Genomic DNA, 72,089 nt, shown 5'->3' on the forward strand with positions numbered 1-72,089 from the left:
AAATTTTCTAGCGGACTCACAAGGCTGTTCAATAATGTAACTGAGGTCATCAATGTTTGGGGGGCGAACATAGGTTCCCTGGAAGTTAGCTTAGAAGGCTTCTTCAAGATCATCCTAGCTTAAAATGGAGTTCTTTGGCAAGCTATTGAGCCAATGCCTTGCTGGTCCTTGATACATCTCCAACGTATCTATAATTTTTGGTTGTTCCATGCGATTATCTTATCTATTCTCGATGTTTTATATGCATTAATATGTTGTTTTATATTATTTTTGGGACTAACCTATTAATCTAGAGCCTAGTGACAGTTTTTTCCATGTTTCTGACAATTGCAGATAAGGAATATTAAACGGAGTCCAAACTCTAGATGAACTTAATACTCTAGATGCACGCAGGAGTCGGTGGATATGTGGAGTAATAGTAGTAGATGCATAATCGTTTCGGTCTACTTGACACGGACGTGATGCCTATATGCATAAACATTGCCTGAGATATCTTCATAATTATTCGCTTTTCTATCAATTACTCGACAATAATTTGTTGACCCACCGTATTATTTTCCTTCATGAGAGAAGCCTCTAGTGAAACCTATGGCCACCGGGTCTATTTTCCATATTATATTTTCAGATCTATAAACCAAAAATACCAAAAATATATTGCTGCAATTTATTTACTTTTGTTTTACTTATCATTTCTGCAATCTTTTATACCTATCTCTATCAGATCTCATCCTTGCAAATAACCGTGAAGGGATTGACAACCCCTTTGTTGCGTTGGGTGCAAGCGTTTGATTGTTTGTGTAGGTGCTAATATTGGGGCCTTGCTTGTTCCTCCTACTGGATTGATATCTTGGTTCTCAATAAGCTGAGGGAAATACTTATCTAATTTGCTTCATCACCCTTTCCTCTTCAAGGGACAACCAACGCAAGCTCAAGAAGTAGCAAGAAGGATTTCTAGCGCCGTAGCGGGGGAGGATACATAGCAAGATCAAGCCTACCAAGTACCCATCAGAGACTCATCTCTTGCATTTACTTTATTTGCCATTTTCCTCTCGTTTTCCTCTCCCCAACTTCTAAAACAAATTTCAGAAAATACCAAAAAGATTTGCAGTTTTATTCTCCTTTTTCTCGCCGGTTCTTTTTTTGTCTACTTGTGCTGCCATGTGCCTTCTACTTGCTTGCATTTTTTCTTGCTAAAAATCTATTGACTTGCTAATCTTTTCAAGAGATCCAGTTATGATGAACCAATTGCTAGTGAGTTGAGTGTACTTGATTATCTCTATGATGTTTTGCTTGAGGTTCGTGAATCTGAAAATTGTGATGAAGTGATTCACAATGTTTCCTTGAATGAAAAGCATGATTGCAACGATATTGTTATAAATTCTATTAATATCAATTGTTCTAATGGTATGGAAAAATACAAGCTTTGGGATGATAATTTTGTCATGTCCACTACTCATTGTAATGATCATGATTGGGGTGACGCTTCTTATGATCTTGAAAATTTATTCAATCCTCATGATGAATATGTTATTGATAATAAGGTTTGCAATAGTATCGAAAGTGGGTTTGGAAGAGTGTCAAATTTAGGTAAAAATAATCCCACATATTCGGAGAGTGTTCAATCTTATCATTTTTTTATAAAAGTGGGTTTGGAGAGGTCATGACTAATCCCACTATTTTGGAACAGTGTCAACTTTGCATGCATGTGGACCATGAAGAGAAAAATTTATATGATAGTTATATTGTGGAATTCCTTCATGATGCTACTGAAATTTATTATCAGGGAGTAACATATGCTTGTAGGGATTGCAATAATATCAAGTTTCCTCTCTATGTGTTTACAGTTTTGAAGTTATGCTTGTTTTGGCTTCTTATGCTAGTTGGTTCTTGTAGCCATAAATTGTTTGCTCACAAAATTCTTATGCATACGAAGTGGGTTAGACTTAAATGTGTTCTTCATGCTATGCATGACGCTCTTTTGCATAACTCAATTACTACTTTTTATGCGAGCATCAATGAAATCATCATTCCTAGCTAGGGGCGTTAGACAATAGCGCTTGTTGGGAGGCAACCCAATTTTATTATTATGCTTTTGTTTTTTTGCTTCTGCTTTTGAGTGCTGCACACATTATTACCTCTGTAATTATTGTGTTTTCTTGTTTTAGTTAGTGTTTGAGCCAAGTTAGACCTTTGGGATGGTCTATGGTGTCTTCAAGTTGATTTTGCTGAAAAACTGAAACTTACATTGTCAATCGAGGAATTTTGTAAATTCAATGGAACGTGCTTTTGATCTGAAATTTATACATTTCCCTCATTGTACTAGTGGTTCAGAATTTTTGGTCTACTTGACACAGACGTGATGCCTATATGCATAACCATTGCCTTAGATATCTTCATAATTATTCGCTTTTCTGTCAATTGCGCGACAGTAATTTGTTCACCCACTATATTATTTTCCTTCATGAGAGAAGCCTCTAGTGAAACCTATGGCCCCCGGGTCTATTTTCCATATTATATTTTCATATCTATAAACAAAAACTGCCAAAAATACATTGTTTCCATTTATTTACTTTTGTTTTACTTTTCTTCTCCGCAATCTTTTATACCTATGTCTTTCAGATCTCATCCTTGCAAATAACCGTGAAGGGATTGACAACCCCTTTGTTGCATTGGGCGCAAGTGTTTGATTGTTTGTGTAGATGCTAATATTTGGGCCTTGCTTGTTCCTCCTACTAGATTGATACCTTGGTTCTCAACAAATTCAGGGAAATACTTATCTACTTTGCTGCATCACCCTTTCCTCTTCAAGGGAAAACCAATGCAAGCTCAAGAAGTAGCAAGAAGGATTTCTGGCATCGTTGCCGGGGAGGTTACATAGCAAGATCAAGACTACCAAGTACCCATCACAAACTCATCTCTTGCATTTACTTTATTTGCCATTTTCCTCTCAATTTCCTCTCCCCCACTTCTAAAACGATTTTCAGAAAATACCAAATATGGATTGCGATGGAGCAGGTTGTGATGTCAATATTCTTTAAAATCATACAATGGAGCTGAAGGGATTGGATCCTTGCCTTTATGGCAAGGAATTGTGGTAAAGTCTCGAGGTCCTCCCGTTGGTCCATTTCGCACCCGAGGTGGGTGGTGATACTTGTGATATGCGTTGGGTTCTCCGTGAAGAGGAACAGGTGATGCATCACATTATGGATAAGTATTTCCCTCAGTACAGAACAAAGGTTTATCGAACCAATAGGAGTAAAAACCAACCCTTGTCTTCAGCGACTGCACACAAAGAAGCAAACACTTGCACCCAACGTAGGTAAGGGGGTTGTCAATCCCCTTGGACTCATTATTTTGCAAGCAAGTAAAATGTGTAGGTGATAGTTGATAGTTGTAAATTGCGAAGTAAATAAATTGCAGCAAGGCAATTATAGCATTTGTAAAATTATAAGTGAATAGACTCGGGAGCAATAGTTTCCCTAATGGCATCTCTCATGTAGTAGGAATACGGTGGGTAGATAAATTACTGTTGGGCAATTGATAGAAAAGCGCATTGTTATGTGATATTCATGGCAATGATCATGTATATGTAGGAATCACGTCCATAAGCAAATAGGCCGACTCCTGCCCGCACCTATTACTATTACTCCACCCATCATCCGCTATCGAGCATGCATATAGAGTATTAAGCAAAACCGAGAAATGCTTGGAGAACAATGACATGATGTAGACAAAGATAATTCGGTCAATATGAATTAACCCCATCCGTTTATCCTTATTGGCGACAATAGAAAGACATATCTTGTCCCGTGATATTCTATCACTGGGATATAGAAATCCGTCACATTGAACCCACTACAACGCACCCCTCTGACTAAAGGAAGATTAATCTACTTGGCCAAAGCAAATCAATAAGTCGGAGAGATTTACAAAGCTATAATAATCATGAAAAAAAGAATAATAATAGAACTCAGAGAAGACTCAAATCTTTTTTCATAAATATTGTGAACATAAACCCACAATTCATCGGATCCCAACTAGCGCATCGCACAAAAGAATTACATCGTATAGATTAAAGCAAACATGTAATGATCATTGTATTGAATATCAAGAAAGAGAGATAGCCATATAGTTACTAACTACGGACCCTTTAGGGGTGTGGTGAACTACTCACACATCACCATGGGGTCAGCAAGGATGATGTAAAGGTCCTGTGTGATCGAATCCCCCTCTGGAAGGGCACCCATAAAGGGCTCCAGATGGCCACGCGGTGGAACAGAGACTTGCGGCAGCGGAAAAAGTGTTTTCGGGAGGCTCTCTCTTAGGGTTTTGGGATATTTTAGAATTTATGGGCCATAGAGGGATGTCGGGGGCCACCCAAGGGGGCCCACAACACATCAGGACGCGACGTTCCCCCTGGGTGCGCCCTGTAGTGTGCTCCTCCCATCGTGCAGCCTCTGGTCTCCTCCCAAAGCTTCGAGGTCTTCTTTTGGTCCGGAAAAATAATAAAAAAGTTTCGTGGCAGTTGGACTTCATTTGATATGGTAAACCGAAAGGCCAAAAACATGCAGAAAACATCAACTCGCACTGGGCACTTGGTCAATAAATTAGTGATCAAAAATAATATTAATTGGAATATAAACACCCTAAAATAATGCTAGAATGATAATATTGTAGCATGGAACAATAAAAAGTATAGATGCGTCGGAGATGTATCAGCATCCCCAAGCTTAATTCATGTTCATCCTCGAGTAGGTAAATGATAAAAACATATTTTTTTGATGTGACATGCTACCCAACATGTAATCTATTGCAGGTTTGGTCATTGAGAAACGATGAATTAATAAACATGAACATAGTAATATTCATAAACGTAAGCAACATAATCATCAAGTTTCAAAGTACACGATCCATAAAGAATGTTCACACCCAATTCATTTTATCATATGAGTTGGCATGGTTCTAGCTTCACCACATAAATACAAGTGTTAAGCACCATGGTGTCAAGTCACGCAATTGGATTTTACTTCTTAATGTGCTTCAACTTTTTAGTACTCAGTCAATATATGAGCTTGAACCATGGATATAGCATAAATCAAGATTAGAATATGGTGGTAGGTTTCAAAGGGGTGAAAGTGGAGAAGAAAGACTTGTATCAACTATACGTATCAACGGGCTATTTATATGCCCATCAATAGATATCAATGTGAGGAGTAGGGATTGTCATGTAACAGATGCACTAGAGCTATAAGTGTATGAAAGCTCAACTAAAGTTAAGTGGTTGTGCATCCAACTTGCTTGCTCATGAAGACCTTGGGCATTTGAGGAAGCCGTCATGGGGATATACCAACCAAGTTCTATAATGAAAAAAATCCCACTAGCACATGGAAGTGATAAACATGAGACTCTCTATATGAATAACATGTGCTACTTTGAGGCACACGTGTGGAAAAAGAGGTAATAGAATTGTCCCTTCTCTCTTTTCTCTCATTTTTTATTTTTATCTTTTTTCTTATTTTTTTTCTCTTTTTTCATTTTCTCTTTTTTTTATTTTTCATCCGGAGTCTCATCTCGACTTTTAGGGAATCATTGTCTCGATCGTCTTTTCCTCACTCACGAAGTGACCTAATAATGATGATCATCACACTTTTATTTACTTACAACTCAATATGAAAAAACGTAGTATGACTCTATATGAATGCCTCTCGTAGTGTACCATAATGTGAAATGATCAATCATAACATGTATAAATATGATGAACGGTGGCTTTTCCACAAATACTATGTCAGCTTATATGATCATGCAAAGCAATATGACAATGGAAGTACTAGTTATATGAAGTGAAGGTGGAAGTTCCATGGAAATATATCTCGGAATGGCTATGCAAATGCCATCATAGGTAGGTATGGTGGGTGTTTTAAGGAAGATATAATGAGGTTTATTTTCAACACATCGTCTCATGTCAGGGGGTTTGGATGCACCGGCGAAGGTTGCACCGATCCTGGAGGTGAGAATGGGCAATGCACGGTACCTAAGAGGCTAGCAAATATGTGGAGGTGAGAGTGTGTATATCCAATGATTCACATTAGTCCTAAAGAACTCACATACTTATTGCAAAATTTTACTAGCTGTGTCGAAGCAAAGCACTACTCGCATCCCCTAAGGAGGAGGTTGGTAGGAGTTAACCATCGCGCGCCTCCGACTTAAACACCACTAGGATTTCAACGAGGAATAAGTATGCTCACACATCATCACGATGCCATAAAAATATTTAGATGAACAACAAGTTAACAACCTCTAATTCACGATACTCATATTAACCAATGATCATGCACTCATACCCTTTCACATTACCACATTAATATCATTGACCATGGTTTATCATTTACGTGCTACATGTGGTTTTGATTATGCACTCATTGAATACCTATTATTTTTGAACTAGTCTTATAAGCCGTGCAAATTACCGTATCTATTTAAAAACACTGAAAAATATAAGTGAAGAACTAGGGTGCAATTATTTCATTGAAATCTATATGCCACCGTGCTCTAAAAGATATAAGTGAAGCACTAGAGCAAATGCTAAGCTCAAAAGATATAACTGAAGCACATACAGTATTCTAATAAATCATCATGATCTCGTGTCTCTCTCAAGTGGGTGTCTCATCAAACAATGATTGTGGAAAACTAAAACTAAAACAATGTAAAGAAAATGACGCTCCAAGCAAAACTCATATCATGTCATGAATAAAAATATAGCTCCAAGTGATATACCGATGGATTAAGACAAAACAGGGGATGCCTTCCGGGGCATCCCCAATCTTGGACACTTGAGTCTTCATAGAATATTACCTTGGGGTTCCTTGTTCATCCCCAATATTAGGCTCTTGACGCTCCTTATTCCTTCATCCATCGTGATAGCACCCAAAACATGAAAACTTCAGCACACAAAACTCAACAGAAATTTCGTGAGATCCGCTAGTATAATAAGCATATCAAATACTTTAGGCGCTGTTATAAATTTATTAAAATTTTATTATTGCATAAGTTACTGTATCTAACTTCTCCAAGAGTTATACCCCCGATATAATCCATAGCATCATCAAAACAAGCAAACTATGCAAGAAAACAGAATCTGTCTAAAACAAAATAGTTTGTAATGATACAATTAAGTACCATACTTATGTAACTACAAACATTGTGAAAAATTAGGATGACCTGAGAAATTTCTTTAAAAAGACTGTGTAAGAAAATCAGTTCAAAAAGACATCCCAATAAAATTATAGAAATTCTGTAGTGGACGTCAAAGTTTCTGTTTTTGCGTCGTATCAATTCTACTATCATTCACATCCCAAAGGCTTTACTTGGCACAAACACTAATTTAAATACAAAAAACATTCATTACACAGGAAACGATCATGTAATGACACACAAACAAAAAGTAAAAAAAACTAAAAATCAAGATAACTATTGGGTTGCCTCCAAACTAGCGCTATTGTTTTACTCCCCTAGCTAGGCATAATGCATATGATTCAAGAGTTTTCATCTTTGACACTCCACCCATAAGTAGCCCCCATGGTAGATTCATAAGGTGGTTTTATTCTCTATGTAGGTAAGTGCTCCATCCCTTTCTTTAATGGTAATTGGAACTGTATGTTTCCCTTTTTATATCAATTATAACACGTATAGTTCGTAGAAAAGTTATCCGAAGTATTATTGGACAAGATGGTCGCATTCAATATCAAGTACTATAAAGTTAGCAGGCACATAATTTCTATTAGCAATTATGGGAACATCATTTATTAGTCTCAAAGTTTTCTTGATAGTAGAGCCCGCAAGATGTAAATTAAGGGAACACTCATGAATATGAGTGAGACCAAGTACATCACATAAAGATTTAGGTATAGTTGAAACACTAGCACCTCGGTCACACAAGGCATTGCATTCATATTCTTTGATTTTAATTTTAATAGTAGGTTCGCATTCGTGATTCAGCTTTTTAGGAATAGAGACTTCTGATACAAATGTTTCATCAAAGGCTTTTACCATAGCTTCTACTATGTGTTGAGTAAAAGCTTTATTTCGTTCATATGCATTGGGTGAGCTAATGATGGATTGCAGCAAGGAAATACATTCTACTAAAGAATAATTATCATAATTAAAATCCTAGCGATCCAAGAGAGTGGGCACATCACAAGTTAAAGTTTTAACCTCTCCATACCCCATTTTTTTAGTTTTATCACTATAGTCATCACCCTCCAAGCAATTGCGACACTCTCTAGCTAGAGTTGACTCATCTCCATTCCCCTTATCATTTATTTTAAGATAAGTAAACAAAGATTTAATAGGAGAAGTACCAACCATTTTAAGATCTTCATCATGATTGCTAATGAGAGAGATTCCGGTTTAGCAACCATCCTATTTACTAGAGTGGTTAGTTTATCTGAAATCTTCCTTATTATTTCTTTAGGTTGAGAAAATTGCAGTTGAAGATTAGATAATTATTGATTGACTTCATAAGTTTTTTACTAATTGCATCAAGGATATTTGAGTGTTCCTTAATTTCCACAGTAAATTTTTTATTGTGCTCATATTGTGAGGTCATGAAAGTTTTCATGGAGTTTTCAATTTCACACATCTTTTTGCAGTAGGAAATAATATAGAATCTATCTTGTGACATCATGAATGAGCAAGCAAAGTAACAAGCAGGATAAGTAGACTAGCAAGCAAAGAAGTAAACTAGTGACTAGCAAAGATAAATATTTTTGTATTTTTGATTTTTATGAAGTAAACAAAATATAACAACAAATAAATAGAAGAACAAGTGAAATATAATCTGTGTGAAGTTGCTTTATAGTAGGTTGATGACACTCCCCGGTAATGACGCCAGAAATATTTCCTGATATTTGTGATTTGTGTTGGGTTTTCCGTGAACAGGAATGGGTGATGTAGCACAATATGGATAATTATTTCCCTCAGTAGAGAACCAAGGTTTATCGAACCAATAGGAGTAATAACCAACCCTCACCTTTAGCGACTGCACACAAATAAGCAAACACTTGCACCCAACACAAGCAAGAGGCACTACAGTAATCAACTTCTTTGTCGTCCGCCATAATAGACGGCAAAGAGGACTCCACCAACGGCATTGATTAATCCATAGACGGTAAAGAGACACATGTCGGCAAAGATTTTGCGTCAGCTTACGACGACATTGTAGCTTCTTTGCCGTTAGCCTACCCTAAGTGGACGGCAAAGCTCTTTGCCGTCAGTATCTGGCACCGAGCAGTCGGCAAATAATTTGAGACGACAGCCGACAAGTGACGCCTCCGTTAGGGATAACGGAGGCTTTGCCATCTGCCTCCCTCATCCCCTTTGTCGTCTACCTCCCTCATCCCCTTTGTCGTATGCCTCCTTGATACATCTCAAACGTATCTATAATTTTTTATGGTTTCACGCTATTATCTTGTCTTCTTTGTATGCTTTATGTATCTTTTTACATATTTTTTGGGACTAACTTATTAATTCAATGCCAAGTGCTAGTTCCTGTTTTTCCGTGTTTTTGACTCTTTTCAGATCTGATTTTGGAACGGAGTCCAAACGAAAGAAAAACCCCGAAATGATTTTTTCCCGAATGGAAGAAGTCCAGGGTGCTTTTGGGCCAAGCCAGGTGGGCTCCAGGGAGCCCACAAGCCCCCACTCCGCCACCAGGGGGAGGCGGCGGTGGGCAGGCTTGTGGCCTCCCTGGCCGCCCCCTGACCTAGGTCTCGCGCCTATATATTCCCAAATATTCCGCAAAAAATTAGGAGAGCCTCGAAAATACTTTTCCGCCTCCTCAAGCTTCCGTTCCCATGAGATCTCATATGGAGACCCTTCCCGGCACCCTGCCGGAGGGGACTTTAGAGGTGGAGGGCTTCTTCATCATCATCATCGCCCCTCCAATGACTCGTGAGTAGTTCACTTCAGACCTACGGGTCTGTAGTTAGTAGCTAGATGGCTTCTTCTCTCTCTTGGATCTTCAATACAAAGTTCTCCATGATCTTCATGGAGATCTATCCGATGTAATCTTCTTTGGCGGTGTGTTTGTCGAGATCCGATGAATTGTGGACTTGTGATCAGATTATCTATGATATATATTTGAGTCTTTGCTGATTTTTTATATGCATGATTTGATATCCTTCTAAGTCTCTTCGAGTCTTAGGTTTTGTTTGGCCAACTAGATCTATGATTCTTGCAATGGGAGAAGTGCTTGGTTTTGGGTTCTGCCATGTGGTGACCTTTCCCAGTGACAATAGGGGCAGCAAGTCACACATCAAGCAGTTGCCATCAAGGGTAAAAAGATGGGGGTTTTATCATTGGTTTGAGATTATCCCTCTACATCATGTCATCTTCCTTAAGGCGTTACTCTGTTCTTATGGACTTAATACACTAGATGTATGCTGGATAGCGGTCGACGTGTGGAGTAATAGTAGTAGATGCAGAAAGTATCGGTCTACTTGTTTCGGACGTGATGCCTATAGAAATAATCATTGCATAGATATCGTCACGACTCTGCACAGTTCTGTTAATTGCTCGACAGGAATTTGTTCACCCACCGTCAACTTGCTTTCATGAGAGAAGCCACTAGTAAACACTACGGCCCCCGGGTCTATTCACATCCATCGTTTACAACTCCGCTTTTACTTTGCTTTGTTACTTTGTTGCTTTCAGTTCTCACTTGGCAAAGAATATATAAGGGATTGACAACCCATTCATAGCGTTGGGTGCAAGCTTTTGTGTTTGTGCAGGATCTTGAGATACTCTTCCGCCGGATTGATACCTTGGTTCTCAAACTGAGGGAAATACTTACCGTCGCTGTGCTACATCACCCTTTCCGCTTCGAGGGAACACCAACGCAAGGCTCCAAGGCCACGGGGGAAGTCCTTTGCATACTTTCCTAGGAAGTCCCTTAAGGCGTAGCCGTAGCTGAAGGATTCCTGGTGCCGTCGACACAACTACTTCCTGGCACCGTTGCTGGGGATCTTTTTGAGCTAGCAGAAGTATTTCTATCGCCGTTACAAGGGATACACAGCAGAACAATCAGAAGTATTTCTAGCGTCGTTGCCAGGGAGGAGAAATCAAGATCTATCCAAGTGGGTCTCACAAACTTTTCTCTTGCATTTACTTTTGTTGCCAGTTGCCTCTCATTTTCCTCTCCCCCCCTTCACATTTGCCGTTTTCATTTGCCTTTTTCCGTTCGCCCTTCTTCCACTCGCTTTCTGTTTGCTTGTGTTACCATGTGCCTTCTTTTAGCTTGCATCTTTGCTTGCTAAAAATCCATTGATATGGATCATCACCCACTAGCTAATCTCTTTAAGAGACCCACTCGTGTGGAACAAATTGCTAGTGAGTTGAGGGAAATTGACTATTTCTTTGGAGTTTTACGTAATATGCGTGAATCTAAAAATTGTGAGGAAGAAATTCATGAAGTGATTCACGAGGGCTCCTTCGATGAAAAGCATGATTGCAATGATTTCACTATAAATCCTATTAGTGACAATCATGCTAAAATTATGCAAAACCCTAAGCTTGGGGATGCTAGCTTTGCTATGTCCACTACTTGTTGCAATAATCATGATTGGGGTGATGATCTTTCTTATGATCTTGAAAATTTGTTTAAACCTCATGATGAATATGATATTTGCAATAATATTGAAAGTGGGTTTGGAGACGTCATGACTTTGGTTGATGATAACCCCACTATTTTTGAAGAGCGTCAACTTTGCATGCATGTGGATCATGAAAAGAATATCCTATGGGATAGCTATATTATTGAATTTGAAAATGATCCCACATGTAATTGCTACGAGAGAGGAAAATATTGTGGTAGAAACTCTCATGTTACCCAATTACCTCTCGTGATGTTGAGATTGCTCTTGTCATTTTCTTCTTCCTTGCATATGGCAGCGATTGGTTGTCTTGAAAATCTGTTTTCCTATAAAATGCCTATGCATAGGAAGTATGTTAGACTTAGATGTGATTTTCACATGCTTTAGGATGCTCTCGTTGTGCTTCAATTCTTGTCTTTTGTGTGAGCATCATTGAATGCCTAGCTAAGGGCGTTAAACAATAGCACTTGTTGGGAGGCAACCCAACGAATCTATCATTTTTCTTTCTGTTTTGTGTTTTACACACTTTCATAATTCTGTTATGATTGTCTTTTTCGTGTTTCTTTTTGCGTTTGTGCCAAGCAAAACCGTTATGATTAGTCTTGGGGATGATCGTTTGATCACGCTGGAAAAGACAGAAACTTTCTGCTCACGAAAAGAATTTTCATTTTTTTCTGTAAGAGATTTTGAGTTGATTCTTTTTGCTGCTGACTGCTACAAAACTTATTAAGAATGTCGTAATTGTTCAGAATTTTTAAAGTACCAGAGGTATACGAAACATACAGATTTCTACAGACTGGTCTGTTGTTAACAAATTCTGTTTTTGTTGTGTTGGTTGCTTATTTTGATGAAACTATGGATAGTATCGGGGGGTATTAGCCATGGAAGATTGAAAGTACAATGACCCAACATCAGCACAAGTGGAATTTAAGTTTTCTACAGTACCTAAGGAAGTGGTGGTTTGCTTTCTTGTACTAATGTTATCACGAGTTTCTGTTTAAGTTTCGTGTTGTGAAGTTTTCAAGTTTTGGGTGAAGTTCTTATGGACAAAAAGATAAAGAGTGGCAAGAGCTCAAGCTTGGGGATGCCCAAGGAACCTCAAGAGATTCAAGGATGCCGTAAAAGCCTCAGCTTGGGGATGCCCCGGGAAGGCATCCCCTCTCTCGTCTTCAATCCATCGGTAACGTTACTTGGGGCTATATTTGTATTCACCACATGTTATGTGTTTTTGCTTGGAGCGTCTTGTATCATAGGAGTATTTTATTTTTTTGTGTCACAATCATCCTTGCTCCACACCTAAAGATAGAGACATGCACTAACCGTGATTTTGTCGAGCTTCACTTATATCTTTTGGTAGACAATTCAGCTCACATGTGCTTCACTTATATCTTTTGAGCTAGATACTTTTGCTCTATGTGCTTCACTTATATCTTTTAGATCGCAGCGGTGCGTGGCTTGGTAGTTGATCTATGCTTTGAAAGTAGTCTCAAAAGGGGTAGTTATCCAAAGGGATACGAAAACTTCCACCTTCATGTGCATTGAATAGTTAGAGAAGTTTGATTCATCTCAATAAGTTTTGAGTTGTGGTCATGGTAATATTAAAGTCATGCTAGTAAGGTGTTGTGGATCTAGAAATACTTGTGTTGAAGTTAGTGATTCCCATAGCATGCACGTATGGTGAACCGCTATGTGATGAAATCTGAGTATGATTAGTATATTGATTGTCATCCTTTGCGTGGCGATCGGGATCGCGCGATGATTTATACCAACCAACCCTTCCCCTAGGAGTATGCGTTCAGTGCTTTGTTTTGATTACTAATAAAACTTTTGCAACAAGTATATGAATTCTTCATGACTATTGTTGAGGCCATGGTTTAGATGCACTTTCACCTTCCACCATCACTATCTTCTTAGTGCCGTGCAACTTTCGCTGGTGCACAAAACCCACCATTAGCCTCCCTCAAAACAGCAACCATACCTACCTACTATGGCTTTTTCAAAGTCATTCCCAGATATATTGCGATGCAACTACCACCATGATATGTGCCACCACGTCTACATTGCCTTTGCACGATCGTAAGATAGCTAGAATGATGTTTCCATTGATGTCTATGCCATGCTAGATCATTGCCACGGTACACTACCGAAGGCATTCCATATAGAGTCATAATTGCTCTAAGTTTTGAGTTGAAAGTGTGATGATCATCATTATTGGAGCATTGTCCCATGTGAGTAAATAAAAGAGGCCAAAGAGCCCACCAAAAAAAATGAGAGAAAAAGAGAGAAGGGACAATGCTACCACTCTTTCCACACTTGTGCATATTGAGCACCATGATCTTCATGATTGAGAGTCTCTCGTTTTGTCACCACCATATAGCTAGTGGGAAATTCTCATTATATAACTTGGCTTGTATATTCCAATGATAGGAGTCCTCAAAATTGCCTTAGGTCTTCGTGAGCAAGCAAGTTGGATGCACACCCACTAGTTTTCTTTTAAGAGCTTTCACATACTTGTAGCTCTAGTGCATCATTTGTATGGCAATCCCTACTCATTCACATTGATATCTATTGATGAGCATCTCCACAGCTCATTGATATGCCTAGTTAATGTGACTATCTTCTCCTTTTTGTTTTGCAACCTCCACCACATTCCACACCATCTATAGTGCTATAACCATGGCTCACGCTCATGTATTGCGTGAGGGTTGAAAATGTTTGAGAAAGTAAACGTGTGAAACAATTACTTGGCCAATACCGGGGTTGTGCATGATTTAAATTCTTGTGCAATGATGATAGAGCATAGCCAGACTATATGCTTTTGTAGGGATAACTTTCTTTTAGCCTTGTTATTTTGAAAGTTCATGATTACTTTGCTAGTTTGCTTGAATTATTATTGTTTCCACGTCAATAGCAAACTATTGTTTTGAATCTAATGGATCTGAACATTCACGTCACATAAGAGGAATTACAAAGGACACCTATGCTAGGTAGCATGAAAGCATCAAAAATTCATTCTTATCACTTCCCAACTCGAGGACGAGCAGGAGTTAAGCTTGGGGATGCTTGATACGTCTCAAATGTATCTATAATTTTTGATGGTTTCACGTTGTTATCTTGTCTTCTTTTTTATGTTTTATGTATCTTTTTATATCTTTTTTGGGACTAACTTATTGATTCAGTGCCAAGTGCCAGTTCCTGTTTTTCTGTGTTTTTGACTCTTTTCAGTATGATTTTGGAACGGAGTCCAAACAGAAGAAAAACCCCGAAATGATTTTTTCCTCGGACGGAAGAAGTCCAGGGGGCTTTTGGGCCAAGCTAGGTGGGCTCCATGGAGCCCACAAGCCCCCACTCCGCTACCAGGGGGAGGCGGCGGTGGGCAGGCTTGTGGCCTCCCTGGCCGCCCCTGACCTAGGTATTGCGCCTATATATTCCCAAATATTCCGCAAAAAATCAGGAGAGCCTCGAAAATACTTTTCCGCCGCCGCAAGCTTCTGTTACCGCGAGATCTCATCTGGAGACCCTTCCCGGCACCCTGCCGGACGGGACTTTGGAGGTGGAGGGCTTCTTCATCATCATCATCGCCCCTCCAATGACTCGTGAGTAGTTCACTTCAGACCTACGAGTCCGTAGTTAGTAGCTAGATGGCTTCTTCTCTCTCTTGGATCTTCAATACAAAGTTCTCCATGATCTTCATGGAGATCTATCCGATGTAATCTTCTTTGGCGGTGTGTTTTTCGAGATCTGATGAATTGTGTACTTGTGATCAGATTATCTATGATATATATTTGAGTCTTTGCTGATTTCTTATATGCACGATTTGATATCCTTGTAAGTCTCTCCGAGTCTTGGGTTTTGTTAGGCCAACTAGATCTACGATTCTTTCAATGGGAGAAGTGCTTGGTTTTGGGTTCTGCCGTGTGGTGACCTTTCCCAGTGACAGTAGGGGCAGCAAGGCACACATCAAGCAGTTTCCATCAAGGGTAAAAAGATGGGGTTTTTTATCATTGGTTTGAGATTATCCCTCTACATCATGTCATCTTGCTTAAGGCGTTACTCTGTTCTTATGGACTTAATACACTAGATGCATGCTGGATAGCAGTTGACGTGTGGAGTAATAGTAGTAGATGCAGAAAGTATCGGTCTACTTGTTTCGGACGTGATGCCTATAGAAATAATCATTGCATAGATATCGTCACGACTCTGCATAGTTCTGTCAATTGCTCGACAGTAATTTGTTTACCCACCGTCTACTTGCTTTCATGAGAGAAGCCACTAGTAAACACTACGGCCCCCGGGTCTATTCATATCCATTGTTTACAACTCCGCTTTTACTTTCCTTTGTTACTTTGTGGATTTCAGTTGTCACTTGGCAAACAATCTATAAGGGATTGACAACCCCTTCATAGCGTTGGGTGCAAGCTTTTGTGTTTATGTAGGATCTTGAGATACTCTTCCGCTGGATTGATACCTTGGTTCTCAAACTAAGGGAAATACTTACCGTCGTTGTGTTACATCACCCTTTCCGCTTCGAGGGAACACCAACGCAAGGCTCCAAGGCCACGGGGGAAATCTTTTGCATACTTGCCTAAGAAGTTCCTTAAGGCGTAGTCGTAGCTGAAGGATTCCTGGTGCCGTCGACACAACTACTTCCTGGCACCATTGTCGGGGATCTTTTTGAGGTAGCATAAGTATTTCTTTCGCCGTTGCAAGGGATACACAACAGAACAATCACTCCCTCATCCCCTTTGTCGTCTGCTCGCCCCAGGTCTTTGTCGTCTGCTTCCACGGGCAGCAGACGACAAAGAAGCTATATGGCCAGCTGTTGCTGCCCCCCCCCCAGGGTGCACAGCTGGGTGCCATGTGGCACCTTTGCCGTGTGCCACCTGATAGCAAAGCCCTTTGCCATCAACTAGCAGACGACAAAGAGCCCATATAGCTTCTGTTTTGTTTGTTTTTATTATTTCACAGCACATATATATATATATATATATATATATATATATTTCACAACACATATATGATATATATTTCACAACACATATATATAGTTCACCACACATATATGATATCCATATAAAGTTCATCAATGTACATCCCATATATCGAAAGAACCAACATACAAAGTTTTACACTGTTGATCCATAGATACATATACATATAGTTCGACATTGTTCATCAACTCAAATGAAACTAGAACTAATAAGGCACTCCATGAATGCCAGCTTCCATGCATGTAGTACATCCAATCTGCAAAAATGTGAATAAGAAAGTTAGAAGAAGAAGAACATATGATGTTTTGAGCTAATTATGTCATTTTAGAGGAAAACAAGCTAAGTATATAATATTCATGAGCTAACCAAGGTTCTTATGCCATTTTGAGCTAATTATGTCATTGTTGGGGAAAATAAGGTAAGGAGAATATGAAAGAGGAGAAGAAAGAGGAGGAGGAGGACAAGAAGAAGAAATCAAGAAGAAGGAGAATTAGAAGGCGGAGAAGGAGGAGAAGGTCTTCTCCTCCTTCTCCTTCTTCTCCTTCTTCTCCTCCTCCTCATTCTCCTTCTTCTCTTCTTCTTCTTCTTCTTCTTGTTCCTTCGTTTCATTTTTCCTATTTATTCTCCTCTCGTTGGAGCTAAATTATCTAATTATGTATTTTTGGAGCTATATGGGCTAATTATGTCATTTTAGAGGAAAAAGCTAAGAAAATAATATTCATGAGCTAACTAAGGTTCTTATGCCATTTTGAGCTTACTATGTCATTTTGGAGCTACATGGGCTAATTATGTCATTGTTGGGGAAAATAAGGTAAGGAGAATTAGAAATAGGAGAAGAAGGAGGAGGAGGAGGAGAGGAAGAAATAAAGAAGAAGGAGGAGAAGAATTCTCCTCCTTCTCCTTCTTCCTCTCCTTCTTCTCCTACTCCTCCTTATCCTTCTTCTTCTTCTTCTCTTCTTCTTCTTCTTCTTCCTTCTTTTCATTTTTCCTATGTCTTCTCCTCTTCTCCTCTTCTTGGAGCTAAATTATCTAAGTATGTCTTTTTGGAGCTAAATGGGCTAATTATGTCATTTTATAGAAAAACAAGCTAAGTATATAATATTCATGAGCTAACCAAGTTTCTTATGCCATTTTGAACTTATTATGTCATTTTGGAGCTAAATTAGTAATTTTAATGAGCTAACAAAGGTTCTTATGATGATTTTTCCTAACTAAGCTAATTATGTCATTTTGGAGGATAATTAGCTAAGTATGTCTTTGTTGGGGAAAATAAGCTACGCAGAAGAAGAAAGAGAAGAAGCAAGAAGAGAAGAAGAAGAAGAAGAAGAAAAAGAAGGAGGACGAGGAGGACGAGGAGGAGAAGGGGAAGGAGAAGGAGAAGGAGGAGAAGAAGAAGAAGAAAAGAAGAAGAGCACAAGAAGGAGAAGAAGAAGAAGGAGAAGAAGGAGGAGAGAAGAAGAATGAGAAGAAGGAGAAGGAATAGGTCATCTTGGAGCTACGTAAGCCTTATTATCTCATTTAGAGAGAACTTAGCTAATTATAGGTCATTTTTTATTAAATAGGCCATTTTGGAGCTAACTAAGCTAATTACGTCTTTTAGGTGGTAGCCAAGCTAATTATAGGTCATTTTGGAGCTAACTTTGGTAAAATTTGTCATTTTGGAGCTAACTATGCTTATTAAGCCATTTTGGATCTAGCTAAGCTAATTATAGGTCATTTAATAGTTAAATTAGGGGGAATAGGTCATCTTGGAGCTACGTAAGCCTTATTATGTCATTTAGGAGAGAACTTTGCTAAGTATAGATCTTTTTTTCTTAAATAGGCCATTTTGGACATAACTAAGCTAATTATGTCATTTAGGTGGTAGCCAAGCTAAGTAATGGTCATTTTGGAGCTAACATGGGTAAAATGTGTCATTTTGGAGCTAACTATGCTTATTAAGACATTTTGCAGCTATCTAAGCTAATTATAGGCCATTTAATAGCTAAGTTTGGGGAATAGATCATCTTGGAGCTACTACGCCTTATTATGTCATTTTAGGAGAGAACTTAGCTAAGTATAGGTCATTTTTTTTATTAAATAGTCCATTTTGGAGCTAACTAAGATAATTATGTCATTTAGGTGCTAGCCAAGCTAATTATAGGTCATTTTGGAGCTAACTTGGGTAAAATTTGTCATTTTAGAGCTAACTATGCTTATTAAGCCATTTTGGAGCTAGCTAAGCTAATTATAGACCATTTAATAGCTAACTTAGGGGGAATAGGTCAACTTGGAGTTACGTAAGCCTTATTATGTCATTTAGGAGAGAACTTAGCTAAGTATAGAACATTTTTTAATTAAATAGGCCATTTTGGAGCTAACTAAGCTAATTATGTCATTTAGGTGGTAGCCAAGCTAAGTATAGGTCATTTTGGAGCTAACTTGGGTAAAATATGTCATTTTGGAGCTAACTATGTTTATTAAGCCATTTTGGAGCTAGCTAAGCTAATTATAGGCCATCTAATAGCTAAGTTAGGGGGAATAGGTCATCTTGGAGCTACGTAAGCCTTATTATGTTATTTAGGAGAGAACTTAGATAAGTATAGGTCAATTTTATTAAATAGGCCATTTTGCAGCTAACTAAGCTAATTATGTCATTGAGGTGGAAGCCTAGCTAACTATAGGTCATTTTGGAGCTAACTTGGGTAAAATAGGTCATTTCGGAGCAAACTATGCTTATTAAGCCATTTTGGAGCTAGCTAAGCTAATTATAGGCCATTTAATAGCTAAGTTAGGGGGAATAGGTCATCTTGGAGCTACGTAAGCCTTATTATGTCATTTAGGAGAGAACTTAGCTAAGTATAGGTCATTTTTATTAAATATGCCATTTTGGAGCTAACTAAGCTAATTATGTCATTTAGGTGGAAGCCTAGCTAACTATCGGTCATTTCGGAGCTAACTTGGGTAAAATATGTCATTTCGGAGAAACTATGCTTATTAAGCCATTTTGGAGCTAGCTAAGCTAATTATAGGCCATTTAATAGCTAAGTTAGGGGGAATAGGTCATCTTGGAGCTACGTAAGCCTTCTTATGTCATTTAGGAGAGAACTTAGCTAAGTATAGGTCATTTTTATTAAATCAGCCATTTTGGAGCTAACTAAGCTAATTATGTCATTTAGGTGGAAGCCTATCTAACTATAGGTCCTTTGGGAGCTAACTTGGGTAAAATAGGTCATTTCGGAGCAAACTATATTTATTAAGCCAATTTGGAGCTAGCTAAGCTAATTATAGGCCATTTAATACCTAAGTTAGGGGGAATAGGTCATCTTGGATCTACGTAAGCCTTATTATGTCATTTAGGAGAGAACTTAGCTAAGTATAGGTCATTTTTTTATTAAATAGGTCATTTTGGAGCTAACTAAGCTAATTATGTCATTTAGGTGGAAGCCAAGCTAACTATATGTTGTTTTGGAGCTAACTTGGGTTAAATATGTCATTTTAGAGGAGGAGGAGAAGAAGAAGAAGAAATCAAAAAGAAGGAGAAGAAGAAGAAATCAAGAAGACTCCTTCTCCTCCTTCTCCTTCATCTCCTCCTCCTCCTCCTTATTCTTCTCTTCTTCTTCTTCTTCTTCCTTCTTTTCATTTTTCCTATTTCTTCTCCTCTTATCCTCTTCTTGGACCTAAATTATCTAATTATGTCAAAAATGAACTAGAGAAAACTTACCGTCGTGGTCATCAAGGAGGAGAAACACCAGGGTTGCTCGCGGCGGCTTCGTTTGGAGACGGTTGCCCTGGAGAAGGGTCATGCGATGCCACTCAGGAGTTATTCTACAGAAAAGATATTTTGCAATGTCTCAGTTAGCATGATGACACTCAATTGTTAATACTTGTTTATAATGACCATTGAAATGAAACTCACCGTGCCAATCATAGAGAAGACAGGCATCGGTGGAGGGATTTGACCGTTCTTCTCGCACATACTCTCAAGAGTCGGACGTATTAGTTAGTAATGAAACAGACATTACACACATGATTTGGCTAATGCAAAAAAAAACTTACCAAAAAAAGCTCATACAGGGCCCGTTGACCCGCGTCATTCCGGGCCCTCTCCTCCTCAATCAATCGTGTCGTGGTCCGGTCCCTCTCCTCAAGAGCAGCCTGAAGAGCAGCCTGACTTGCCAATCTCTCTTTCTCAAGAGGAGCCTAGTTTGCCGCTCTCTCTTTCTGAAGAGCAGCCCGCAACACCATTCCTCGTTACCACAGTAATGATCGATGGTCACACACATAATGAAATGGATGAAAGTTTTCTGAGTCCGTACAACTAACCTTGATGGCAAGATCAACTGGCCGTGGACGAGGCTTTATCTCAGGACAGGAGCTCGACAGGCGCCTTGATATCCGGGAGAGTGAGTGGACAACGTATTATCCCACCTCCAATGGCTATCGAGCCATGGGTCCTCCCACCACGAGATATCATCACCAGCTCTGGATCCAAAGGTTCCTGGCTCGGGTTAAAGTCCTCCCCTTTCCTAGCCTTCCCCGTGTCCCTGTATGTCACAAGCTTGTGGTGGGATGATATGTTGGTAAAGTTATTTGGAACATCCAGGTTAGACTCAAAGAATGCCTTCGCCTTCTTGTAGGAGGCACTATGGTCCATGCCATAAAGGTGGTACAAGTGTGGCATTTCCGTCTAATTGTGATGCGCCTAAAAGGGAGGAACAAAGTATTAGTAAGAGGCTAAAGCTAGCATGAAGAATGAATTGCATGAATCATGAAGCAAACCACATACCCAGTTTCGTCTGAACTGAAGTAAGTTGGCGCAGCCTTGATGATGTGGCACACCAACCATTTGGCTACGCCGATCCTTCGCATTGTCGTGGACAGCTCGCCAGTTCCCTGTGCACCACTCATCCACCAACGCCTCCCAACAATCCATCTTATCCGCACACCATCTCGGGGGCACCTATAAGTCATTAGAAAGAATTTTGAGCGCTACACCTATGAATCAAATCAAGAAAACTACGTAGAAGGCCTTAAGAATAGGTAATTACCTTCATGTACTGCTCCTTTTTCACATACTTTTCGTGGCACTCCTTCTTGTGCTTCTTAATACCACGAGTGGCGTAGTAGTCTCAAATAGCTTGCGGACGAGCCTTGTGGCGTAAGTTCTGTAATAACCACCTACACTCGGCGTCGAGAACCTTGGCCGCCTCCTCCTCATATCCCTCCTCACACCTATAGAAGGTCTGCAATCAAACGAGACAACACCGATTAGTACAATAATTAGCTATATTGTTAATTTTAGATTGTGTAAAAAGATAATTTACCCAAAATCTCTTGATCACCATCTCTGCCCTCGTGTGGCACAAGACACCATCTATAATTTTCTCCGGCGGGGCTTGCACGGGTTGGTAGTGCTCCCACGAAAATCCTAGTGTAGGAACCTGACCCTCACCAGGCAACGTGACAAACCCCGGAAAATTTGTCCGGCAAAGCACACCAAGGAAGATGTTCGGCTTGCGGACTCCATGAGGGTGTGCCCATCCCCTACAATATGATAAGGTCAACGCATTAGATATTTTAAGAAACTTGAAGGCAAAAGCTAAAAAAAGCGTAAATGTACTTACCTATCCCCTTCAGGCTTAATCACCGGCCTCTGCTCGTGGGTAGCCGATAGTACTGGGAGATGTGTACTACCACGCTTGTACACGGTGGCCCCGTACACCTGCACGTCGCCCTCACTATCCGTAAACTCATCCCCACCATCAACAGAACTGTCACCCGGACCCTTGGTCCAATCCGGCACCTTGGTCCAATCTGGCACCTCGGTCCAATCCGGCTAGGAACCCCATCCGGAGCTCTCCACGTCGACCGAAGCGTGTGTGGCAGGAGTCTCCTGGGACGTAGCCTCAGGAACCGGAGTCTCGTGGACCGAAGGCACCTCGACCCGAGGCTGATCTTGGACTGGAGTCTCATGGGCCGAATGCTCGTCCACCCGAGGCTCCTGGATCGGAGTCCCCATAGCCTCCTCCTGAAACGGGTCCACCATAGTAGTCCTGTGCTCGAGTGAATGAGCTGGTGGTTGTGGCAAGGATGGCGCAACAGTCCGCCTACCTCTTCGGCGGCCACCACCTCTCCCTGTAACCTTCCCCTTCTTCCCTACCCGACCAACACCTCTCCCAGTGGGCAATGTCTCCGATGAAGAAGTACCCGCGGGTGGTGTCGTCAGACTGTCTTCCAAGGCTCTACGGAGAGATAGGGGTGGGATGGAAGTACCACCCCTCGGGCGGGCCGCCGAAGAAGAACCCGTTGAGCGATCTGGACCCACGCCCACCATCTTTCAACACTTGCTGACCTTCCATGATAAAGATTAAAAGAAATTAGTACAACATAATAAATTTGAAAAGCTAAGAACTAAATAACAACTACAATAACATCAACCACTACTACAACAACTACAATAAAACAACTACTATCCATAGCATTGTTCCATAACACATATCCATAGCATAGCTCTATAACACATATTCATAACATAGTTCCATAACACATATCCATAGCATAGTTCCATACGCAATATGCATAGCATAGTTACATAAGAAAGATGATATACAATGAACAAAGCGAGCATCGCTACGTAAGATTTGCCACTACAATAAATGTCTTCGTGTCCATGGAGTTGTCTAATGAGCATCCAGGTGGCAACCTACAAGGTTGCATTTTGGAGATAAGCATACATACAAGTTGTTGGGGAACGTCGCATGGGAAACAAAAATTTTCCTACGCGCACGAAGACCTATCATGGTGATGTCCATCTACGAGAGGGGATGAGTGATCTACGTACCCTTGTAGATCGTACAGCAGAAGCGTTAGAGAACGCGGTTGATGTAGTGGAACGTCCTCACGTCCCTCGATCCGCCCCGCGAACAATCCCGCGATCAGTCCCACGATCTAGTACCGAACGGACGGCACCTCCGCGTTCAGCACACGTACAGCTCGACGATGATCTCGGCCTTCTTGATCCAGCAAGAGAGACGGAGAGGTAGAAGAGTTCTCCGGCAGCATGACGGCGCTCCGGAGGTTGGTGATGATCTTGTCTCAGCAGGGCTCCGCCCGAGCTCCGCAGAAACGCGATCTAGAGGAAAAACTATGGAGGTATGTGGTCGGGCAGCCGTGAGAAAGTCGTCTCAAATCTGCCCTAAAAGCCCCATATATATAGGAGGAGGGAGGGGGACCTTGCCTTGGGGTCCAAGGGATCCCCAAGGGGTCGGCCGAGCCAGGGGGGAGGACTCTCCCCCCCCAAACCGAGTCCTACTTGGTTTGGTGGGAGGGAGTCCTTCCCCCTTCCCACTTCTCGCCTTTTTTTTTCCTTTCCTTTGATTTTTTCTTCCTTGGCGCATAGGGGATTGGTGGGCTGTTCCACCAGCCCACTAAGGGCTGGTGTGACCCCCCCAAATGCCTATGGGCTTCCCCGGAGTGGGTTGGCCCCCTCCGGTGAACTCCCGGAACCCATTCGTCATTCCCGGTACATTCCCGGCAACTCCGAAAACCTTCCGGTAATCAAATGAGGTCATCCTATATATCAATCTTCATTTCCGGACCATTCCGGAAACCCTCGTGACGTCCGTGATCTCATCCGGGACTCCGAACAACATTCGGTAACCAACCATATAACTCAAATACGCATAAAACAACGTCGAACCTTAAGTGTGCAGACCCTGCGGGTTCGAGAACTATGTAGACATGACCCGAGAGACTCCTCGGTCAATATCCAATAGCGGGACCTGGATGCCCATATTGGATCCTACATATTCTACGAAGATCTTATCGTTTGAACCTCAGTGCCAAGGATTCGTATAATCCCGTATGTCATTCCCTTTGTCCTTCGGTATGTTACTTGCCCGAGATTCGATCGTCAGTATCCGCATACCTATTTCAATCTCGTTTACCGGTAAGTCTCTTTACTCGTTCCGTAATACAAGATCCCGCAACTTACACTAAGTTACATTGCTTGCAAGGCTTATGTGTGATGTTGTATTACCGAGTGGGCCCCGAGATACCTCTCCGTCACACGGAGTGACAAATCCCAGTCTTGATCCATACTAACTCAACTAACACCTTCGGAGATACCTGTAGAGCATCTTTATAGTCACCCAGTTACGTTGCGACGTTTGATACACACAAAGCATTCCTCCGGTGTCAGTGAGTTATATGATCTCATGGTCATAGGAATAAATACTTGACACGCAGAAAACAGTAGCAACAAAATGACACGATCAACATGCTACGTCTATTAGTTTGGGTCTAGTCCATCGCGTGATTCTCCCAATGACGTGATCCAGTTATCAAGCAACAACACCTTGTTTATAATCAGAAGACACTGACTATCATCGATCAACTGGCTAGCCAACTAGAGGCATGCTAGGGACGGTGTTTTGTCTATGTATCCACACATGTAAATGAGTCTTCATTCAATACAATTATAGCATGGATAATAAACTATTATCTTGATACAGGAATTATAATAATAACTATACATTTATTATTGCCTCTAGGGCATAATTCCAACAGTCTCCCACTTGCACTAGAGTCAATAATCTAGCCCTCACATCACCATGTGAATTACATTGTAATAAATCTAACACCCATACAGTTCTGGTGTCGATCATGTTTTGGCCGTGGAAGAGGCTTAGTCAGCGGGTCTGCTACATTCAGATCCGTGTGCACTTTGCATATATTTACGTCCTCCTCCTCGATGTAGTCGCGGATGAGGTTGAAGCGTCGTTTGATGTGTCTGGTCTTCTTGTGAAACCTTGGTTCCTTTGCTAAGGCAATGGCACCAGTGTTGTCACAGAACAAGGTTATTGGATCCAGTGCACTTGGCACCACTCCAAGATCCGTCATGAACTGCTTCATCCAGACACCCTCCTTAGCCGCCTCCGAGGCAGCCATGTATTCTGCTTCACATGTAGAATCTGCTACGACGCTTTACTTGGAACTGCACCAGCTTACTGCACCCCCATTAAGAATAAATACGTATCCGGTTTGCGACTTAGAGTCGTCCGGATCTGTGTCAAAGCTTGCATCGACGTAACCTTTTATGGCGAGCTCTTCGTCACCTCCATACACGAGAAACATCTCCTTAGTCCTTTTCAGGTACTTTAGGATATTCTTGACCGCTGTCCAGTGATCCACTCCTGGATTACTCTGGAACCTGCCTGCCATACTTATGGCCAGGCTAACATCCGGTCTAGTGCACAGCATCGCATACATGATAGAGCCTATGGCTGAAGCATAGGGGACGGAGCGCATATGCTCTCTATCTTCATCAGTTGCTGGGCACTGAGTCTTACTCAATCTCGTACCTTGTAACACTGGCAAGAACCCTTTCTTGGACTGTTCCATTTTGAACCTCTTCAAAACTTTATCAAGGTATGTGCTTTGTGAAAGTCCTATCAGGCGTTTTGATCTATCCCTATAGATCTTAATGCCTAGAATGTAAGCAGCTTCTCCTAGGTCCTTCATAGAGAAACTTTTATTCAAGTAACCTTTTATGCTCTCCAAAAGCTCTACGTTGTTTCCAATCAGTAATATGTCATCCACATACAATATTAGAAACGCCACAGAGCTCCCACTCACTTTCTTGTAAATACAAGATTCTCCAACCACTTGTATAAACCCAAATGCTTTGATCACCTCATCAAAGCGTTTGTTCCAACTCCGAGATGCTTGCACCAGTCCATAAATGGATCGCTGGAGCTTGCACACCTTGTCAGCATTTTTAGGATCGACAAAACCTTCGGGTTGCATCATATACAACTCTTCCTTAAGGAAACCGTTAAGGAACGCCGTTTTGACATCCATCTGCCAAATTTCATAATCGAAAAATGCAGCTATTGCTAACATGATTCTGACGGACTTAAGCATCGCTACGGGAAAGAAAGTCTCATCGTAGTCAATTCCTGGAACTTGTGAAAAACCCTTTGCCACAAGTCGAGCTTTATAAACGGTCACATTACCGTCAGCGTCCGTCTTCTTCTTAAAGATCCATTTGTTCTGAATAGCCTTGCGGCCCTCAGGTAGTATCTCCAAAGTCCATACTTTGTTCTCATACATGGATCCTATCTCGGATTTCATGGCTTCTAGCCATTTGTTGGAATCTGGGCCCACCATTGCTTCTTCATAATTTGCAGGTTCATTGTTGTCTAACAACATGATTGTCAAGACGGGATTACCATACCACTCTGGAGCAGCGCGTGATCTCGTCGACCTGCGTGGTTCAACAGAAACTTGAACTGGAGTTTCATGATCATCATCATTAACTTCCTCCTCAACCGGCGTCGCAATCGCAGGGGTTTCCCCTTGCCCTGCGCCACCATCCACAGGGATGAGAGGTTCGACAACCTCGTCAAGTTCTATCTTCCTCCCACTCAATTCTCTCGAGAGAAACTCCTTCTCGAGAAAAGTTCCGTTCTTAGCAACAAACACTTTGCGCTCGGATTTGAGATAGAAGGTGTACCCAACTGCCTCTTTTGGGTAGCCTATGAAGACGCACTTTTCCGCTTTGGGTTCCAGCTTTTCAGGCTGAAGCTTTTTGACATAAGCATCACATCCCCAAACTTTAAGAAACGACAACTTTGGCCTTTTGCCATACCACAGTTCGTATGGTGTCGTCTCAACGGATTTCGATGGTGCCCTATTTAAAGTGAATGCAGCTGTTTCTAATGCATAACCCCAAAACGATAACGGCAAATCAGTAAGAGACATCATAGATCGCACCATTTCTAATAAAGTACGATTACGACGTTCGGACACACCATTACGCTGTGGTGTTCCAGGCGGTGTTAACTGCGAAACAATTCCACATTGTCTTAAGTGAGTACCAAACTCGAAACTCAGATATTCACCCCCACGATCAGACCGTAGGAACTTGATCTTCTTGTTACGATGATTTTCTACTTCACTCTGAAATTGCTTGAACTTTTCAAATGTTTCAGACTTGTGCTTCATTAAGTAGACATAACCATATCTACTCAAATCGTCAGTGAAGGTGAGAAAATAACGATATCCGCCGCGTGCCTCCACGCTCATCGGACCACACACATCGGTATGTATGATTTCCAATAAGTCACTTGCACGCTCCATTGTTCCGGAGAACGGAGTTTTAGTCATCTTGCCCATGAGGCATGGTTCGCAAGTGTCAAGTGAATCAAAGTCAAGTGACTCCAAAAGTCCATTAGCATGGAGTTTCTTCATGCGCTTTACACCAATATGACCCAAGCGGCAGTGCCACAAAAATATGGCGCTATCATTGTTTACTCTAACTCTTTTGGTCTCAATGTTATGTATATGCGTATCGCTATCGAGATTCAATATGAACAATCCTCTCACATTCGGTGCATGACCATAAAAGATGTTACTCATAGAAATAGAACAACCATTATTCTCAGACTTAAAAGAGTAACCGTCTCGCAATAAACAAGATCCAGATATAATGTTCATGCTCAACGCAGGCACTAAATAACAATGATTTAAGTTCATCACTAATCCCGATGGTAGTTGAAGTGACACGGTGCCGACGGCGATTGCATCAACCTTGGAACCGTTTCCTACGCGCATCGTCACTTCGTCTTTCGCCAGCCTCCGTCTATTCCGCAGTTCCTGCTTCGAGTTGCAAATGTGAGCAACAGAACCGGTATCGAATACCCAGGCACTACTACGAGAGCTGGTTAAGTACACATCAATAACATGTATATCAAATATACCTGATTTTTCTTTGCCCGCCTTCTTATCTGCCAGATACTTGGGGCAATTGCGCTTCCAGTGACCCATACCCTTGCAATAGAAGCACTTTGTTTCAGGCTTAGGTCCAGCCTTGGGTTTCTTCGGCGGATTGGCAACAGGCTTGCCGCTCTTCTTCGAATTGCCCTTCTTGCCTTTGCCGTTTCTCTTGAAACTAGTGGTCTTGTTCACCATCAACACTTGATGTTCTTTACGGAGTTCAGACTCTGCGACTTTCAGCATCGCAAACAACTCGCCGGGAGACTTGTTCATCCCCTGCATGTTGTAGTTCAACACGAAGCTTTTATAGCTTGGCGGCAGTGATTGGAGGATTCTATCAGTGATAGCTTCTTGCGGGAGTTCAATCCCCAGTTCAGCTAGACGGTTTGAGTACCCAGACATTTTGAGCACATGTTCACTGACAGACGAGTTTTCCTCCATCTTGCAAGCATAGAATTTATCGGAGGTCTCATACCTCTCGATCCGGGCGTTCTTCTGAAAGATGAACTTCAACTCCTGGAACATCACAAATGCTCCATGACGCTCAAAGCGACGTTGAAGTCCCGGTTCTAAGCCATACAAGACTGCACATTGAACTATTGAGTAGTCCTCCTTACGCGCTAACCAAGCGTTCTTAACATCCTGATCAGCCGTAGCGGGTGGTTCATCTCCTAGCGCAGCATTAAGGACATAATCCTTCTTTCCAGCTTGTAAGATTAGCTTAAGATTACGAGCCCAGTCTACAAAGTTGCTTCCATCATCTTTCAACTTAGCTTTCTCTAGGAACGTATTAAAATTGAGGATGACACTTGCGTGAGCCATGATCTACAACACAAATATATTCAAAGTGGACTTAGACTATGTTCAAGATAATTAGAGTTCAACTTAATCAAATTACATGCTAAACTCCCACTCAAAAAGTACATCTCTCTAGTCATTTGAGTGGTTCATGATCCACCTACACTATCCCAAGTCCGATCATCACGTGAGTCGGGAGTAGTTTTAGTGGTAAGCATCCCTATGCTAATCATATCGTCTATATGATTCATGATCGACCTTTCGGTCTCATGTGTTCCGAGGCCATGTCTGCACATGCTAGGCTCGTCAAGCTTAACCCGAGTGTTCCGCGTGCGCAACTGTTTTGCACCCGTTGTATGTGAACGTTGAGTCTATCACACCCGATCATCACGTGGTGTCTCGAAACGACGAACTGTAGCAACGGTGCACAGTCGGGGAGAACACAATTTCGTCTTGAAATTTTAGTGAGAGATCACCTCATAATGCTACCGTCGTTCTAAGGAAAATAAGGTGCATAAAAGGATTAACATCACATGCAATTCATAAGTGACATGATATGGCCATCGTCACGTGCTTCTTGATCTCCATCACCAAAGCACCGGCACGATCTTCTTGTCACCGGCGCCACACCATGATCTCCATCATCATGATCTCCATCAACGTGTCGCCATCGGGGTTGTCGTGCTACTTACGCTATCACTACTAAAGCTACATCCTAGCAAAATAGTAAACGCATCTGCAAGCACATATGTTAGTATAAAGACAACCCTATGGCTCCTGCCGGTTGCCGTACCATCGACGTGCAAGTCGATATTTCTATTACAACATGATCATCTCATACATCCAATATATCACATCACATCATTGGCCATATCACATCACAATCATACCCTGCAAAAACAAGTTAGACGTCCTCTAATTTTGTTCTTGCATGTTTTACGTGGTGACCAAGGGTATCTAGTAGGATCGCATCTTACTTACGCAAACACCACAACGGAGATATATGAGTTGCTATTTAACCTCATCCAAGGACCTCCTCGGTCAAATACGATTCAACTAAAGTTGGAGAAACCGTCACTTGCCAGTCATCTTTGAGCAAAGGGGGTTACTCGTAACGATGAAACCAGTCTCTCGTAAGCGTACGAGTAATGTCGGTCCAAGCCGCTTCAATCCAACAATACCGCGGAATCAAGAAAAGACTAAGGAGGGCAGCAAAACGCACATCACCGCCCACAAAACCTTTTGTGTTCTACTCGAGAAGACATCTACGCATGAACCTAGCTCATGATGCCACTGTTGGGGAACGTCGCATGGGAAACAAAAAATTTCCTACGCGCACGAAGACCTATCATGGTGATGTCCATCTACGAGAGGGGATGAGTGATCTACGTACCCTTGTCGATCGTACAGCAGAAGCGTTAGAGAACGCGGTTGATGTAGTGGAACGTCCTTACGTCCCTCGATCCGCCCCGCGAACAATCCCGCGATCAGTCCCACGATCTAGTACCGAACGGACGGCACCTCCGCGTTCAGCACACGTACAGCTCGACGATGATCTCGGCCTTCTTGATCCAGCAAGAGAGACGGAGAGGTAGAAGAGTTCTCCGGCAGCGTGACGGCGCTCCGGAGGTTGGTGATGATCTTGTCTCAGCAGGGCTCCGCCCGAGCTCCGCAGAAACGCGATCTAGAGGAAAAACTATGGAGGTATGTGGTCGGGCAGCCGTGAGAAAGTCGTCCCAAATCTGCCCTAAAAGCCCCATATATATAGGAGGAGGGAGGGGGACCTTGCCTTGGGGTCCAAGGGATCCCCAAGGGGTCGGCCGAGCCAGGGGGGAGGACTCTCCCCCCCCAAACCGAGTCCTACTTGGTTTGGTGGGAGGGAGTCCTTCCCCCTTCCCACTTCTCCCCCTTTTTTTTCCTTTCCTTTGATTTTTTATTCCTTGGCGCATAGGGGATTGGTGGGCTATCCCACCAGCCCACTAAGGGCTGGTGTGACCCCCCCAAATGCCTATGGGCTTCCCCGGAGTGGGTTGCCCCCCTCCGGTGAACTCCCGGAACCCATTCGTCATTCCCGGTACATTCCCGGCAACTCCGAAAACCTTCCGGTAATCATATGAGGTCATCCTATATATCAATCTTCGTTTCCGGACCATTCCGAAAACCCTCGTGACGTCCGTGATCTCATCCGAGACTCCGAACAACATTCGGTAACCAACCATATAACTCAAATACGCATAAAACAACGTCGAACCTTAAGTGTGCAGACCCTGCGGGTCCGAGAACTATGTAGACATGACCCGAGAGACTCCTCGGTCAATATCCAATAGCGGGACCTGGATGCCCATATTGGATCCTACATATTCTACGAAGATCTTATCGTTTGAACCTCAGTGCCAAGGATTCGTATAATCCCGTATGTCATTCCCTTTGTCCTTCGGTATGTTACTTGCCCGAGATTCGATCGTCAGTATCCGCATACCTATTTCAATCTCGTCTACTGGTAAGTCTCTTTACTCGTTCCGTAATACAAGATCCCGCAACTTACACTAAGTTACATTGTTTGCAAGGCTTATGTGTGATGTTGTATTACCGAGTGGGCCCCGAGATACCTCTCCGTCACACGGAGTGACAAATCCCAGTCTTGATCCATACTAACTCAACTAACACCTTCGGAGATACCTGTAGAGCATCTTTATAGTCACCCAGTTACGTTGCGACGTTTGATACACACAAAGCATTCCTCCGGTGTCAGTGAGTTATATGATCTCATGGTCATAGGAATAAATACTTGACACGCAGAAAACAGTAGCAACAAAATGACACGATCAACATGCTACGTCTATTAGTTTGGGTCTAGTCCATCACGTGATTCTCCCAATGACGTGATCCAGTTATCAAGCAACAACACCTTGTTTATAATCAGAAGACACTGACTATCATCGATCAACTGGCTAGCCAACTAGAGGCATGCTAGGGACGGTGTTTTGTCTATGTATCCACACATGTAAATGAGTCTTCATTCAATACAATTATAGCATGGATAATAAACTATTATCTTGATACAGGAATTATAATAATAACTATACATTTATTATTGCCTCTAGGGCATAATTCCAACACAAGTTTCTCTTGGCAAAAAAGCTACTAGGATATTTGTTGCTCAGATTCCATAGTCTGTGGATGAGTCAATGTTTCGTAGGTTAGTTCAAGTACACATTTTGTTATTGTTGATTTACATAACCTTTAATGTAGGAACTTGTCTAAGAGTTGACATTGTTTGAATAGGCATTTTCAATCTTTTGGAGAAATAACAGATCTTTATATGCCCAAGGTGAGGAGGTTAAGCTGATACGAGATATGTCGTATTCTAGATCGAAGTGTCGTCATATAGTTTGCTCATGTTAATGTATTTACTAACTCTGGTAATATACAAACAACAAAAACAGTTGCTGACTGGCATAGAATTTCTGTATGTTAATCTGGGAATCTGTGAATGTCTGCAACCTTTTCTTTTATGATAGTACATTGAAGATATTTCCAGCCAACTTCTCCACAGTTTTAGTGGAAGTTACTTGTCACGTTAAAGATCACCAACCTTTCCTAGCGATTCATGATCACTCAAGGACGCAAATACCAAAGAACATTGGTTCTAGTTTTCTCTTGACTGGCAATTAAAATTGATGATGTTCAAGCATCTTGTGTAGATATTTCAATAAAAATTCACTGCATAAACCTTTGGTCAACCTACTTTCCCCACACGTGTTCGATTTGTTTTGAACACTTGACAACAGACACAGTGCCTTAATTGTCAAGTGGGAACTGCTGAGATTCGTCCTGTATAACTTAAGAATCTTTGGGACAATTTTCCTTAGAAGCTCGAATGAATTTTCATCTATTCTTTTGAGCTTTTGTATGTAACAAACATATATTATTGTGATGGATGTAGAAGAGGGTTCAAACTTATAGACTTGTCTACCGCTAGACACCTGTGAAGGCAGACAACCATTTGATGAGCCTGATCAGCTCGCTTGCATCACTTTTAGTTAGAGTAGACAAGTTTGGTGGACTTGGATTTGCACATGCCCAATTTCCTTGATTTTCTAGTCCCTCTAATATCTTTTTTGTGTGCTGGCCACCTGTTTGATGCAACGATTCCATGATCATGTCCAAAATATTGTACCGAAAAATTGCAGTTTGAGTTGACATGCTTTTGCAAATGTGGGTTTTCTTCTCCCTTTGATCTTATGCAGGAACTGGGTTCAAAAGAACATCGTGGACTTGTGTTTGTTACTTTCCGGAGTGCAGGTACATGTATAGAATCTTCGAAGAGATGTTTTATTTAATTAATACATTCGTAGGTAAGATTAATAATGGAGGAAAAATGTTATAACTTATGGACTTCCATGTAATGGAAAAACATTGCCTTGTAGTGATAGAATATAATGGTGGGGATGGTGCTTGTAGTGCGAGTGCGGTATAAGAAAGACCCCCTATGAATTTCACCATCTCCCATAACCTTAAATTCAAGTAGTAGGGTTTGTAACTTCCATTTGCTTCACCATTTACCACGAGGAATATAGTATTGTTCAGCAACCTGTTTAGCTTTAGTTTGTAACTTTGAACTGTAATTTATAGAATGCGTGGACAATGTCATGCAAGAAAATCATGAGTTTGATGGCACAACCGTTGTTGTTGATCGTGCAACTCTGAAGGTACATTTACCAATTCACTTAGCCCACTGTTTAAACTTTGAATGCACATACTATTATGTGTGCCCCATCTCTAATACTTAAACTAGAATAGCCGAGGGTTGTCTACTTGACACTATCATTTATACTAGGAAGTAGGAAGGATTGTTTTGGGGTTCAACTGATCCGGGTTGTAATATCTAATCGTTCCATGATGCTACCAATTTACTCCTTCTAGTGCTTGAAAAGTGGTGAATTGTTTTGCGGTCATACCGGTCCAGGTTGTAATATCTAATTGCACCGTGATCCTACCAATTTACTCCTATGGGTCATGGACGCGCGATCTACAAAATGCAACCTTGATTACTTATTCCTATTGCAATGTATGTATAAAGTTGAACAAAACTATATTGTGGTTTTTTTGTCAAGAGAAACTTGTATGTATGCTTATCACCAAAATGCAGTCTTGTAGGTTGCCACCAAAATGCAAACTATATTGGACCACTACTACAACAACTACTACAATAAGAACAACTACTACAACAACTACAATAACAACAACAACTACTGCAACAACAATAAAAATCAACTTTGTAGTTATAATCTAATTCTAAAAAACTAAATAACAACAAGTAAATTTTCCCATGGGGGTGGGGGTGTGGGGCTCACCGGCCGGGGCGGCTGTGGCATCGTGGGCGGCGGGGTCGGGGGTGTTGGGGCGGCGGGGCGGCGCCGGGGGTGTTAGTGCTGCAGGGCGGCGCCGAGGGCGGTGGGATGGCGACGCCGGGGGGCTGTGGGGCATCGAGCTGCGTCGGGGGCGGCGGCGCGTGATACGTCCATTTTGCATCATGCTTTCATGTTGATATTTATCGCTTCTTGGGCTGTTATTTCACTTCACGGTACAATACATATGCCTATTCTCTCTTATTTTGCAAGGTTTACATGAAGAGGGAGAATGCCGGCAGCTGGAATTCTGGCCTGAAAGTGGAGCAAGTTTGAGATACCTATTCTGTGCAACTCAAAACGCCGTAAAAATCAACGAGGATTTTTTTTCCGGATTTATGAAAAATACGGGGCCGAAGAAGCGCCAGAGGGGCGCCGGCAGGTGGCCACAAGACTGCTAGGCGCGGCCACCCTTGGCCGCGCCTAGGTGGCTTGTGGGCAGCCTGCAGGCCCACTGGCCCCTTCTTCTGCTATATGAAGGGTTTCATCTGGAAAAAAAATAAGGGAGGAGATTTTTCGTGGATTCGTCGCCGCCACGAGGCAGAACTTGAGCAGAACCAATCTAGAGCTCCGGCACGACGATCCTACCGAGGAAACTTCCCTCCCGGAGGGGGAAATCGTCGCCATCGTCATCACCAACACTCCTCTCATCAGAGGGGACTCGTCACCATCAACATCTTCATCAGCACCATCTCATCTCCAAACCCTAGTTCATCACTTGTAACCAGTCTCCGTCTCGTGACTCTGATTGGTAATTGTAAGGTTGCAAGTAGTATTGATTACTCTTTGTAGTTGATGCTAGTTGGATTATTTGGTGGAAGAGTTTATGTTCAGATCCTTGATGCTACTCATTACCTCTCTGGTCATGAATATGATTATGCTTTGTGAGTAGTTTCTTTTGTTCCTAAGTACATGGGATAAGTCATGCTAATAGTAGTCATGTGAATTTGGTATTCGTTCGATATTTTGATGTGTTGTATGTTGTTTTTCTTCTAGTGGTGTTATATGAATGTCGACTACATAACACTTCACCATTATTTGGGCCTAGAGGAAGGCATTGGGAAGTAGTAAGTAGATAATGGGTTGCTAGAGTGACAGAAGCTTAAGCCCTAGTTTATGCGTTGCTTCGTAAGGGGCTGATTTAGATCCACTAGTTTAATGCTATGGTTAGACTTTGTCTTAATTCTTCTTTCGTAGTTGTGGATGCTTGCGAGAGGGGTTAATCATAAGTGGGATGCTTGTCCAAGTAAGGGAAGTACCCAAGCGCTAGTCCACCCACATATCAAACTATCAAAGTAACGAAAGCGAATCATATGAACATGATGAAACTAGCATGACAGAAATTCCCGTGTGTCCTTAGGAGTGTATTTCCTCCTATAAGACATTGTCCAGGCTTGTCCCTTGCTACAAAAGGAATTGGGCCACTTTGTTGCACTGTTGCTACTTTTGTTATTTGTTGCTCGCTACGAATCATAGGACCACACAATCACTTGTTACCGATAATTTCAGTGCTTGCAGATATTTCCTTGCTGAAAACCAGTTATCAGATCCTTCTGCTCCTCATTGGGTTCGACACTCTTACTTATCGAAAGGACTACGATTGATCTCCTATACTTGTGGGTCATCAGTGCGACGGTGGTGGCAGATGTGGGCGTCGCGGGAGAGGAGTGGAAGAGAGTGGCCGTTAAAAGTAGTGAGAGAGAGAGAGAGAGGGTCGGGGTGGGGACGGGACGGCCGTTACAGAATACTAAGGCTTTGTCGTCTGTTGGCGGATGGCAAAGGGTCTAGACTCCTTGTTGTCTGCCTCCGGACTCTTTGTCGTCCGCTAGCAGATGGCAAAGAAGCTGTTAGGGCATAGTTTATGCCTAACTAATTTTCGTGATTGATGACAGTTCCGTAAAGGACTAACCGTGTGTCTCAAGATTTTAGATCACACACGTCAATGGCACAAGACGACTCGCCGTCTCTTTCCATGGAATAGAAGCACGGTGTACTCTATGATTCTATTTATTTGAGTCATAGGGACGCCGTACTATTAAGAGGGACCCGTAGTGGAAAGGTTTGGGTGGAATCAATTTTGCACGCACACACTTTATCTCCTTTCCCCCTTGCCTGCAACTTTGGAGTGGCTCACACCTTTGTGTTTATCTCTTCTTTGCAAATGGTCCCTCAGCGGTAGTACCGCTGTGCCTAGCGGTAGTACCGCTAGCCCTAGCGGTAGTACCGCTAAAGTGCTAAGCGGTAGTACCGCTGCAGCCAGCGGTAGTCCCGCTAGCTCGCGGTAGTCCCGCTAGCTCGCGGTAGTACCGCCCCTGGTCAGCGGTAGTACCACTCCAGGAGCTTAGTACCGCCTTCCTAGCGGTGGTACTTCGACGAACCTTTTTGCGAAGACTTTCTTGGCGGTGGTTGGCCCGGTAGTGCTTATGCACTACCATGGGCCCAGTTGTAGTACCGCTACAGCCAGCGGTAGTACCGCTGGAGTGCCATCGGTAGTACCGCTGCAGCCAGCGGTAGTACCGCTAGGCACGGGTTGTGAGTGGGAAAACGGTTGGATTTTTTCCCCCACTATATAAGGGGTGCTTCTAGTTGTGGAACCTATCTCTTACCCTCCCAAGCTCCATTGTTGCTCCCTAAGCTCAAAAGTGCCCGATCTCTCTCCCTAGCCAATCAAACTTGTTGATTCTTTAGGGATTGGTTGAGAAGGCCTAGATCTACACTTCCACCAAGAGAAAAGTTGATTCCCCCAACAATGCCTTGCGGATCTTGTTACTCTTGGGTGTTTGAGCATCCTAGACGGTTGAGGTCACCTCGAAGACGCATTCCATTGTGGTGAAGCTTCGTGGTCTTGTTGGGAGCCTCCAAGCTTTGTGTGGAGTTTGCCCCAACCTTGTTTGTAAAGGTTCGGTCGCCGCCTTCAAGGGCACCTATAGTTAAGGCATGAGCTAAATATCATCGATTCAAGTAATTTGGATTGAAGCTAGGCACGTTGCACCTTACTATGCATTCTATCTTGTTCTAGATGTAGGCATGGACATAGGGGGAGTGTTGTTCTCTCAATGAACTCTTCCTCCCCCCATTATGCATAAATTGATCTAGTCTTTCACTTTAGCCATTACCAAATGGCCCTTGTGCTTCAAAGACGAGCGTTGGTCATGAACCCAAGGATAATTCTTCGCGGTGTCATACCTTTGTCTCAAACATAGGTGGCCTCGGCCACCGCCCCCACCTTTCTCTCATATGGAAGAAAGGATACAAAATGACAAGTCAGTATATCTTGCTGGTGTTATCTTTTTATTTTCACTTACTTGTCATTTGTCCACGTCTTTCTCATCTCCTATGTCTCGTTGTGAAATTTGCAGTGGTACTACCGCCAGGACCCCACCGGTACTACCGCCAGGACCCCACCGGTACTAACGCTAGGGATAGCGGTACTACCGCCAGGACCCCTGTCTACCACGACTTAACTAGGACATTTTAGGGCTGTCTCAAGGGGGAGCGGTACTACCGCCAGGGGGAGCGGTACTACCACCAGGACCCCAGCAGTACTACCGCTGCAGCCAGCGGTACTACCGCCAGGACCACAGCGGTACTACCGCTGGCCCGTACCCCTTGGGCTATATAAAGTACGCGGAGCCCGTTTTTTCCTGCCTCTTTCTTCTTCCTCGTGGCTCCTCCCTCCCCAACCCCGAACTCCCCCTATTTGGATCTCTATTCATGGAGCCCCTTCTCTCCGTTGAGTTGGAGGGTTTGCTCCACTTCTCCTTCCTCCTCCAAGTGCCATGGACTCCGGTAAAGCTCATCCCTTTATTCTCTTGGTTGATGTTTTCTTGTTCTACGGTTAGGAGCATTGGTGATTTGGATCCATGTCTATGGTATTGTGCTTTGTTCTTGGATGACATGAAGGAGATATTCAAGGGGAGTGTAGGTCCTATGATTCTTTGCCTTTATATTGCCATGGCCTAGGTTCTTCATGTTTTAGATCAAGCACTTCTTCTATTTTTGGATTAGATCTAAAACTTGAATCCTCTTGACTAGGCATGTCTTTATTTAGATGATTCTTGTTATCCTCATGTGTTTAGGGTTGTGGTGGTGTTTTTAGTGATTATACACAGTACCCATGGCCCTCGTAAATCCAATCTAGTCGTTTCTATGGGTCCTTTTTCATATTCAGATCTGAAAGTCAACCCCTAGCGGTCCTACCGCCAGGGGTAGCGGTACTACCGCCAGGACCCCAGCGGTACTACCGCCAGGGGTAGCGGTACTACCGCCAGGAGGATATTCTTTCTCTTCTTTTCATTTGCTTGGCAATGTGTGTTTACTTTTATGCCTCTTTTTGTTCATTGCCTTGACTCCTTCTGTCGCTCTTTTTCGGTGTGTGTCTTGTGTGTCACAGGTGGTGCTCGCCGCTCGAACCCCCCACGGGACACCCAGTCGAAGCATTATCGCAACCCAGAGGCTCCAGAGGGCTCCGCCACTTCCGGTCTGCAACCCAAAATGAAGTCTTTCAAGAAGGCCGCTCATAGGGACAAGGGGGTCAACGTTCGCACTATGCCCCCTAAGGAATTTCTGCGGTTCCGCACCAAAAATCACTATTTCCAAGAGAAGGCTGTGATCAGGGATGTCGAGCATGTTTGGTCAACGGATCACTGCAGGATCTATCGCGACATCATCAAGCATTTCAAGAAGAGTTTTGTTCCATTTCAGTGGATTGACTTGGCTCACCTTCAGCGGAACCTGGATTACTTTGGTGACGCTCTCTCTTTGATTGACAAGCTGGGCAGTAAGGAGATCATCTCCTTCAAGAAATACTTTGATCTAGATGTTGTCGCCCAGTTCTATGTCACGGTTCACTTCTCGCCTGATGACGAGCGCACCCTGGTTTGGATGACTCGTACTCAGAAGATGACAGGTTCCTGGCATGAATTCATGGAATTTCTCAAGGTCGACTTTCAAGGAGCTGACATTCCGATTGGGTCGCGTCCTCATGCTGCAGCTTCCATTGATCGGGCCCCCGCCAAGGACAGGTTGCAGCAACTTTATGTGAAGAAAGGTGTGCTCCCTAGGCATCTCGATATCATGCATCGGATCTTCCGCAACACCCTCTTCCCTTGCATTGGCAACTTCGACGAGGTGCACGGTTCTCTGGCTGAGATGCTTCTGCCTTGTGAGGAGGCTATGACTAAGGAGTCTGCCCCTCTCGATATTTCTGACGTGATGTTCACTGAGCTCTGGAACTGCATCATGATGCGCAAGGTTCCCATCTACGGGCCCTACTTGTTTGCCTATATTCGCCAGAAGTGGCAAGACACCTATCCGCTTGAAGAGTTCCACCTTCAGGATGATTACTTTGTGCACGATCCTATCAGGCTCCACATCAAGGACAAATGGGCCAACCCATCAACTTCATCTCAGCACATGGACACTGACACAGAGACTGCTGCTGACAGAGGGCACCGCTTCTCAGTCCCGCTCTTCTGCTATGCCATCTTGGGCAGTGAAACTGCAGGACAAAATGAAGACTATCTTCTGTATGCAGGCTAAGGGACAGTATCAGACTCATGTGGCCCAGAAGGAGAACCGTCAGAGGCACAAGCGTGTCGTGAGGACACTTGATGTTGAGATCTCCAGCGGCTCAGAGGACGACATCACTCCACAGTCTGCTTGGATGCGGGCTCCAGGTTATCAGTGGTCTGATGCAGAGGAGGAGCAGGACAATCCGGATGCTACGGACAGGTCTGGGGATGATGAGGATGAGGAGTGACCACCTGTGTTGTTAGGTGTGCCCCTTTTTGGTGTCTTGTGCCAAAGGGGGAGAGAGTCTAGGAGCTGGATTTGAGAGTTTAACTTTGCTTAGCTTTGCTTATCTTTCGTATTTGCTTTGAACTTGGTTTGCTTCTATTTGCTATCTTTGCTTTGTGTGATGTGAGACTTGAACTAGTGTGAGATTTATTTCCATCATATGTTGTGAGTCATATGCTCCTTATTTTCATATATCTCTATCTTTTTGTTCACATGTTATTCACAGTGCAAATCCGGTATTGTCATCAATCCACCAAAAAGGGGGAGTTTGTTAAGGCATAGTTTATGTCTAAGTAATTTTGGTGATTGATGACAGTACCGCAAAGAACTAACCATGTGTCTCAAGATTTCAGATAACACACGTCAACGGCACAAGACGACTCGCCCTCTCTTTCCATGGAACAGAAGCACGGTGTACTCTACGATTCTCTTTATTTGAGTCATAGGGACGCCGTACTATTAAGAGGGGACCCGTAGTGGAAAGGTTTGGGTGGAATCAATTTTGCACGCACACACTTTATCTCCTTTCCCCCTTGCCTGCAACTCCGGAGTGGCTCCTGCCTTTGTGTTTATCTCTTCTTTGCAAATGGTCCCTCAGCCGTACTACCGCTGTGCCTAGAGGTAGTACCGCTAGCCCTAGCGGTAGTACCGCTGGAGTACTAAGCGGTAGTACCACTGCAGCCAGCGATAGTACCGCTAGCTGGCGGTAGTACCGCCCCTGGTCAGCGGTAGTACCGCACCAGGAGCTTAGTACCGCCTTCCTAGCGGTTGTACTTCGACGGACCATTTTGCGAAGACTTTCTTGGCAGTGGTTAGCCCGGTAATAAGCACTACCATGGGCCCAGCGGTAGTACAGCTGCAGCCAACGGTAGTACCGTTGGAGTGCCAGCGGTAGTACTGCTGCATCTAGCGGTAGTACCGCTAGGCATGGGATGTGAGTGGGAAAACGGTTGGATTCCCCCCCCCCACTATATAAGGGGTTCTTCCAGCTATGGAACCTTATCTATTACCCTCCCAAGCTCCATTGTTGCTCCCTAAGCTCGAAAGTGCCCGATCTCTCTCCCTAGCCAATCAAACTTGTTGATTCTTTAGGGATTGGTTGAGAAGGCCTAGATCTACACTTCCACCAAGAGAAAAGTTGATTCCCCACCAATCCCTTGCGGATCTTGTTACTCTTGGGTGTTTGAGCATCCTAGACGGTTGAGGTCACCTCGAAGCCACATTCCATTGTGGTGAAGCTTCGTGGTCTTGTTGGGAGCCTCCAAGCTTTGTGTGGAGTTTTCCCCAACCTTGTATGTAAAGGTTCGGTCGCCGCCTTCAAGGGCACCTATAGTGGAATCATGGTACCTTGCATCGTGCGAGGGCGTGAGGAGAATACTGTGGCCTTATTGGCTTATTGGGGAGCATTGTGCCTCCACACCGATCCAATGGAGACGTACTTCCTGTCAAAGGGAAGGAACTTCAGTAACACATCCTCGTCTTCTATGGTTCCACTTGTGGTTATCTCTAACCTTTACCTTGTGTATGCTTATGTTGTTGTCTATCTCTTGCTTGTCTTAGTAGCTCTTGTGTTAGCTTCATTACGGTTCACCCCATTGTTGTTATTTTTGTGAACCCGTATGTTGTTTACCCTAACTTGTTAAGATTAATTAAAATAGTGGTCGTTGCCTATTCACCCCCCCCCCCCTCTAGTCAACCATATCGATCCTTTCAGAAGCGACTGTAGTTTGACCTAACATCCCCTCGGTCAGGTGGGCCCAGTCCAGAGCTTTGTCGTATGTTGTCCCAATCTTTGCCGTCTGCGGCTGACGACAAAGAAGTGACTCATGGCAAAGACATTCTATGCCATCAGCCAGTTCTTTGTCGTCTGCTTTGTGGCAGTTGACGGCAAAGACACTCTTTGCCATCAGCCAGCAGACGTTAAAGATTTGGCAGATGGCAAAAAACTGAATTCTAGTAGTGAGGGTTGTCAATCCCCTTGGACTCGTTATTTGCAAGAAAGGAAAGTGTGTATATGACATTTGATATTTGTGAATTCAAAAGTAAATAAATTTCAACAAGGTGATTGCAGTTTTTGTACACTTATAAGTGAATACACTTGGGGGCCATAGTTTTCCCGAGTGTCATCTCTCATGTAGTAGGCATAAGTTGGATAGACAAATTACTATTGGGAAATTGGTATAAAAGGCATACTTATGTGATAATCACGTCAATGATCATGTATATATTGGCATAAAATGCATAAGCAAATAGGTCGACTCCTGTCTGCACCTATTGTTATTACTCCACCCACCGATTGCTATCTAGCATGCATCTAGAGTATCAAGTAAAACAAAGTAATGCTTGGAGAACAGTGAAATGATGTAGACAAAGAGAAGTCAATCAATATTAATTAACCTTGTTGGTTTATCCTTAGTGGCAACAATACAAAGATGTATCTTGTCCCCTTCTGTCACTGGGATATAGAAATCCATCACATTGAACCCACTATCACGCACCCCTCTCACTGAAGAAAGATCAATCTACTTGGCCAAAGCAAATCAATAGATTTGAGAGATTTATGAAGCTATAATAATCGTGCAAATAACAATTATAATAGAATTCAAAGAAGACTCGGATCTTTTATCATGAATGATCTAAACATAAACCTACAATTCATCGAATGCCAGCAAATGCACCGCACAAAAGAATTACATCGGATAGATGGGAGCAAAGATGGGATGATCATTGTATTGAAGATCAAGAGAGAGAGAGATAGCCATATAGGTACTAACTATGGACCTAAAGGTTTGTGGTCAACTACTCGCACATCACCATGGGAGCAACATGGATGATGTAGAGGGCCTCTCTGATCGACCCCCTTCGACGGGGCACTCGAAAAGGGCTCCAGATGGGCACACGGCTGAACAGAAACCTGTGGTGGCAAAAAAAGTGCTTTTGGGAGCCTCTCTTATGGTTTTTGGACTTTAGAATTTATAGGCTAGAGAGGAATCTCGAGGGCCACCCGAGGGGGGGGACACACATCACAGCGCGACCACCCCCCTTGGGCGCGCCATGTTGTGTGCTCCTCCCCTCATGCAACCTCTGTTCTCCTCCCGAAGCTTCCAGGTCTTATTTTGTTCTAAAAAACATTAAAAAAAATTCGCGGCAATTGGACTTCATTTGGTACGGTAAACTTGAAAAGCCAAAAACATCAGAAAACAACAACTCGCACTACACACTAGATTAATTGGTTAGTGCTCAAAAATAATATTATTTGGTATATAAACACCCTAAAAGCATCCAAGAATGATAATATTATAGGATGGAACAATAAAAAATTATAGACATGTTGGAGATGTATTTGTGATCATGGTTATCATTAGAGCATATTTCCGCGTGCCTCGTCATCAAAAGACGAAAGCACACGACATTCTAGGTAGGACTTGGTTTGATCCATAAGCCTTTGCTTGAGACTCCGCTTGGCTGCGAGGACCTCCACCCACTTGTCATTGAGCGTATCTTGATGGGCTTTAATTTTTTCACGCCCTTGTTTTATACTACATGCAAAGCAAATGAGTCATCGTCAAAAGTTTTTCCAGATCGAGGAAGCCCTCAAGGACGTCAAACTCATCGGTTTCAAGACTTATGTTTTCTTCTAATTCAGGCATACAGTTGTTGTCGTCGGGACCATCGTTGTCCTCCATATCTATGGCACCGTCAAGCTGACCAGACCCGATGTTCTCGCCATTGTCTTGGTCATCGGTGCCATTCAGAGTGGCATTGTTGTTTGAGGTGTTGTTAATGGTGTTATTGTTGGAAATGCCATTATGAGCATTATTGTTGCGGTTACTCCCCTTACCAATGTGTTTATTGCACTTCCCGCTCCATCAATGTTTAGGGGGATCCTTTTTCTCCTCCTCCTCATCGTCCCTCGGAGTATCCTCCATGTAGACGTCATAGGTGGAGGTTCCCGACCAATTGCAAGTTTTTAATGTGGAAATGAGTAGTGTGGCACCACGCGTGTCCCCAACATCTTCATCCATGTCAGTCATCTCCTTGGAGGCATAGTGCAATACGTTGGTTAAATCATTGACTATAACGACTAGGTGGGTGGTGGGTGGGACATAAATTTCCCTATCTCTGGCTTTACATCCGATCTGGTCGTACACTGAAGACTGACCCTCCAAACACCCAAGACTCTGGATTTGGTCTAACCTCTTGTTTGAGAGTGACAGGTCTGCCAGGGCCCATCTCTTGATGGTAAGCGGGCCTAACATGTGGTATGTTCAATCAAATGTGCGACACGACTTCGAAGTGTGGATTAGCCAGGACAAGTGGCTGGTCTAGTGTTAAAGTGATCGAATCCGAACTTGAGGTTATTTCTGATGTGAGACCTGATCCGATGTGTGGATCTAGGGTCGGATCTAGGTTCGAGACGATGGTACCCGCGGGGTTCTCCAACCGATTTGGCCTCCAACCAGAGAGGGCAAGATCGACACAAGAGTCAGCAATGTACTCCAAATTACCAAACCTAATATCTAGGTTTGGGGCAAAGCTTTTGACACGATCGGGGTGGTTAGCTTGGTCGGCTTGAAGGACGACACTACCAAACCTGAAAAGCTGGCCAGGGGCAAAGATGTCGCAAGACCTAATGTCACTATAGATCGAGATGAACCATTGATCATTTTTTACCACACGTGGGACCTGCATGGGCAACTTATGTCGGTTGATACGTTTCCAATGTATCTATAATTTTTAATTGTTCCATGCTCATATATTATCATTCTAGAATACCTTTGGGGTATTTATTTACCAATTTATATTATTTTTGAGACTAACCTATTGACCCAGTTCCTAGTGCACTTGCTGTTTTCTGCGTGTTTTTCACTTTCCAGGTTTTCCATACCAAACGAAGTCAAATTGCTGTGAAATTTTTTGGTGATTTTTTGGGATCAAAAGAAGACCAACGAGCATGGGAAGAAGGCGGGAGGCCTCATGGGGCCCACAAGTCAGTATGGCACAACCTGGGGGCTCCCTGATGGATTATGCCTCCCTCGTGTCCCTGCTGACTCCGTTCTTTGGCTTATAAATTCTCATCTAACCTAAAAACACCACAGGGAGTCCTGAAATACTTTTTACGCGCCGCAAGTCTTTGTTCCTACAGGAGGCCATCTCGAGATCCATTTCGGCACCGTGCCGGAGGGGGTAGATCATGGAGGGCCTCTTCATCAACCTTGATGCCCTCAAGATGATCCATATTGAGTACCTAGGTGGCAATCTCTCTCTTTGATCTCCAATACAATGATCATCGCATCTTCACTTTGTTCCATATTATGTAATTCCTTTTGTGCGGTGCATTTTTTGGGATTTTATGAATTGTTGGTTTATATTTAGATTATGCATGATAAATATTTGATTGTCCTCTCAATAATTATATGATTCTTATGTGCATGATTATGACAGCTTCGTAATTCTCTCCACTCTACTGAAATAGTTTGGCCAACTCGATCGATATTTTTTTTGTATGAGATGTGTGTTGTGGTAGGTTCAACCTAGTGAATTTCTATATCCTAGTGACGGAAGGGGACAAGATGTATCTCTGTGTTACTGCTACTTAGGATAAAACGATGGGGGTTATTCATATTGCTTGAGTTTACTTTGTCTGCATCATGTCATTGTTCTGCATGCATTACTCTGTTTTACTCAATACTGTAAATGCATGTTGGATGGCGGTCGATGAGTGGAGTAATAGTAATAGGTGCATGCAGGAGTCGACCTATTTATTTATGGATGTGATGCCTTTATACACATGATCATTGCTATGAACATCACTTAACTATCCGTTTTTCTGTCAATTGCTCAATAGTCATATGTATACCCAGTGTATTGTATTTTTCATGAGAGATTCCATTAGGGAAAGCTATGGCCCCCGGGTCTATTGACAACATACTCATAAAACCTTCATTGCCAAGCTTTTATTTTTCTTGTTTTGATTTTATATTACTATCTACAGTTATATACGTACCTCACTTGCTTGCAAATAACAAGACAAGAGGATTGACAACCCTCTTGCGTGCGTTGGGTGCAAGTTGTTTGTTCTTTTGTGTGCAGCCACTGAAGACGGTTCTGGTTCATATTCCTATTGGTTCAGTAAACCTTGGTTTCATAAGTGAGTGAAATACTTCCCCATATTGTGTTGCGATAACCTATCCCTCTTCACAGAAAACCCAACGCAGATCACAAGTATCACGAAGGATTTTTGGCGCCATTGCCGGGGAATATCATCCCCAACTACCAAGTAAATCCACAAAAAATTTCTTTCATGTGTTCCTCTTCTTATTTGCTGGTATATATATTTATTTTCTCATAAAAATAATAAAATGAAAATATTTATCTTTGCTTTCTTAGCTTGCCACTAGATTGCATCTTCGCTCTCTAGTTTGCTTGTCTCGCTTGTTACTTTGCTTGCTTTGTCACAATGTCTCAAGATTCTACTAAGTTGTGTGACTTCTCAAAAACTAATAACAATGATTTTATTAGTAATCCTATACCACCTGCCACTATTGCGGATGCTTTCGATATTAATGCCGCATTACTCAATCTTGTCATGAAACAACAATTTTCGGTAAGTCCTAATGAGGATCCCGCTTCACACCCAATACCTTTGTTGAAATTTGTGATATACAAAATAAAAAGGACATGGATAATGATATTGTGAAATTAAAATTGTTTCCTTTTTCACTAAGAGAGAAAGCAAAAACTTGGTTCTCATCTCTACCACGTAATAGTACTGGCACATGGGATATGTGTAAAGATGCTTTTATTGCCAAGTATTTTCATCCTGCTAAAATCATCTCCCTTAGAAATAATATAACGAATTATAAATAGCAAGATCATGAACATGTTGCACAAGCTTTGGAGAGGATGAAATTGATGATAAGAAAGTCTCCAATGCGTGGCTTAAACTTGTGGATGATTATCCAAAATTTCAATGCTAGAGTAAACTTTGTGTATAGAAATCTTCCTGATTCTACCACACATGGTACCTTCATGGAGGTGAACTTAGGAGAGGAAACCAAACTTCTGAACAACATCATGGACAACTATTCTTAATGGCATACCAAAAGAGCTCCAACTGGTAAGAAGGTAAATTCCTTAGGCCGTATAGGTTAGTATCCCTTAGTCCAAGAGACCATCGCGCGGACCATCTCCGTTAGTGTTAGACAGTGGTACCACCAGGACCAACAACGACGACGACCATGATCCAACCGCCGTGGACTCTTAAATGAAGGAGATGCACAGTCACTCTAGTGACCACAAGGGCCCAACCAAGATATGGTGATCACCACCTCTCCGCATCTTCTAGTGATGTCTACTATACAACTTTATTCCTGTAGACGTTGTTGGGCCTCCAAGTCCAGAGTTTTGTAGGATTGCAACAAATTTCCCTCAAGTGGACGACCTAAGATTTATGAATCTGTGGGAGGTGTAGGTTGAAGATGGTCTCTCTCAAACAACCCCGTAATCCAATACAAGAAATCTCTTATGTCCCCAACACACCCAATACAATGGTAAATTGTATAGGTGCACTAGTGATGGGGATACGACCCCTTGGTAGACCAAAGCGGAGGAAAGCCCACTCTAAGACATTCAGGGCTGGATGGACCCCTAGGTCGGCTGGCGGCAAGCAGCCCGTCCAGCCGCGAGCAATAGCACCTGTCCGACCACCACATTGTTGGACGACTGGTGATAGCCGACCTGTCCGGCCGGCCCCAACGACAACCGATTATAAGATGACAAGACGAGGGGCATACGCGGCTACAAGACGCGTTGACAAGCCATGCATAGCTATAGATCCCCCTAACGCAAGCACGGTGAGGCTACACAACCGCGGTCACCATTGAGCTTGACCGGGCGAGCCAGCTATGTAGCACACGTGTGCCTAGCTACTCCCTGATGATGGAGCGCGCTTGCCAAAGCAACGTGCAGTCGGTGAGCCCCGTGCCCGACAAGACTTGGGCAGCTGGTGGTCCCCATGGTCGGCCTGAGAGGCTCGCCGTCGGGGCCCCCGCCTCCTTTCCCCCTTATTGTAATCATCCGGCTGCACTATAAAGGCAAACCCGGCACCCAAAGAGGGGCTGGCGGCGAACACTTGACACACACCACATAGCGCACACCATAAAGGTAGCAAGGTGGGTAGCGAGAGATCCATCTTCCTCCTCACGAACAGCTCGAGGAACACCCAGCATTGTGACAACATATAGTCATTGCGTCAGGACTAGGGGTTTTACCTCCATCGGAGGGCCCTAAACCTGCGTAAATATGTGTGATGTGTCTGGCGCCTTTACTCGTTCCCAGACGCCGCTAGAGCCCGTCGGCCCCAAACCACGATCTAAGCCACCTCTTGGCATCTTCCACAGAAATACCATGACAACTGGCGCCCACCATGGGGCCGGCAGCGATGCCGACCAGAGTTACGTTTCGGGCAAGACCCTACACCGCCTCTAGCGAGCGCATCACGCATGGCTTGGTCAGGTGCTACAGAGTGCTCGACTGCATCAACGACAATGCCCGCCACCTCGAGAAAGCGGGCTTCCCCATCGGTGGCTCCATCGTCCCCTTCGGCGGGCACCACGTCTATGTCACGATCGTCCCCAACGAGTACCCGGCCGAGGTGATGGATTGCTACGAGTTGCCATCCTATGACTACAACGACCTCTCGAGCAACCTCGATGACTTCTGCACTTGCGTGAAGGTGATGACTGCCGCCACACTAGGCGGCATGTCAACATGGTGAACCCTGCTACACACGGCAGTGGACACACTCCATGCACCCATCCCGGTTGCAGCTGACATGACGGCAATGACCACGTAACTCGACGCCCATCTCCAATGCCTGCTCGTGGAGGTGGAGGCGCTGGAGGCCACCTTGCATGAGTTCGAGGCCGTGCAGCGCGATTTCAACGTGGCACATGGCCTTACGTTGGGTGTCGTTGGTCCAAGGCAGCTAGGAGAAGTACGGCGCCATGGCTACATCGTCGTCCAGGAGCTGGCCGGCGGCCGCCCTCTCTACGACATGCCCATCAAGACCATGAGAGCAATGCGGGCTGCCCTCAATGATCTAGGAGAGCTCCAGGGACCAGCCCACGAGGTGCAGAAGGAACGCATCCGCTTCCTCCTGGAGGGTGCAAACACGCAGCAAGAGCAGCCAACCTAGTCGCCTCGAGAGCCGGAAGGTTCCCGCCTAAGGACCAACAACGACACCATCAACCCTTGCCGTCCCACGAGTGGCCGGCGAGACACACAACAAGCATCTTAGCTTGACGACGCCAACTATCGCTGCGACAGCCGACACAGCCGGCGAGACAGTAGCCCGTCGGTTGTCAACAGCCAGGCCAACAAGCCGGCTGGCTAGGGCAACCGACAACAGGCATGGAGCAACCCGTGCGGGGGATGAGACTGCGACTAGGAAGACCAGCAGTGGACAACTCGCTGCCCGATGGCCGAGCGCGTCGTCCCGCGCTTCCTCAACAACTAGGATCCCTTTTTCCGCCTCGAGCGGCTTGCGGAATCCAAGACCTCTAAAGAAGAAAGCACTACCGGCCCGCCATGCTTCGGTCCATGAATCTGGAATGAACCATTCCCCAAGGGATTCACCTTGGCGTGTGACACCCCCAAGTACAACGGTTCGACAAAGACTGAAGATTGGTTGACCGACTACACCACCACCATCGGCATTATTGGCGGAAACAAGCGTGTGGCGGTGTGCTACGCTCCCCTCATGCTGCTCGGCTGGGCCCGGACCTAGCTCAACAGCCTCCCGAACGGAAGCGCCAACGGCTGGCTGGACTTCTACGAGGACTTTGCGGGCAACTTCAATGGCACGTAAAAGCATCCCGGCCGGCGCCACCAGTCGCCCCTCTGTGTTTAGGGGTCGTCCAAGCTCCTCTGTGACTACCTCATGTGATGCACCGAGCTCTGCAATTCCTGCGAGGGCATCCATGAGGTACAGATGATCCAGTACTTCATCGATCGCTGCCAAGACGACACTCTCGTCAAGTGCTACCTCTTGAGCTTCCGTTGGTTTTTCCCTTGAAGGGGAAAGGGTGATGTAGCACAGTAGCAGTAAATATTTCCCTCAGTTTGAGAACCAAGGTATCAATCCAGTAGGAGTATCAAGCCAAGTCTCTAAAGTACCTGCGCAAAAACAGCAAACTTGCACCCAACGCTACAAAGGGGTTGTCAATCCCTTCACAATTGATTGCAAGGTGAGATCAGAAGGCGGAAAGTGCAACAAAGTAAAAGTGTAGGGCTGAAACTATGATGTGAAGTAGACCCGGGGGCCATAGTGTTCACTAGGGGCTTCTCTCAAGATAGCAAATATTACGGTGGGTCAACGAATTACTGTCGAGCAATTAATAGAACCGCGCAAAGTCATGACAATATCTAAGGCAATGATCATACATATAGGCATCACGTCTGAGACAAGTAGACCGATACTTTCTGCATCTACTACTATTACTCCACACATCGACTGCTATCCAGAATGCATCTAGTGTATTGAGTTCATGCCAAACAGAGTGACGCCTTAAGCAAGATGACATGATGTAGAGGGATAAATTCATGCAACAACAAGATGCATGCCTCGCTACCCCTTCTTTTTACCCTTGATGGCAACAACAAGATGCATGCCTCGCTACCCCTTCTGTCACTGAGTGAGGTCACCGCACGGTATGAACCCAAAACCAAGCTCTTCTCCCATTGCAAGAACTATATATCAAGTTCGCCAAACGAAACCCACAACTCGAAGAGAATTACAAGGATATGAAATCATGCATATAAGAGATCAGAAGAAACTCAAATAAGATTCATAGATAATCTGATCATAAATCAACAATTCTTCGGATCTCGACAAACACACCGCAAAAGAGGATTACATCGGATAGATCTCCATGAAGATCATGGAGAACTTTGTATTGAAGATCCAAGAGAGAGAAGAAGCCATCTAGCTACTAGCTATGGACCCGAAGGTCTATGGTGAACTACTCACGCATCATCGGAGAGGCAATGGTGTTGATGAAGAAGCCCACCGTGTTCGAATCCCCCTCCGACAGGGCACCAGAACGTGCCCGAGATGGGATCTTGCGGAGACAGAAGCTTGCGGCGGCGGAAAAGTATTTTCGTGGCTCTCTCCCATGGTTTTGAATTTTTCGGGGATTTATAGGCGGAGGAAGTAGGGCACAGGAGCCACAGGGGCCCACAAGCCTGCTAGCCCCCTCAGGCCGCGGCTAGGGGGCTTGTGGCCTCCCCTGGTGCCCTCCGCCTTGGTTCTCAAGCTTCCTGCGTATCTTTTGTTTCGGAAAAAAATCTTTTCAGAGGTTTTATTCCGTTTGGACTTGTTTGATATTCTCCTCTGAAAAAGGTAAAAAACACGGAAAAAACAGGAACAGGCACTTGGCACTGAGTTAATAAGTTAGTCCCAAAAAAGATATAAAATGCATACAAAACATCCAAAGTTTGACAAGATAATAGCATGGAACCATCAAAAATTATATATACGTTGGAGACGTATCAAGCATCCCCAAGCTTAACCCGTGCTCGTCCTCGAGTAGGGAAGTGACAAAGACTGAATTTTTTACGTGGAATGCTACCTAGCATATTTGTCCTTTGTAACTTCTTTCATGTGACATGAATGTTCAGATCCGTAAGATTCAAAATAATAGTTTTCTATTGACATGAAAACAATAATACTTCAAGCAAACTAGCAAGGTAATCATGAACTTTCGAAATAACAAGGCTAAAGAAAGTTATCCCTAAAAAATCATATAGTCTGGCTATGCTCCATCATCCCCACACAACGAATTTAAATCATGCACAACCCCGGTATTGGCCAATTAATTGTTTTCGCACTCTTACTTTCTCAATCCTTTTTCAACCCTCACGCAATACATGAGCGTGAGCCATGGATATAGCACTATAAGTGGAATAGAGTGTGGTGGAGGTTGTGAGGCAAAAAGGAGGAGATGGTCACATCGACTCGGCGTATCAAAGGGCTATGAAGATGCCCATCAATAGATATCAATGTGAATGAGTAGGGATTACCATGCAACAGATGCACTTAGAGCTATAAGTATGTGAAAGCTCAAAAGGAGAACTAGTGGGTGTGCACCCAACTTGCTTGCTCACGAAGACCTAGGGAAATTTTGAGGAAGCCCATCATTGGAATATATAAGCCAAGTTATATAGTGAAGATTCCCACTAGTAAATGGAAGTCTCAAAACAAGAGACTCTCAATCAAGAAGAACATGGTGCTATTTTGAAGCACAAGTGTGGAAAAAGATAGTAGCATTGTCCCTTCTCTCTTTTTCTCTCTCTCTCTCTCTTTTGGTCTCTTCGGCCTGTTTTCATCACATTTTTTTGGTGGGCATCTTTGGCCTCTTTTTTTTCCTCATATGGGACAATGCTCTAATAATGATGATCATCACACTTTTATTTACTCACAACTCAACACTTAGAGCAATGATAACTCTATAGGAAATGCCTCCGGCAGTGTACCGGGATGTGCAACAATCTAGCTTGGCGTATGACGTTGAAACATCTCGCTAGCTATCTTACTATCATGCAATGGAAATATGAAAGTGACGGCACAAGTCATGAGACGGAACGGTGGGAATTGCATGGCAATATATCTCGGAATGGCTATGAAAATGAAATAATAGGTAGGTATAGTGGCTGTTTTGAGGAAGGTACATGGTGGTTTTGTGCACCGGCGCAAGTTGCGCGGCACTAGAGAGGCTAGCAATGGTGGAAGGTGAAAGTGCATATATACCATGGACTCATATACTTATTGCGAAAGTTTTTATTAGTAATCAAAACAAGGTGCTAAACGCATACTCCTAGGGGAAGGGTTGGTAGGTGTTAACCATCGCGCGATCCCGACCGCAACACAAAGGATGACAATCAATAAATCAATTATGCTCCGACTTCTTAACATAGCGGTTCACCATACGTGCATGTTACGGGAATCACTAACTTCAACACAAGTATTTCTACATTCGCAACACCCTACTAACATAACTCGAATATTGCGATATCCAAATCTCAAAACTAATTGAGAGGAATCAAACTTCTCTTTACTAATCAATGCACATGAATATGGACGTTTCATTATATACTCTTTGGATGCCTATAATCTTTAGGACTACTTTAATGACACAAGCCAACTACCAAGTTACTCAAAGAGAGCACTCTCAAAAAGATATAAGTGAAGATCGAGAGTTCTTATTTCTCCAAAACATAACACCATCGTGCTCTAAAAGATCTAAGTGAAGCACTTAGAGCAAAGTTATCTAGCTCAAAAGATATAAGTGAAGCACATGTGAGCTAAAGTTCCTAAGTCAAAAGATATAAGCGAAGCTCAATGAGTATTCTAGAAAATTCACAATGAGTGCATGTCTCTCTAAAAAGGTGTGCAGCAAGGATGATTGTGACACAATGATACGTCTCAAACGTATCTATAATTTTTGATGGTTTCATGTTGTTATCTTGTCATCTTTGGATGTTTTATGTACCTTTTATATCTTTTTTGGGACTAACTTATTAATTCAGTGCAAAGTGCCAGTTCCTGTTTTTTTTGTGTTTTTTGGCTCTTTTCAGATCTGATTTTGGAACAGAGTCCAAACGAAATAAAATCCCCGAAATAAATTTTTCCCGAACGGCAGAAGATCAGGGGGCTTGAGGGCCAAGCCAGGAGATCTACAGGGGGCCCACAAGCCGTGTAGCTGCCACCAGGGGGCGGCGGCTAGCAGGCTTGTGGCCTCCCTGGCGCCCCCTGACCTAGCTCCTTCGCCTATATATTCCCTAAAATACAGAAAAAATCAGGGAATCCACGAAAACACTTTTCCGCCGTCGCAAGCTTCCGTTTCCGTGAGATCTCATCTGGAGACCCTTCCCGGTGCCCTGCTAGAGGGGACTTTGGAGTTGGAGGGCTTCTTCATCAACATCATCGCCCCTCCAATGACTCGTGAGTAGTTCACTTCAGACCTACGGGTCCGTAGTTAGTAGCTAGATGGCTTGTTCTCTCTCTTGGATCTTCAATACAAAGTTCTCCATGATCTTCATGGAGATCTATCCGATGTAATCTTCTTTGGCGGTGTATTTGTCGAGATCCGATGAATTGTGGATTTGTGATCAGATTATCTATGATATATATTTGAGTCTTTGCTGATTTCTTATATGCATGATTTGATATCCTTGTAAGTCTCCCCGAGTCTTGGGTTTTGTTTGGCCAACTAGATCTATGATTCTTGCAATGGGAGAAGTGCTTGGTTTTGGGTTCTTACCGTGTGGTGACCTTTCCCAGTGACAGTAGGGGCAGCAATGCACAAACCGTGTAGTTGCCATCAAGGGTAACAAGATGGGCTTTGTCGTAGATATGAGATTGTCCATCTACATCATGTCATCTTTCTTAAGCCGTTACTCTGTTCTTTTGGACTTAATACACTAGATGCATGCTGGACAGCGGCCAACGTGTGGAGTAATAGTAGTAGATGCAGAAAGTATCGGTCTACATGTTTTGGACGTGATGCCTATAGATATAATCATTGCCATAGATGACGTCACGACTTTGTGCGGTTCTATCAATTGCTCGACAGTAATTTGTTCACCCACCGTCTACTTGCTTTCATGAGAGAAGCCACTAGTGAACCCTACGGCCCCTGGGTCTATTCACACATATCGTTTCCACTTTTGCTTTTACTTTGCTTTTTTACTTTGTTGCTTTCAGTTCTCACTTGGAAAACAATCTATAAGGGATTCACAACCCCTTCATAGCGTTGGGATCAAGCTTTTTGTGTTTGTGCAGGTACTTGTGATACTCCTTCACTGGATCGATACCTTGGTTCTCAAAACCGAGGGAAATACTTACCACCGTTGTGCTACATCACCCTTTCCGCTACGAGGGAACACCAACACAAGGCTCCAAGGCCATGGGGGAATCCTTTGCATATTTGCCAAGGAAGTCCCTAAGGCATAGCCATAGCAGAAGGATTCCTGGTGCCGTTGCTGAGGAGAATCAAGACAAGAATAGTCTCTCGTCAGCACGTGTTTCTGGCACCGTTGGAAGGTCTTTTGTTGTAGTAGCAGAAGTATTTCTCGCACCGTTGCCGGGGTAGGAGAGATCTCTCCAAGTATATCTCACAAACTCATCTCCTGCATTTACTTTTTTGCCAGTTGCCTCTCGTTTTCCTCTCTCCCACTTCACATTTGCCGTTTTTATTTGCCTTTCTCCTTTGCCGTTTTCTTTTGCCTTTTGCCTTTTTGTCGTTTTCCTTTGCCTGTTTTCTTGCTTGCTTGTGTGCTTGTTTGATTGTTGAAGTCATCATGGCTGAAAACGCCAAACTTTGCGACTTCTCGAGTACCAATAATAATGATTTTATTAGTACTCCGATTGCTCCCACCACTAGTGAGGAATCGTATGAAATCAACGCAGCTTTGCTGAATATTGTTATGAAAGAGCAATTCTATGGCCTTCCTAGTGAAGATGCCGCATCCCATCTCAATACCTTCATTGAGCTTTGCGATATGCGAAAGAAAATATATGTGGATAATGACGTGATTAAGTTGAAGCTTTTTCCTTTCTCGTTGCGAGATCGCGCAAAAACTTGGTTTTCTTCTTTGCCTAAAAATAGTATCGATTCTTGGGATGAGTGCAAAGATGCTTACATATCCAAGTATTTTCCGCCGGTTAAGATCATCTCCTTACGTAATGATATCATGAATTTCAAGCAACTTGATCATGAACACGTTGCACAATCTTGGGAGAGGATGCAGCTTATGATTAGAAATTGTCCCGCTCATGGCTTCAGTTTGTGGATGATTATACAAATCTTTTACGCTGGATTGAATTTCGCTTCTCGAAATATCTTGGACTCCGCCTCAGGTGGAACGTTCATGGAAATCACGTTAGGAGACGCTACAAAACTCCTAGACAATATCATGACCAACTACTCTCAGTGGCACCCTGAAAGGTCACCTACTAGCAAAAAGGTACACGCTATAGAAGAAATTAACTCGCTTAGTGCTAAGATGGACGAGTTGATGAATTTGGTTGCTAGTAGAAACGCTCCTTTAGATCCTAATGACATGCCACTATCTTCCTTGATTGACAGTAGCAACGCTAGTTTGGATGTTAACTTTGTTGGTAGGAACAATTTTGGCAACAACAATGCTTTCAGAGGAAACTATGTTCCTAGGCCTTTTCCTAGTAACTCCTCTAACAATTATGGCAATTCCTACAACAACACTTATGGAAATCACAACAAATTACCCTCTGATTTAGAGAGTAATATCAAATAGTTCATCAACTCTCAAAAGATTTTCAATGCGTCCATAGAGGAAAAACTACTCAAAATTGACGATTTGGCTAAGAGCGTTGATAGGATGTCTTGTGACATAGATGATTTGAAAGTTAGATGCGCTCCTCCCAAGTCCAACTTGGATGAAACATTGAAAGATATGCGCGTCTCCATGAATGAGAGCAAAGAAAGAACCGCCCAAATTCGTGCTAGGCATGAATGGTTTAAAAAGGTGCGTTCTAGTGATGCAAATCACGAAGATCTTAAAGTGCTTGGTGTGACTCCTCTTGAATCCTTATTTTCGCGTGTCAAACCTATTGATGAAGGGGCTGGATATGAATCCACTTTGGTTGAAAAACGCCCCAATGATTCGAAGTCCATCCATCTTGATGATAAAGGTGTGGAGAGTGGAGTAGAAGAAATCAAAATTTAGGGTAGTAATGAAACCCCGACTTTGGATTTCAAGGAATTCAATTAGGATAATTGCTCCTTGTTTGAATGCATTTCTTTGATGCAATACATTGCAAACTATCCACATGCTTATAGCCAAAGCAAAGCCTTTACCGCGCATAACGTAGATGCTATGATGAAATCCCTTGAAGAGAAGCTCAAACTAGAAGTCTCTATACCTAAAAAAATTCATGATGAGTGGGAACCTACTATCAAAATCAAGATCAAAAACTATGAGTCCAATGCTTTGTGTGATTTGGGTGCTAGTGTTTCCGCGATTCCAAAGTCTTTATGTGATATTCTTGGTTTTCATGAGATTGAAGAGTGTTCTCTTGATTTGCATCTTGGGGATTCTACTGTCAAGAAACCCATGGGAAGGATCGATGATGTTCTTATTGTTGCAAATAAGAACTATGTACCCATGGATTTCATTGTACTTGACATAGATTGCAATCCTTCATGTCCCATTATTCTTGGTAGACCTTTCCTAAGGACTATGGGTGCTATCATCGATATGAAGGAAGGGAATATTAGATTTCAATTTCCTCTAAAGAAGAGCATGGAGCACTTTCCTAGAAAGAAAATAAGATTGCCTTATGAATCTATGATGAGGTCTACTTATGGTTTGAGCACCAAAGATGACTATACGTGATTCCTTTACCTTTTGCCTAGCTAAGGGCGTTAAACAAAAGCGCTTGTTGGGAGGCAACCCAACGAATCTATCCTTTTTCTTTCTGTTTTGTGTTTTTCACACTTTCATAATTCTGTTATGATTGTGTTTTTCTTGTTTCTTTTTGCATTTGTGCCAAGAAAAACCGTTATGATTAGTCTTGGGGATGATCGTTTGGTCATACTGGAAAAGACAGAAACTTTCTGCTCACGAAAAGAATTTTCATTTTTTTTCTGTAAGAGATTTTGAGTTGATTCTTGTTGCTGCTGATTGCTACCCAAATTCTTTAGACTGTCGTAATTGTTCAGAATTTTTGAAGTACCAGAAGTATACGAAGTATACATATTTCTACAAACTCGTCTGCTGTTAACAAATTCTGTTTTTTGTTGTGTTGGTTGCTTATTTTGATGAAACTATGGATAGTTTGGGGGGTATTAGCCATGGAAGATTGAAAATACAGTAACCCAACATCAACATAAGTAGAATTTAAGTTTGCTACAGTACCTAAGGAAGTGTTGGTTTGCTTTCTTATACTAATGTTATCACGAGTTTCTGTTTAAGTTTCGTGTTGTGAAGTTTTCAAGTTTTGGGCGAAGTTCTTATGGACAAAAAGATAAAGAGTGGCAAGAGCTCAAGCTTGGGGATGCCCAAGGCACCCCAAGAGATTCAAGGATGCCGTAAAAGCCTAAGCTTGGGGATGCCTCGGGAAGGCACCCCCTCTTTCGTCTTCATATCCATCGGTAACGTTACTTGGGGCTATATTTTTATTCACCACATGTTATGTGTTTTGCTTGGAGTGTCTTGTATCGTAGGAGTCTTTTATTTTTGTTGTGTCACAATCATCCTTGTTGCACACCTAGAGAGAGAGACATGCACTCACCATGATTTTGTCGAGCTTCATTTATATCCTTTGGTACACAATTCAGCTCACATGTGCTCCACTTATATCTTTTAGAGCACGGCGGTGCGTGGCTTGTTAGTTGGCTTATGCTATGAAAGTAGTCTCAAAAGGGGTAGTTATCCAAAGGGACATGAAAACTTCCACCTCCATGTGCATTGAATAGTTAGAGAAGTTTGATTCATCTCAATTAGTTTTGAGTTGTGGTTGTGGTAATATTGAAGTTATGCTAGTAAGGTGTTGTGGATCTAGAAATACTTGTGTTGAGGTTAGTGATTCCCGTAGCATTCACATATGGTGAACCGCTATGTGATGAAATCTGATCATGATTAGTCTATTGATTGTCATCCTTTGTGTGGCGGTCGGGGTCGCGCGATGGTTTATACCTACCAACCCTTCCCCTAGGAGTATGCGTTGAATGCTTTGTTTCGATTACTAATAAAACTTTTGCAACAAGTATATGAATTTTTCATGACTAATGTTGAGTCCATGGTTTAGATGCACTTTCACCTTCCACCATCACTATCTTCTTAGTGCCGTGCAACTTTCAACGGTGCACAAAACCCACCATTAGCCTCCCTCAAAACAGCCACCATACCTACCTACTATGGCTTTTTCAAAGCTATTCCGAGATATATTGCCATGCAACTACCACCATGACATGTGCCACCACTTCTACATTGCCATTGCATGATCGTAAGATAGCTAGCATGATGTTTCCATTAATATCTATGCCATGCTAGATCATTGTCACGGTACACTACCGAAGGTATTCCATATAGAGTCATCGTTGCTCTAAGTTTTGAGTTGAAAGTGTGATGATCATCATTGATAGAGCATTGTCCCATGTGAGGAAATAAAATAGGCCAAAGATTCCCACCAAAAATAAAGAGGCCAAAGATCCCACCAAAAAATGAGAGAAAAAGAGAGAAGGGACAATGCTACTATCCTTCCACACTTGTGCATATTAAGCACCATGATCTTCATGATTGAGAGTCTCTCGTTTTGTCACCACCATATAGCTAGTGGGAAATTTTCATTATATAACCTGGCTTGTATATTCCAATGATAGGCTTCCTCAAAATTGCCTTAGGTCCTCGTGAGCAAGCAAGTTGGATGCACACCCCACTAGTTTTCTTTAAGGCTTTCACATACTCCTAGCTCTAGTGCATCATTTGTATGGCAATCCCTACTCATTCACATTGATATCTGTTGATGAGCATCTCCACAGCTCATTGATATGCCTAGTTAATGTGACCATCTTCTCCTTGTTTGTCTTGCAACCTCCACCACACTCCACACCACTTATAGTGCTAAAACCATGGCTCACGCTCATGCATTGCGTGAGAGTTGAAAAAGTTTGAGAAAGTAAAGGTGTGAAGACAATTACTTGGCCAATACCGGGGTTGTGCATGATTTAAATTTGTTGTGCAATGATGATAGAGCATAGCTAGACTATATGATTTTGTAGGCATAACTTTCTTTTGGCCTTGTTATTTTGAAAGTTCATGATTACTTTGCTAGTTTGCTTGAAGTATTATTGTTTCCACGTCAATAGCAAACTATTTTTTTGAATCTAATGGATCTGAACATTCACGTCACATAAGAGGAGTTACAAAGGACATCTATGCTAGGTAGCATGAAAGCATCAAAAATTCATTCTTTATCACTTCCCTGCTCGAGGACGAGCAGGAGTTAAGCTTGGGGATGCTTGATACGTCTCAAACGTATCTATAATTTTTTATGGTTTCATGTTGTTATCTTGTCATCTTTGGATGTTTTATGTACCTTTTATATCTTTTTTGGGACTAACTTATTAATTCAGTGCCAAGTGCCAGTTCCTGTTTTTTCTGTGTTTTTGGCTCTTTTCAGATCTGATTTTCGAACGGAGTCCAAACGGAATAAAATCCCCGAAATAAAATTCTCCCGAACGGAAGAAGATCAGGGGGCTTGAGGGCCAAGCCAGGAGAGCTACAGGGGGCCCATAAGCCCTGTAGCCGCCACCAGGGGGCGGCGGCTAGCAGGCTTGTGGCCTCCCTGGCACCCCCCTGACGTAGCTCCTTCGCCTATATATTCCCTAAAATACAAACAAAATCAGGGAATCCACGAAAACACTTTTCCGCCGCCGCAAGCTTCCGTTTCCGCGAGATCTCATCTGGAGACCCTTCCCGATGCCCTGTCGGAGGGGACTTTGGAGTTGGAGGGCTTCTTCATTAGCATCATCGCCCCTCCAATGACTCATGAGTAGTTCACTTCAGACCTACGGGTCCGTAGTTAGTAGCTAGATGGCTTCTTCTCTATCTTGGATCTTCAATACAAAGTTCTCCATGATCTTCATGGAGATCTATCCGATGTAATCTTCTTTGGCGGTGTGTTTGTCGAGATCCGATGAATTGTGGATTTGTGATCAGATTATCTATGATATATATTTGAGTCTTTGTTGATTTCTTATATGCATGATTTGATATCCTTGTAAGTCTCTCCGAGTCTTGGGTTTTGTTTGGCCAACTAGATCTATGATTCTTGCAATGGGAGAAGTGCTTGGTTTTGGGTTCTTACCGTGTGGTGACCTTTCCCAGTGACAGTAGGGGCAGCAAGGCACACACCGTGTAGTTGCCATCAAGGGTAACAAGATGGGCTTTGTCGTAGATACGAGATTGTCCATCTACATCATGAAATCTTGCTTAAGGCATTACTCTGTTCTTTTGGACTTAATACACTTGATGCATGCTGGATAGCGGTCGACGTGTGGAGTAATAGTAGTAGATCAAGAAAGTATCGGTCTACTTGTTTTGGACGTGATGCCTATAGATATAATCATTTCCATAGATGACGTCACGACTTTGCGCGGTTCTATCAATTGCTCGACAGTAATTTGTTCACCCACCGTCTACTTGCTTTCATGAGAGAAGCCACTAGTGAACACTACGGCCCCCGGGTCTATTCACACCTATCGTTTCCACTTTCGTTTTTACTTTGCTTTGTTACTTTGTTGCTTTCGGTTCTCACTTGGCAAACAATCTATAAGGGATTGACAACCCCTTCATAGCGTTGGGAGCAAGCTTTTTGTGTTTGTGAAGGTACTTGTGATACTCCTTCACTGGATCGATACCTTGGTTCTCTAAACCGAGGGAAATACTTACCACCGCTATGCTACATCACCCTTTCCGCTTCGAGGGAACACCAACGCAAGGCTCCAAGGCCACGGGGGAATCCTTTGCATATTTGCCAAGGAAGTCCCTAAGGCGGAGCCGTAAGAGAAGGATTCCTGGTGCTGTTGCTGAGGAGAATCAAGACAAGAATAGTCTCCCGTCAGCACGTGTTTCTGGCGCCGTTGGAAGGTATTTTGTTGCAGTAGCACACAACAAAAAGAAAAGACTCCTATAATACACGACGCTCCAAGCAAAACACATATCATGTGGTGAATAAAAATATAGCTCCAAGTAACATTACCGATGGATTGGAGACGAAAGAGGGGATGCCTTCCCGGGGCATCCCCAAGCTTAGGCTTTTTGGTGTCCCTAAATTTGGTTTGGGATGCCTTGGGCATCCCCAAGCTTCAGCTCTTTCCACTCTTTATCCCATTGTCCATGAGAACGTCACCCAAAACTTGAAAACTTCACAACACAAAACTTAAACAGAAACTCGTGATATCATTAGCACAAGAAAACAAACTACCACCTCTTTAGGTACTGTAGAAAACTTGATTTCTATTTATATTGGTGTTATATTACTGTATTCTCACTTTTTCTTTGCTATTACCCCCCGATACTATCCATAGTTTCATCAAAATAAGCAATCAACACAACAAAAACAGAATATGTCAAAAACAGACTAGTGTGTATCAATCTATATACTTCGTATACTTATGGTATCTCACAAATTCTGAACAATTACGACAATTCGGAAAATTGGCATATCGACCAGTAGCAAAAAGAATCAACTCAAAAGCTCTTTCTGGATAAAAATGAAAAATAATTTCGTGAGCGAAAAGTTTCTGTCTTTTTCCAGCAAGATCAAACAACCATCACCAAAACTAGTCATTAAGGTTTTACTTGGCTCAAACACAAAAAGAAACACCAAAAAACACAATCATAACAGAATTATGATGGTGTGGACGCAACAAAACAGAAAGCAAAAAAGCAAAGATAAATTCATTGGGTTGCCTCCCAACAAACGCTATTGTTTAACGCCCTTAGCTAGGCATAAGGCAATAGAATCACATATCGCCGTCTTTGGTGCACAAACCATAAGTAACCCTCATCATGGATTCATAAGGCAATCTTATTTTCTTTCTAGGAAAATGTTCCATGCCCTACTTTAATGGAAATTGAAATCTAATATTCCCTTCCTTCATATCGATGACGGCACCAATAGTCCTTAGGAAAGGTCTACCAAGAATGATAGGACATGTCGGATTGCAATCAATATCAAGCATAATGAAATCTACGGGTACATAGTTCCTATTTGCAATAATAAGAACATCATTGATCCTTCCCATAGGTTTCTTAACAGTAGAATCCGCAAGATGCAAATTAAGAGAGCACTCATCAATCTTGTTGAAGCCTAGAACATCACATAAAGACTTTGGAATCGCAGAAACACTAGCACCCAAATCACACAAAGCATTGCATTCATAGTTTTTTATCTTGATTTTGATAGTAGGTTCCCACTCATCATGAAGTTTTCTAGGAATAGAAACTTCCAATTCAAGTTTCTCTTCAAGAGATTTCATCATAGCATCGACGATATGATCAGTAAAGGCCTTGTTTTGGCTATAAGCGTGTGGAGAGTTTAGCATGGATTGCATCAAGGAAATACATTCAATAAAAGAGCAACTATCATAATTGAATTCCTTGAAATCCAAAGTAGTAGTTTCATTACTATTCAAAGTTTTGATATCCTCTCCTCCACTTTTAATGCTTTTAGCATCAAGATAGATGGACTCTGAATCATTGGGGCGTTTTTTAACCAAAGTGGATTCATATCCAGCCCCATCATCATTAGGTTTGACACTAGAAAACAATGATTCAATGGGAGTCACACCAAGCACTTTAAGATCTTCGTGATTCTCATCACGAGAACACACCTTTTTAAGCCATTCATGTCTAGCACGAATTTGGGCGGTTCTTTCTTTACCCTCATTCATGGAATCACGCATAGCTTTCAAAGTTTCATCCATATTGATCTTGGGAGGAGCACAACTCACTTTCAAAGCATCAATATCAAGAGACATTCTATCAACACTCCTAGCCAAATCATCAAGTTTGAGTAGTTTTTCTTCTATGGAAGCATTGAAAATCTTTTGCGAGTTGATAAACTCTTTAATATTACTCTCTAGATCAGAGGGTAATTGATTGTAATTTCCATGAGTATTGTTGTAGGAATTGCCAAAGTCATTAGAGGGATTACTAGGAAAAGGCCTAGGAATATAGTTTCCTCTAAAAGAATTGGTCTTGCCAAAATTATTCCTACCAACAAAATTAACATCCAAGCTCTCATTGCTACTCTCAATTAAGGAAGGCAAGGGCATATCATTTGGAACTAAAGGAGCACCTTTACTAGCAAACAATTTCATTAACTCATCCATCTTAGCACTCAACGAGTTAATTTCTTCTATAGCGTGTACTTTTTTACTAGTAGGTGACCTTTGAGTGTGCCACTGAGAATAGTTTGTCATGATATTGTCTAGGAGTTTCGTGGCTTCTCCTAATGTGATTTCCATGAAATTTCCACCGGAGGCAGAGTCCAAGATATTTCTAGAAGAAAAATTCAAACCAGCATAAAAGATTTGTATAATGATCCAAAGACTCAAGCCATGAGCGGGACAATTTCTAATCATCAATTGTATTCTCTCCCAAGATTGTGCAACATGTTCATGATCAAGTTGCTTAAAATCCATGATATCATTACGGAGAGAGATAATCTTAGCCGGCAGAAAATACTTGGATATATAAGCATCTTTGCACTTGTTCCAATAATCAATACTATTTTTGGGCAAAGATGAAAACCAAGTTTTTGCTCGATCTCGCAATGAGAACGGAAATAGCTTCAATTTAATCACATCATTATCCACATCTTTCTTCTTTTGCATATCGCATAACTCAATGAAGGTATTAAGATGGGATGCGGCATCTTCACTAGGAAGGCCGGAGAATTGCTCTTTCATAACAAGATTCAGCAAAGGAGCATTGATTTCATATGTTTCCGCACTAGTGGCGGGAGCAATCGGAGTACTAATAAAATCATTATTATTAGTATTCGAGAAGTCACAAAGTTTGGTGTTTTCAGTCATGGTGACTTCAGCAAGCAGACAAGCACACAAGCAAATAGAAAGCAAGCGAAAGAAAAGGGCAAACGAAAAAGGAAAATATTTTTGTAAATTTTTGTTTTTCAGAAGTGGGGGAGAGGAAAACGAGAGGTAAAAAAAAGTAAATGCAAGATATGAGTTTGAGACGGTTACGTGGATAAGCTTCACTTGATGCTCCCCGGCAACGGTGCCAGAAATTGGCACGTTGACGGGAGACTATTCTTGTCTTGATCCTCCTCCCCGGCAACGGCGCCAGAAATTCTTCTTGCTACCTATTGAGCTTACGTTGGTTTTTCCATTGAAGAGGAAAGGGTGATGCAGCACAGTAGCAATAAGTTTGAGAACCAAGGTATCAATTCAGTAGGAGTATCAAGCCAAGTCTCCAAAGTACATGCGCAAAAACAGCAAACTTGCACCCAACGGTACAAATGGGTTGTCAATCCCTTCACGATTGATTGCAAGGTGAGATCTGAAGGCGGAAAGTGCAACAAAGTAAAAGTGTAGGGCTGAAAATATGATGTGAAGTAGACCCAGGGGCCATAGTGTTCACTAGAGGCTTCTCTCAAGACAGCAAATATTACGGTGGGTGAACGAATTACTGTCGAGCAATTGATAGAACTGCGCAAAGTCATGACGATATCTAAGGCAATGATCATACATATATGCATCACGTCCGAGACAAGTAGACTGATACTTTCTGCATCTACTACTATTACTCCACACATCAACCACTATCCAGCATGCATCTAGTGTATTGAGTTCATGACAAACAGAGTAACGCCTTAAGCAAGATGACATGATGTAGAGAGATAAATTCATGCAATAGATATAAACCCCATCTTTTTACCCTTGATGGCAAAAACACGATGCATGCCTCGCTACCCCTTCTGTCACTGGGTGAGGTCACCGCACGGTATGAACCCAAAACCAAGCACTTCTCCCATTGCAAGAATTATAGATCAAGTTGGCCAAACGAAACCCACAACTAAGAGAATTATAAGGATATGAAATCATGCATATAAGAGATCATAAGAAACTCAAATAAGATTCATAGATAATGTGATCATAAATCCACAATTCATCGGATCTTGACAAACACACCGCAAAAGAGGATTACATCGGATAGATCTCCATGAAGATCATGGAGAACTTTGTATCGAAGATGCAAGAGAGAGAAGAAGCCATCTAGCTACTAGCTATGGACCCGAAGGTCTATGGTGAACTACTCATGCATCATCGGAGAGGCAATGGTGTTGATGAAGAAGCCCTCCGTGTCCGAATCCCCCTCCGGCAGGGCACCATAACCCCAGATGGGATCTTGCGAAGACAAAAGCTTGCGGCGGTGGAAAAGTATTTCCGTGGCTCTCTCCCGTGGTTTTGTATTTTTCGGGGATTTATAGGCGGAAGAAGTAGGGCAGAGGAGCCACAGGGGGCCCACAAGCCTGCTAGGCGCCCCCAAGCCGCGGCTAGGGGGCTTGTGGCCTCCCCTGGTGCCCTCTACCTTGGTTCTCAAGCTTCCTGCGTATCTTCTGTTCTGGAAAAATCTTTTCGGAGGTTTTATTCCGTTTGGACTTCGTTTGATATTCTCCTCTGAAAAAGGTCAAAAACACGGAAAACAGGAACTGGCACTTGGCATTGAGTTAATAAGTTAGTCCCAAAAAAGATATAAAATGCATAAAAAACATCCAAACTTTGACAAGATAATAGCATGGAGCCATCAAAAATTATAGATACGTTGGAGACGTATCATCAAGCGCAAACCCATGCGCTGGGAGCCTGCAACCCTGGCGCAACTAATGGCCGGCGTCGATGAGTATGCCGTGGCTGAGTCTTCCATGAAGCTTTAGGTGTTGCTCGATGCGGCCGGCAAGCCAACTCTGGCCAAGTCGGTCGCCGCTCCGACAATCGGCAAATCGCAGCCGGATCAGGGAAAGCGCAAGCCTAGCGAGCCAGATGCCCGGTACGACAGCCGGTAGGTCGTCGCCATAGAAGACGACCAGTTGGCAGATGGACCAGGCTCCAGCCAGCGTCAACGCACCAACGAGGGCAAACGGCCTTGGCAATCCAAGTAAACCTTAGAGGCGATGCTCGATGGGCCGTGCAAGTTCCACAATGGGGCGAGACCAGCCACGCACATGCCCGCTGGTGCAGCTGGTTCACCAAGACTGCACGGGGCGATGGCTGCCTCCCGCGTCGGCGGCGCCGTCGCTGCCGCCCGCTCCATGGGCCGGCAACGCTCGGGATGATTTCTCCCACTAGGACGCGACCTACATCGTCTTTACCACAGAAGACAACGACAAGCACATCTAGCACAGGCGTGCGCACGAGGTCAACGACATCTCCCTTCGGTCCCGGAGTATATGCACTCATCGGCAGACCCATCACTTGGGTACGTGAGGACCAGCCGGCCATGATGCCCATGTCGGGCGGCTATGCGTTGGTCCTCGACCCCACCTTCGTCTCCAAGCGGAGCACCCGCCGCTTCTCGTGGGTTCTCGTGGATAGTGGTAGCAGCATGAACATTCTCTATCGCGACACCATGGACAAGCTCGACATCTAGTTGTCCGAGCTCCAAGCGACCCAGGCGGTGTTCCACGACATCGCCCCCGGCCTCTCCTCCTCCCCGACCAGCATGGTCCGGGTGGACGTGCTTTTCAACACGAGGAAGAACTTCCGTCTTGAGCCCATCTGGTTCGAGGTGGTAGACCTCTACAGACCCTACCAAGCGCTTTTGTGTTGGCCCGCTCTAGCAAAATTTATCATGGTCCCCCACTATGCCTACCTAAAGATGAAGATGTCGGGTCCCAACGGCATCATCACCATCACCGGCGACTACCATAAGTCAACCGAGTCTGTACTGGCCAACTCCAAGCTGGCAGAATCCCTCGTCATAGCCGAGAAGCTGCGCCAGATCGACCAGCTCATGGCCCTCGCCCGTGAGCAACTGGCCATGCCCGAGCCCAAGCTGAAGCATCCAGCTGGGGAGTCCCGGTTCTAGTAGACCACCAGCAAACACACTAAGAGGGTCCCTCTCGACATGTCTGACCCCACTAGCAAGTACGTCGTGGTCAGGGTTGGCCTCAGCAACAAATAGGAAATCAAGCTCGTCGACTTCCTCAGTGGGAATTGGGACATCTCCGCATGGTCTCCAAAGGGCATGCATGGAGTTTCAAGGAAGTATGTCGAGCACTTCATAGACGTCCAACTAGACGTGAAACCAGACAAGCAACTACTGCGACGCTTGTCAGGGGAGAAGTGGAAAACCATCAACGAAGAAATCATCTGGCTGCTAGCAACCGGCTTCATCATGGAAGTCTTCCACCCAAATTGGTTGGTGAACCCAGTCTTGATGCTACAAAAAAACAAGACTTGGCACATGTGTATCGTCTACACGATCCTAAACAAGGCATGCCCCAAGGACCCATTCGCTCTGCCCCGTATCGACAAAGTGATCTATTCTACGGCCGACTGTGAGCTGTTGTCCTTCTTGGACGACTACTAAGACTACCACCAGATCAACCCGAATCTGTCTGATCGGATCAAAACAACTTTTATCACCTCCTTTGGGGCATTCTGCTACATCACCAAGGTGTTCGGGCTGAAAAACGCTAGCGCCACCTTCCAGCGTTGCATGCAGTGATGCCTTTACATGCAGCTCAGCTGCAATGTGCACGTCTACGTGGACGATGTTGTAGTCAAGACCAAAGAAAACTGCTCTCTCTTGGACGATCTGAGAGAGACGTTCATCAGCTCAGCTGCAATGTGCACGTCTTCGTGGACGATGTTGTAGTCAAGACCAAAGAAAACTGCACCCTCATGGACGATCTGAGAGAGGCGTTCACGAGCCTGTGCAAGTTCGAGATCCGGCTGAACTGGGAGAAGTGCGTGTACGGCATCCTAGCCAGCCAGCTCCTCAGTTTCCTAATTTCCGAGCGAGGAATCGAGGTCAATCCGGAGAAGATCCAGGCCATTAAGCGCATGGCCCGGCTAACCGATCTGGCTGGCATCCAGTAGATCATCGACTGCCTAGCCTCACTGAGCGACTTCATGAGCTAGCTGGGGGAGAAAGCGCTCCCCCTATACCGTCAGCTCAAGAAGACAGATAACTTCGTCAACCGCCAGGCAGATGAGGCACTTCGTGACCTCAAGCAAGCGCTTTCCACCGCATGTGTCCTTGTCGCACTGACGAAAAAGGAGTCGATGCTTCTCTACACCGCGATGACCAGCCGGGTGGTCAGCATCATCATGGTCGTTAAATGGTCAGAGTTGGGTCAGGCCCAGTCGGTCCAACGACCGGTCTACTACCTGAGCGAGGTGTGATACGTCTCCGTCGTATATACTTTTCCGAACTCTTTTGCCCTTGTTTTGGACTCTAATTTGCATGATTTGAATGGAACTAACCCGATCTGACGCTGTTTTCAGCAGAATTGCCATGGTGTTGTTTTTGTGTAGAAATAAAAGTTCTTGGAATGTCCTGAAAATTTACGAAGATTTTTCTGCAATAAAAGAAAAATACCTGCGCAAAGATCCACGTGACGGGGCGTTCCAGTGGGCCACAAGCCCACAGGCCGCGGCCACCCCCTATGGTCGCGCGTGCAGGCTTGTGGGGCCCACATGGCACCACCGCCCCCAAACTCAGCTCTATATCTTCCGTTTCGCCTGGAAAAAATCAGAGAGAAAGTTTCATCGCGTTTTGCGATACGGAGGCGCCGCCACATCATGTTCTTCATGTGGAGGGAAGATCTGGAGTCCGTTTCGGGCTCCGGAGAGGGGAAATCGTCGCCATCGTCATCATCAACCTTTCTCCATCGACAATTCCATGATGCTCTTCATCGTTCGTGAGTAATCTCATCGTAGGCTTGCTGGATGGTGATGAGTTGGATGAGATCTATCATGTAATCGAGTTAGTTCTTCACGGGGATTGATCCCTAGTATCCACTATGTTCTAGATTGATGTTCCTACTACTTGGCTATGCGTAATGCTTGTCACTAGGGCCCGAGTGCCATGATTTCACATCTGAACCTATTTTGTTGTTGCCAATATATGTGTGTTTTAGATCCTATCTTGCAAGTTGTAGTCACCTACTATGTGTTATGACCCGGCAACCCCGGAGTGACAATAGCCGGAACCACTCCCGGAGATGACCATAGTATGAGGAGTTCATGTATTCACCGCGTGTTAATGCCTTGGTCCGGTTCTTTATTAAAAGGAGAACCTTAATATCCCGTAGTTTCCATTAGGACCCCGCTGCCACGGGAGGGATGGACAATAGATGTCATGCAAGTTCTTTTCCCTAAGCACGTATGACTACATACGGAATACATGCCTACATTAGATTGATGAACGGGAGCTAGTTACATATCTCTCCGTGTTATAGCTGTTACATGATGAATCACATCCATCACCGATCCACTGCCTACGAGTCTTTTACTACTGGTTCTCGCTGCGTTACTTTGCCTAGGCTTGTCCCTTGCTACAAAAGGGATTGGGCCACTTTGCAGCTGTTGTCACTACTGCTGTTACTTGTTGCTTTGCTGCTGCTGCTACTACTGTTCCTTGCTACTCTGATGTTACTTGTTGCAAGACTTTGTTGGCGCTAACATCCCGTCAACAAGGCTTTTTCTAGCGCCGTTACCGGGGATTGTCAAAGCTTTTTCTGGTGCCGTTGCTATCATACTACCTTGCTACTAATACTTTGCTTGTAGACACTAATCTTTCAGGTGTGGTTGAATTGACAACTGGGCTGCTAATACTTGAGAATATTCTTTAGCTTACCCTTGTGAGCGAATCAATAAATTTGGGTTGAATACTCTACCCTCGAAAACTATTGCGATCCCATATGCTTGTGGGACATCAAGGTGCTATCTGCCTCGAAGCAGAACTACTCCCCACTATGGGAAGATGTGCTACTACATGTTCCTCGTGCCACGGAAGCTCAAGCCCTACTTCCAAGAGCATCCTATCACGATGGTGAGCACCGCTCCCCTCAGGGAGATCATGGGCAATCAGGACACGGCCAGCCGAATCGCCAAGTGGGCCATCCAACTAGCCGATCACCACATCACCTAAGAGTCATGCATGATGATAATACCCAAATGCAAGGAATCATCGTAGAACTTTCCAAAGATGGAAGTGGTAAGTGTGGAGTGTTGAACCCACAAGGAGCTAAAGGTAAGATCAATATTCTCTCAGTTCCTATGTGCCACCGATAAGATTCTACATACCCAGAATGTTTGCTTCTATATAGTAACGAGAAATAAAATTGCGTTGTGGGTATAAAGAGGATAACTTTGCATGATATTGGAGAACTAAAATATGAAAATAGTTGTTGTACTTAATAGAGTTATAATATATTACAATATATTACAAATAGCTAGTGTGGAATAATGATGGTATGGAGTGTGGAAACATCCTAGGCAATTGATAACAAGATCGGTAATCATTCTTGCAGTTTTATATGAGGGAGAGGCATCAGCTAACATATGTTTTGTACTTGGATCATATGAACTTATGATTGGATATCTAGCAAGAATTCGCAAATACTAGAGATCATTAAGGTAAACCCAGCCATACCATTAAACATCAAGTCCCCCTTACTCCCATACGTAGACAACTACCTTACTCTGGTGTAAGCTTCTGCCACTCTAGCCACCCACTATAAGCGAATCATGAACATATTGCGAATCATACACTGAGAATTCCCTCATGTGTGCGCTTCCCGAAGGGCACTATAGGACATCACTAAAATGAAACATACACTCAAATCAATCAAGATCATCAATCAACCCAAAGGACAACATAAATCTACGCAAACATCATAGGATTATAACACATCATTGATTAATAGATGTGGCATGAAACACCATGTTCAAGTAAGGGATTACACCTGGGTGAGGGTGAGTGGACCTCCATATATTGATGAGGGAAGGTGATGGAGGTGGTGATGTTGATGAAGAGGATCACCGCGGCGATGGTTCTTTCTGTGGCACTCCAGCGCCTCCGAAAGAGAGGGGGAG

General features: G+C 43.3%; 1 long non-coding RNA gene across 1 annotated transcript; it reads left to right on the forward strand.

Annotated features, from left to right (window-relative positions):
• Window positions 1-32,480: 32,480 nt before the first annotated feature.
• LOC123395766 lies at window positions 32,481-33,910 on the forward strand. The gene is made up of 3 exons (XR_006609822.1): window positions 32,481-32,528; window positions 33,448-33,502; window positions 33,833-33,910. It is a non-coding gene; the product is annotated as an uncharacterized LOC123395766 (long non-coding RNA).
• Window positions 33,911-72,089: the final 38,179 nt, after the last annotated feature.

This window comes from Hordeum vulgare, chromosome 5H, assembly GCF_904849725.1.
Source record: "Hordeum vulgare subsp. vulgare chromosome 5H, MorexV3_pseudomolecules_assembly, whole genome shotgun sequence".
NCBI classification, from domain to species: domain Eukaryota; kingdom Viridiplantae; phylum Streptophyta; class Magnoliopsida; order Poales; family Poaceae; genus Hordeum; species Hordeum vulgare.